The sequence below is a fragment of the Epargyreus clarus genome, unplaced genomic scaffold (genome assembly GCF_041222505.1).
Source record: "Epargyreus clarus isolate Ecla_fem2 unplaced genomic scaffold, WU_Ecla_fem_2.2 ptg000024l, whole genome shotgun sequence".
NCBI classification, from domain to species: domain Eukaryota; kingdom Metazoa; phylum Arthropoda; class Insecta; order Lepidoptera; family Hesperiidae; genus Epargyreus; species Epargyreus clarus.
Window position 1 is genome coordinate 2,988,364 of NW_027332231.1, and position 72,089 is coordinate 3,060,452.

Consider the following 72,089-nt stretch of genomic DNA (forward strand, 5'->3'; position numbering starts at 1 on the left):
ATAATATTTAAAATGATAATAATAATAATTTGATATCACATTTTTAAATTTTAATGTTTTACAAATATTTTTAAAGAATTGCTGGGTATATTTTAAGCGTTTTTCGATTGGTTTAAAATAACATATTTTTATAATTTAAGATGCATTACAATATTATATAATTATAATTGTTATAATTAGGTGCTAGATAAAAGTGTAAATATGTAACTTGGATTTCATTCTAAAATCTATTTTCACAATGTAGAATTTTATTTTAATATTGGCTTAACGGAAAATTAATTATTTTTGGTAACTTTTAGTAAATAATTCCTAAGGAAATTAAAATTTGTATAATTGAAAATAGAGTGTGCACCATATTATTATCTAATCGTATAACTAAATTGGTAACTGAATGGTTTAATAATTGATCAATAATTAAAGACATGACATAACATATACAATATCCCAACAGAAAATGACAGTAATAAAATAATCATTTAAAATATCGTAATCTTGTACGAAGATTCATTTAACAGCTTTCAATTGTGTTTTTTTCTTTTATTTAAAGTGTTTATACCGACTACATACTTATAAATTACCATACAGTTATGAATTTTGTTATGTTAGACGGTACATTTCGTATAAATGCACTAACTCACCAATAATAACTTAAGTACCTACATAGATACGCAGTGTTGCACCGCTTTAATAGTTTTGTTTTTGTGGCACCCTATTTATTTTCTTAACTTGTAATGTAGCTAAAGTAATGCATAATAAAGTGGTTTAAATTGCAAAACTCGTTTTATTTCTCAAAAATATGTATGGAATTTAAAGATATCTATTTTTTACTTATGTTAATCTATTGTGCTATTGTGTGTTCTGTGGTTGACAGTACTACTGTTACTATCTATAAGACTACGAGCGAAAAAAATCTAATCCTATTTCTACAAGTATTGACAAATTATCAGCGATCAGATAACTATTAAATGTGTAGATAAAAGTTCGTACTGACATATAGAAAAACAAAATAAACTAAACTTATAATGCAGTCAAAAATTATTACTATCCTCATACTTGCGTATGCGCAGGTGAAATTCATAACGAGTAGCGGCATCTATCAGAAAACGTGTGTAACTTCACATAAACCACGTTAGCCACTCTTGCAAGTAAGTAACTTGCCGCGCAAAAGATGGCGTGTCATTTGATTATTTACAAGGAGTAGATTCGTATTTTCGTTCTGTTGTTGTTTGTTAACAAAGGAAATTGTATGCGGTAAATAATAGAAGTACAAAAATTGTGAAGACGTGTCAAGTGTTCACATGAAATTGAAATGAATCTGTGCTAAAGATATCTTCGGTCTATAGAGCATTCAAGCTATTCTGTATTTAAGTGATGTGTTTGCATTTTTGTGCCTGAGCGGTCGGAGCTGCGTTCGCGCAATATCTTTCGCCATAAAGCGAGACAGATAACGCAGCAGATGGCAACGTTACGCAAAGAATGAAAGCGAGGTAAGATACGTATGTTTTTTTAGCATAGATAGTATAGATACAGATAATATGAACGAACTCCTTTACCGTTTTGTTTATTAGTAAAGTATCTTGACCTGTAATTCCTAACAAAGTCAGGCGACTCGCGGTTAATTTACTTAACACATTTTATTCAATTTGTTAATAAGGACCAATTTGCAAATACGCCTGCAATATTACGGTATTCCTTTATGACGCCAGTATGACTAAAGCCTACCCACAGATTAGTCACTTTATCAGTTTATCATTCGATTCGTTGCTGGCTGGCATATCGCAGTTTTTATTGAATTTAATTATAAATATTTATGAACCAGCTGTCATTAATTTAATTTCGGTTTAGTTTTATCTGTGCACGAACTTACCGCGTTTTCTAATTAAATTGCAGATAAAAAATAACAAGTGTTAAATTCTATAAGTGCTATTATTATTATCTATAGTGTATATTTCATTTATTATTTTATTGCCAGAATGGCGGTGGATAGAACGATATGGAAAATAATATTGGACATAATAGTACTAGCTTGTGGTAAGTAAAAGTTTTGAGTTTTTATTCCAATGTTATGTACATAAACTTAATAACGGAGTTGTAACCGTGTTTCGTATATCTATGTCCATATGGAAAGGTTTTCTAATAAAATTGATAGAATCCGTGCAGTATTTTTTACGAATGCTTGACTTTGAATTATTTGAGCCATATTATTATTAGTATTCTATACTAATATTATAAAGAGGAAAACTTTGTTTGTTTGTTTGATTGTAATGAATAGGCTCAAAAACTACTGGACCGATTTTAAAAATTCTTTCACCATTCGAAAGCTACATTATCCACGAGTAACATAGGCTATATTTTATATGAAATATATTTGATAAAAAGATTATGAGGTGGTACTAAGTTTGCCTGGACAGCTAGTTTATAATATAGGTAGCAAACGAGCATGCAGTCCACCTGATGCTAAGTGGCTATTGCCGCTCATGATCATCTGTAATCAACCCCTGATAAGATTAAAGTCCTACTTGAGGGCGGTCAAAATGTGTCACATTTTGACATTTTCCACAAGGGTGGAACGCATTGGTCAAGTATGTCTTCCTTTCCACAGCCTTCAAACCAAAACACAGCACTTACCACTGCTGTAATTAAGCAGAAATTGGTGTAACGGTGGTGCCGCCGAAGTTGAACCAAAACGAATGTTCCAATCTTTGAAATATTATGATTATATCTTACTGAATTACTTACTTACGTGTTGCCTGTACCTACATAGCTAGATACCTAGATCTAGATTTATTTACGCCACACATAGATTAGTAAAGATTAGTCACTAACCTAACAAGAAAATGTAACCAGTTTTGATAATTGAAATTGTCACTGTCATCTATTTTCGTGTTTGAAAAATATTAAAAAAATGTAGTTTTTAGATCATTCACGAATGAAACGATATTTCTCCGCACTTTTTCTTCGATTTCGTGTTTTTGCACCACTTAACTGTGCATGTCGGGATTGTTCCGTTTAAGCTATTTAATGGCTTCCTTCAATTACAAGGCGGTGAGATATCTATCTTATCTATGACGTCACTGAAAGGTGTAATGTTACGTCGGGTCACTAATTAAAATTGACCTAATTAGACTTATTAACTACACACCTAGGATATTTTGTTACACGTGGGAAATATGCTTTACTAACTTTTAATAACGAATGAAAAGAAAACAATTCTCTTAGTAGGTACATCCAATCTTGAAACTCAGCTCTTAGAACTAATCGGGTTACGGTAGATTATATTATTGATATATAGGCACACACTAAATAATAAATAGGCATTAATGGAAATAACAGCGATATAAATGAAGGTGGTAGAACCCTTTGTGGTTCGACTCCGGCGGCACCATCGCCACACCTATTTCTGCCTAATAACAGCAGTATTAGACGCTGCTGTGTTCCGTTTTGAAGGGTGTGGTAAGGGAGACATACTTTTTCGCGGCGTTCCAGTTTAGTCCTCAGGGGTAGTGGCGCATCTTTGGCCGATCTCAGGTAGGAATATCTAATCCTATCTGGGGTTGATTACAGATGTCCATGGGCAGCAGTAGCCACTTACCATCAGGAGGACTGCATGCTCATCTGCTACTCCTATATTATAAAAAAACATCAACTACGGTTATTAGAATGGCTTGTTTTTTATTCTAATTTATTTAATAACTTTTTCTAAAACGTAAACCGTTAACACAGACCTTGTCAAATAACTCTTAAGTGCTTACGTAATTACACTAAGGAAAGAACCGATATTATACAACTAGTTATTGCTATTGGCTTTCCATGTGACAAGTAGGTACTTCGTCAGTTCGCCACACTCAATTTGATTCATAGCATTTAGATATCGATTCTGTGATATCACTGAGTGATTTACACATGAATAGGGTGAAACTGCAACGCAATAATAATTTCTCGTATACACAATAGCGTTGTTTTTAGCTTTATTACTTAGATATGGATAGGTTGGAATCCTTGTTTCCTTTAGCATATGATGTCCTGGCTGAATCCATATTCATATTTGAAGGCTTCTATGTCGATTGAGACCGTTTCAGAGACCATTTTTGACTGGATGGAGGTGTAATTTGTATGCTGTCTACATTTAGCCCTTTACTTTACGATTTCTTGTAAATTTCTTATGTGTGCCATGGATTTACGCGAATAAGAGTACTCAAACACCTTGAAGAATAATGTAATCTACCTTTTAGATATCTGCCTGCCTGGAATCTATCATAATGTGTCCCTTGAAATATTTGATGTTGGTTATACATATTTGTAGGCTAAACTGATAACTCTATGGCAACTGGGAATTTTTCTCTAGAAAAGTTTACTGAATGTAATATATATCTACCTAAATAAAAAATTGAACAAATTACAATCCGGAGTAAATGATTAACTTAGTTTGTGGTACGACCTCGCCAGTCTCTCCGAGCGTAACATTTGACCTTGTCCCGACTTAAATTCTAGATGACGAACAGTTACTAGGATTACATATAAACAAGTACAAAACGAAATAGCAAACGAGCATGCATCACCTGATGGTAAGCCACTGCTGCTCATGAACATCCCTAATCAGCCTCAGAAAGGATTGGAGACTTGGAGTTCCACCTAATGTTGACGATATGTTGACCTCGAGGACTAAACTGAAATGCTTTGTACCTATATGTCTTCTGTCCTTTACACACCCTGTAAACACAGAGCGTTTAAAACTGTTGTTAAGCATCAATAGATAGGACAGTGGTGCCTACAGAGTTGAATCTATAAGAACTAAAAAGATACCTCACCTTAATAAATGTAACACAGCGGCGCCACAAAATTGCTATAGGGCCAAAAAATTGCATATAAATAATTGTGGAGCCGAAAGCTAGATGTCTGAATATTGTAATAATTAGTAAACGGATTTTTGATAGGTAGATTGCAGTTATTCAAATTTGATTGAAGGCTAAACGCGTAGGAAGTGATCAGGAACAACCAGTCAGTAAACTGTTTTCTTGCCAATCAGAAAAAAATCTTACAATTATTTAGTCAACGTAAGATAAAGTGAATAAAGAAAAAATTACATTTTAGAGCATCGACCTCATTATCATTCATATTTTTTCATCATCATCAACTCGTTATAGGCTCACTGATAGGCACGAGTCTCTTATCAATGCGGATCGGTGGACATTAAGAAAATAATGAAACTGAATATGTTTCATTATTTTCTTATCACTTATCAGTTGCTATATAGGGGAAGGAAAACATCATGAGGATACCTACATAAAAATAAGGAAAGAAAAAAAAGTTCTTTTAGGTGCGTGAAGTTATTTATTCACATTTGCTCAACGCAGTAGACTATGGCCTAATATTTTTTATTCTATGAGGAAATCAATACGTAAATGTGATAAAGCAGGGGATTGATGATGATGACATTTAAGTCACAAAATCATAAAAACTCTGTTAACGTTTAGAATAATCGAAGGAATTTTAATATCATACGAAATTAGTGTTATCGTATTCATGTCCTATCTCTACACCTACTATAACTCACTATACTGGAAATCAATTAATAGTTTTCTATCGACCCTGACGTGTCTAAGTGAACACTGTGATAGCGTGATAACGTTGATCAATAAACTGCTAGCTGTAATAACTACTTAGTAGTAAAGATAATTCATAGGAATAGACTACTTTTTACACGATTGTGAAAGGTAATTCCTTGAAGCGTGCGCATTGATGTATAGTCCGCGCCAAACTGCTAGTCCGCTCTGAAGTTGTTGCGAGCGATTCATTTCTACATTCAGAGCGGCCTAGCAGTTTTACGCGGACTATACCAGTAGTAAAAACGTAGATACGAGTAAATTACTAACACAACAATCCGCATTTTTTGGTGGCACTCATCACGTAAAATGCACACTACGAAGGTGTAAGAGGTGCAAGTAGGATAGCACGTCAAAATGAATACGCAAAAAAGAGATAGACATAGTTCATATGGGACAATTAAGCCGTATTTCATGATCCATAGAGATCTTGAGCTGCCCACCATAGCTCAACACATGAAGCAGCTTTCCAAAAGGTATTTTGATACAGCTATTGACCACCCAAATAAGCTAGTTGTCAAGGCAGCCAATTACATCCCTGATAGGGATGCAAAGGCCCTACACAGACGCCCAAAACATGTCCTAGACTACCCTGATGATACTCCCCAACAAGGAGAATCCTCTCCTCAGCCCCCAAACACACTCAACAACAACAGATATTACACACACCGTCCCCGCCGGCGGAGACGAGGACCCCACTACAGCACAACCGTCACAAGGTATCCCCGCGTGACCGGTCGTGTCTCCCCTGTGCCCCACATTAGCGTAACTGACCTAAGCCGAGGGCCGTACCTCACAGGAAGTGCCCTTGGGTCAGCCGCAATCCCCATATGACAAGAGGTGGATGGTCAGGACTCCGGCAGTAGCTGGGTCCGCAACCGTCTCTCCCTCCAGCGAAGGTGGACGGCTTAGGGAACTGGCAACGGTGACCGAACCTATACCTCCCTTGCAGCCCATAGTCCTCTCGTCCCTGCCGAGCCTTAGGCTCGCCTCCTAAAACCCGGTGAAGCTGTACAGGTCGCTAGGACCAACAGTAACTACACAAATCGAAAAAAAAAAAAAGTATTTCATGTGCCACTTTGTATGACCTATCTATGAATGTCTCATTATAAGGATGTTCTACAAAACAAAGTGCTCGACGAATTTAATTTATATGTTTCATTTAATTTGTCTAAATTGTAACATAGGCCACATTATTTACATTGTAAATGTCCATATAGGGCAGGTATTACAAAAATTAGATATGCCGCATGAGCGTTTTAAATTTTTACAAGATACATACATAGATTAGTAAAGATTACTCAGTCCTAACAAGAATATGTACCCAGTTTTGAGAATTGAAATAGTTGCGTAAAAAAGTTTTGCCACGTCTCCGTGCTAAAATGTCCCTAAAATATTTGAAATAATTATTTATTTATTATGAAAATTACGCAGTATTAGTTATTTATTCGTAAATTTTCTCTAAAAATGTTTTTATTTGTCAAGAATTCAAAAAAAGAACTTATTAATAAGCCGTTTTTGGCTTCATTCAATTTCAAGGCGGCGAAGTATCTTTACAAATCTATGGATACATATAACATTTGAAGTGTTTTCTAAATTCGGCCTTAGATGGTTATCGAGGACCAAGTTACCAGAGTCTGCTACAACAACACAACAACTACAACAAGATAGGAAATCGACGCACCTACCATTAGGTACAATTTTTTTCTGGCTGAAATCTTCGTAAAGCTATCTACGCGAAGTTTTTAGGGGAAAGACCGGGTTATGGGTACTCACTAAAACGCCCTTCCCAGGGCAAGTAGCCCCCGTATATCAAATATGCATGACAACAAGCACGACATCCTACAGCCCCCTTTAGGTGTAACTACTGCATGCTCATTTACTATACCGATAAAATAAAAATAATATCTTTGTTTATATTGTACATAACCTACATACTGTTCTGTCGTAATTTTCAGTGGCCTTCCCACTCCTCGGGTTACAACTATGGGCAGAGCCCTACCATCGAGGTTACTTCATAACAGATACATCGTTACGACTGCCTTACAAGAAGCAGACCATATCAGAAACATGCCTGGCTGTCGCCGGTTTCGTGTTCATCATAGCTACGGTAAGGATCTATCATTATAATTCTATTTCACAACTTTGTTGTATGTTGGTGATTAGGTAAGGAACTTCCGAAGATGCTGATGCCTAAGTTTGAATTTAACGCCTATAAGGAAAGAGACTCTGGCTATTAAAGGCTAACACAACATAATTTCTACATGATAACCATTTTTATGACATTGATGTATTCATTTTGTAATATAGGAGTAGCAGACGAGCATGCATTCCACCTGATGGTAAGTGGCTACTGCCACCCATGGACATCTGTATTCAACCCCAGATACGATTAGATATGCCTACCTGAGGTCGGCCACAGGTACGCCGCTACCACTAAGCTAGAACATATCGGAAAAGTATGTCTCCCCTGAATTCAAACTAGAACACTGATGTTATTAGGCAGAAATAGGTGTGATGTTGATGCCACCAGAGTCGAATCACAAATAGCAAATGAGCATATTTTCATATACTTATTACGTATAACATATTTGCAGGTACTAATCATAGAGGTGGTTCGAGACAGGCAGGGCAAAGGGATAGGTGAGAAGTTCCTGTTCGGTTCTCTCGTCCCCGGCTGGGTATGGGAGAGCTACAATGCCATAGGAGTGTTTACCTTTGGCGCAGCGAGTCAGCAACTCACGGTCAACTTCGCTAAGTTTGTCATTGGCAGACTTCGGCCTCACTTCTTCGCTGTAAGTAATTCCTTGATTTTTGACGACACGCGTGGCGGAGCGGTCGCCATACCGGTCTGACGCGCAGAGGGTCCCGGGTTCGATCCCCGGCCAGACAGATTTCTAAATGATGAATTTAGGTTTCTGTTTCTGGGTCTGGGTGTTTGTGTATTTGTCTCTGTGTGTGTCCATAGCACCCACGACACAGGGAATCCTAGTGTGGAGCTGTGAGTGTAGAAAGCGTTATTATTATTTATTTATTTAAAAAGAGCACCTATGCATGCTTATTTAATACTTTTACCTTTTTTTATAGTATAAGGGTAGCAGACGAGTATGCAGTCCACATGATAGTAAGTGGCTACTGCCGCCCATGGACATCTGTAATCAACTCCAGATAGGAATAGATATTCCTACCTGAGGTCGGCCACAGATGCGCCGCTACCCCTGAGGACTAGGCTGGAACGCTTCGGAAAAGTCTGTCTCTCTTACCACACCCTTCAAACCGGAACGTAGCAGCGCCTAACACTGCTGTTATTAGGTGGAAATAGGTGTGGCGGTGGTGCCGCCGGAGTCGAACCACAAAGGGTTCTACCACCTTCTAACTTTTCACTCTCTTTATCAGGTATGCCAGCCAACACCCATAACTGGAGATCCTCTGAACGCGCTGGGCTACATCCAGGCGTACACCTGCAACGAAGCGGACCCGGCCATGGAGAAGGAGATGAGGCTCTCTTTCCCCAGCGCACACTCCAGCTTTGCTATGTATACTGCTGTGTTCTTCATTGTAAGTATATCCTGGATATCATGTGTTCTTGAGGAGTAGCAAAGTTCAGTAGTAAGTAAAGCTTAAATAAGTCGGCCTCTAAATCGTGGATTCTGAGTCCAATCCCAAACACGTCCGCAGCTCTGAATCGTTAAATCTCTATGAAATAGACATTACATATTAATTATTACTTGGTATACCGATGAAGGAAAACGTACATGCTTGTGAGTTCCTTGAAAAAAATTGTCAAATGTGTATAAAGTACCAATTCGCACTTGGCCAGCGCGTCTATAGCCTAATCCTTTGTATTCTAGGAAAGCCTTCCCCAGCAGTTGGACAGTAGTACATTGATGATAATCTTGATGACTTCTTACCAAAAATCACTAAGTATCTCCATCCATCCATCCATAATATCCATCCATTCGCTAACTGTAAATTTAAAAACCAAACCACAGTCACAAAAATGAATCTTCATAAAAATTCTTCCACAGTTCTACGTGCAAGTGAAGGGCAGATGGCGTGGTTCGAAGCTGCTTCGGCACGGTGTACAGTTCGCGGTGCTGATGGCCGCCTGGTACGTCGGCCTGTCCAGGGTGCAGGACCACATGCACCACTGGAGCGACGTGGCTGCCGGGTTCCTTATTGGTGCTGGTTTTGCTGTTATTACCGTGAGTATTCATCATTTATTTATGATTTTGATGTTTATAGACCAAGGATTCACTGCGTCGAGAGGCCTGGACATCTTGTTTGAAGAGAAAAGTTCCTGAGGTACGGTAACCGTTTTTGACACTCCAGCCCCACTCAAGAATTCTCTGTGTCATGGTTGCAATTGACACACACAGATAAATACAAAAACACCCACACCCAGAACAGAAATCTAAACACAACATTAAGGTGTTTGACTGGCCGGGAATCGAACCCAGAACTGCGACGGTTATCATACGGCTTTACGGACCGCTCTGTCACTTGGATCAATTTTTGGCAAGGAATCTTCTTAGTTCTTCATATAAGGGAGATCGCGTGGATCGAAGCTGCTTCGCCACGGTATACACTTCACGGTGCTGATGGCTGCTTGGTACATCGGCCTGTCCAGGGTACAGGACCACATGCACCACTGGAGATATGTGGCCGCCGGGTTCCATATTGGTGATGATTTTCTGGTTTGTGTATTTATAGACCCAGGGTTCCCTGCATGGAAAGACTTTGACATCCATTTTTGAAGGGAAAATTTCCTTAGGCGCAGTATACGTATCGTACATTCAAACCTCCACACTAGGATTAACATAAGCTATTACAAAAATACCCACACCCACAACAGATATCTAAATATCTGACCGTTCTGTCACTCGGATCATGAATGTTTTGGTAAGAAATCTTCCCAGTTCTTCATATAAGTGACATGGCTCAGTTTGAAGCTAGTATACCATCCTATCCGAAGCTGCCATGGTATGCAGTTTGGAAGCAGACCATTTATTGGTAAGTGGTCACGATCGCCAATGTGGACATCTGTAACAAACGCCACATAGAACAGGGTGTCCACCAAAGGCCCATCACATTTGCATTGGCACTCCTAAGGCCAAAGATAGTGACGTCATAATAATATGTAAAGCAGCTAGCGACCACTCCTTGCCACCCGAATACAAAATCTGCCTCACGTAAAAATAAAAATGATGATAGTACCTTATCGGTTAACCTATACTAATTCTACAACCTTTGAACTCTAATTCTATCTTGTTTGTTTGTTTGGTTGTAATGAATAGGCTCAAAAACTACTGGACCGATTTTAAAAATTCTTTCACCATTCGTAAGCTACATTATCCACGAGTAACATAGGCTATATTTTATATGAAATATATTTGATAAATAGATTTTGAGGCGGTACAAAGTTTGCCGGGTCAGCTAGTTAGAAATATATTCCTAAGTTGCCTTCTACGAAATTATAGGAGTACGTTTATTCTAGATAAGATTTAATTTTCTAATTATTCTAAACAATATCTATTTCTTTTATTTCAGTTCATTTACGTGCTAAAACCTAAGAAGTACGGTCCACCGGCGTCGTGGGAACAGCCCACTCAGCCAGAGATGCTACCGAGAGCAGTATTAGTGCGATGACAGACTGAGTAGTTAGCGCCTTAGGACAGAGTCACACTGTGGAGCGAATTGAGATTTTATTAATGTACATTTTTAGTTATAAATATTGTAAAAACTAATAATTTAACAAATTCCAGGTTAATATTGGTAATTTTGTTGGACAGTTCTGATAGTAGGTAGATTAAGCGTTGTGCATGCCTTTCAGTTATTTTGTAAAATAAGTATTATGACGTCTAATGAATGTAAATAATCCTATATTTGACGTGAAATTTACAAACAAGAGAGAGTACGAACTACTATGAGTGTGCCACGCATAAGTAAGGACGCATAATCATTTGATTTTCGATAAAAACAAACAAGTACGTCAGGCGTAGGCTATTTACATAGCTGTGCTCGTGTCTATTCGTCCGTACTCGGCGAATATCTAAAAGAATAATAACTGAATATCATGTAACAGCTTTCAATATCCACTGATATCTACATAAAGCCACTCACCTTGTTAATATTTCTAAAAAGTAATGTAATTTAAGTCATGTAAACATATTTTGAAAAATATTTCCATTGGGTTGAATAATTTTTCCATGTTTAATTTTTCCTAAAAGCATCATCATAACCCATTACTGTCCCACTGCTGGGCACTGGTCTCCTCTCATAATGAGAAGGATTAGGCCATAGTCCACCGCGCTGGCCAAGTGCGTATTGGTAGACTTCACATAGGTACCTTTGAGATATTTTTTTATAAATCTCTCGGGTATGCAGGTTTCCTAACGGTGTTTTCCTTTACCGTTTTAGGAAGTGATAATTAAGTCTAATACGCACATAATTTCGGAAAATCAGAGGTGCGTGCCTGGGATTTGAACCTCGGACCCCTCGATCGAGAGGCCGAGTTTCTTAACCACTAGGCTATCACTGCTTTTGTCAGTCTAAAAACATTGTCAGTCTATTTGTAAGGTCAAGACAATTTTAGTTTCAGCAGAAAAATTCTATAGTTTTTTTCTCGCTCAAACATGAGAACGAATGGAAGGGAAATAATAATGCAGCTAGTTTTAATACATTCTATATCGACTCATATAAATATATATAACTCAAAGGTGACTGACTGACATAGTGATCTATCAACGCACAGCCCAAACCACTGGACGGATCGGGCTGAAATTTGGCATGCAGGTAGATGTTATGACGTAGGCATCCGCTAAGATAGGATTTTGATCAATTCTACCCCCAAGGGGATAAAATAGGGGATGAAAATATTACTTCATAACGCGAGCGAAGCCACAGGCAAAAGCTCGTTGACTCATAAACGTCAGTCACTATTTGGATTCATTTTCCTTCATTCATATTGTTATCATAGCTTACTATTCCTTTTTTTACAATAATGGACTTACCTAATTATAAATTATCATCGTATTTATGATACTGGGGATTTACAACAGAAGATTTGACCTTTAACTTTTGATGATGATGTAGTTGTTTTTTGTTGAATGATTAGTTGTATAAGTTAGGCAATATATAATTCAATGTTATTAATATAAATAAAATAGCTATTAAGATAATGCAAGTAATCTAACATTTCCCATTATTATGTTCATGTTATATACTTTATTGCTTTAACTTATATATTGTGACGGTGAAACAAAATTGAAGTAACCTACAGAGAGTAAAAAATTCACATAGTACTAGAGCCCACGACATTGAAATTGATAGATTTGATTATTTCGAACTCGAAAATACCAATTTCAGACATTTTTGTTAGCCTTTGACCGGAATGAATTTTCAAAAATGTCAACTAATTTTACCGAACTGTATCATAGCATCTGTCTGATTTTCTAACTGTAGGTAGTAATAGATCTAAGATACCGAAAATATATTTTTCAAAAGTGTAGCGCGAATCTAAAAAAGCACTTAGAAAATTTAAAACTGAGACAAACAAAAATGATAGCAATACGTCTGAAAATGTTCTGTATGGGTAAATTAGGGTTAGTTGATGTGAAATAAAATGATTTTCAGAAGGAAATTTACCGATCGGTAAATAGTCGGTAAGTAGTAATCTTTCTGAAAATTGTTAAACGTGATGAAATGAATTATCGAGATATAAAAAATATACCTATATATCAGAAATCAGTGTAACATCTTTATCAGACAACGTATCAGATATTGGAATCTTTGTTAGAAGCAATGGGTAAAATGGGACCCTCAAATTGTTAGATGATGATGAAGAGAGAGAGAAAAGAGAGAAATAAATGGCACACAAGGAAACTAGGATGAAGTACAAAAATAACGGTTATTTAAAGTTATAAAAGATAAGGTATTGTAATCACTATCGGTATTGGTATCATAATCATCGAAATCACTCTCGAGGTCACTTGTGGGATCTTCAATGTCGGCTCCTATAAAATAAATATCATTGGTAAAAATCACGAACTTATTACCGCAGGAGCGTAAGAAGCGCTCAGGCATCGGCCAAGCGACATCAAAAATCGACATCTAAAATTTCAGAAAACAGTTTTTTTGTAATCCTGGAAAACATACGGTTAAAAAAATCATCCGGATTGCTATAATACAAGTCGGCAATTTTTTTTGACATTTTCAAAAATTCGCTTCAGCTACGTGCAAAATGTCTGAAAACCAATTTATTGGTCATAAGATTATAAAATCTATGTACATTTCCAATATCAGACGTATTGCTATCATACCGATTTGGACACAGCAGAAATAGCCTCCCACGCAATTGCTACACTTTTGACCATTACTCCACACTAGAATTGAGTAACTCGCGAGTGAGTGATAATGTGATATACGAGTATGTTCACCAAAAGCTAATCACTCATCAACTCCGACGATTTTGAATTATATCTTTATATCCGCGTCACATGGTTGAGTTCATAGGTCCATACGATTCCGGATATAAGATCTTCTTCAACTCAACAGTGTTATACTCGCTCGCGAGTGAGTGATGAGTCAAATGAGCGACTGACTGAGAAAGTCTGATTTGAGTCAAATGCATTACGTATTAAACACTAAATTAATTTTTTTTTTCTTTGCTAAGAATATGAAAACAGGGATATACAAATAGTGTTGGCTGTGAAATTCATATATAATTTCTTGCCAGTTTTATATTAATTATAGGAATCAAAAATGTTGTCAAAACATTTTGATCTGAATCTCTGAAATACTGATATAAAATGTCGCTTATTTCGTTACAGAGCTACTGAGCTAAAGTGAGCTACTACGCTAAAAGAGTGATATATATCACTGAGCTCAAAAGATATATGTCTCTCTTTTCACTTTAGTGATATATTTTGTGCACATCTACTCCACACCTAGTCGGATTCAGAATAATATAATCTAACAATTTTAAACATTTTCGGCCGTATTGCTATGATACATGGGTTTGGCCGTGGGCTCTAGTACTAGCAAGCATAATCCTTAACTACAATAGTTGAATTTGTCTCATTATGTTTATATTATTTTATTAATATGTATTATTTTAAAAGTATTATATCTAATAAAATAATTTAGCTTAAGTAGTTTAATAAAAGACCATGTATCATAAATTGTGTGTTACCTACTTGACTAAAGATTTTGAAGTTACAGCTTACATGTTTTATTAAAGTTTCTACATGAAAAATATAGTTATTTATTCAGAGTTTTTTCCTAAATAAGTGCTTACTTATAAAAAATGATCAACCTTATACTAATTAGCTTTAATTAGTATAAGGTTGATCATTTTCTATGTAGTAAGTGTCAACATTAATTCCAAGAGTTACTAATGGGCACACAACCGCCTGCTAGCTAGATCCGCGCTGAATATCAAATTCGTATTCTTTAAAAGATTGCAGTTCCAGAATTGCTAAAAGTCTATAAAAGATGTAGATTGTATTATGAAAAGCTTATGGCTAAGAGCACTAAAAAGTTTTTAAACATGATAGCGAAACCGTAAAATACGTAGAACTGTTCTAAACGTCATCTCGCATACTTGACGGTCAAATCCCGAACAGATTCTGCCGAATTGATGAGTGCTTCCGCTGTACCTCACAATATCGCGGTTTTGTTTATTTCTGTCAATAAAGAGCTTTTCTGCGGCCGCAGTGGGTGATACTAACTAACTAAATCTGCACCGTTAGTTCCTATCATAGGTTCCTAGCCTAAGATGGAAAACTGCTGAAAACCTGTCTCGACAGATGACGTTATTAAAAATATTTAAATGCGGAAGAAGCCGCAAGCAAAGCTAGTTAAAAAGAGGTCGGTAAACCAACAATAAAAATTGAATGTTTACAAAAATATATTTTATCAGTTTAATGTCCGCGAGTTATATAAATACTTAAAAACGTAAAAATATTTTGTCACCGATAGCAACTATAGGTATGAACACACCCATTTGGCCATGATACGATAGATGTTATAATTTTAACACGTGATAGTAATAAATCATAATATATTTATCGCGGATATGTCCTTGTATATTAAGCACCCGTTACTACAATTTTTCGAATTTGAGAAACAGCATAGAGGTAGCATTGCTTGAAAATAAAAGATGTTTTGTGCATCGCACTAAAGATAAATGTAACTTTTTGTAGGTGTATATATGACTTAAATTTCGGGAGGTTCGAAATTTCGAATACAATATACATATAATACATTAAATATCAATGTAATAAAGTTGCCATCACATTACATGGTAGATGTATTGACGTTCAAAAAGTGTTTTGTAAAGAACCTATTCTGTATAAAAAAAGTATTTGATTTAATATCGACGAGACATGGGAAGGAGAAGCCTCATCAACGAGCATAGATATACTACTATATAATAAAGACGGAGAGTTATTAAATGGGTAGTAAGTTGTTCTGAAATAACCCAATAGTCAATCGTCCTATAGGTATATATTATCTACCAAAGATTTGACAATTTCTGCCTCCTGAAAGATTTAAATCTTTAGTAGGCAAATCTGATAGATTGGTTATTAATAACAGCCGATAATCTCTCTATTCAATTCCCGTAAGGTCATGTTGACTTTGTTACGTCAAAGTTCTTAATATCAACAAGTGCCTACGTGACGAAGTAATATTGTTTTTATAGGTGACGTTTGTTAATTTGTTATATCTCGTTTGACGTTTTATAAATAAAATTCGTTCGGTATTTGTTCTACTTTGAATTATCATCGTGTAGAACTGTAGGGCTCGAACACAAAACTGCGATGCGAATTCGCAACGCAGAAAATTGCGACACGAATTGCTGCGATGCGATATCGTGCGGCATAGCGTCTCCCAGGGTGACCATTCTTTCGACAACCGTCAACCGTACGGAACGTATTTTGAAAATTACTCGTAGGTCGTGACATGGATCGTAAAAAGAAGTGTGCACTTTTGTTATTGCTTAAGAGATACAGGAAAGAGTAACAAAGAACATTTTTGGGTTCATCCATTTATCATATATCATTTATTTTTTATTTAGTTTCCCAAAGAACAGGGCGCTCCTCAATCAGTAATATAAAAAAGTCAACGACGTACTTTGTCAATTTTTTACATACGTCTTCCCACCCAACAAATACAGGTCTGTACGTCTTTCCCACACGCTGTCTCAGAACGAACTAAAAATGGCATCAACAAGTGTGACGAAACATCGCAGGAATGTGCGATGCGAATTAATTCGCAAGTTCTTGCGATGCGTCGAAGGAGCTCGCAGATTTTTACGATGCGACGTCGCAACGCAGTTTTGTGTACGAGCCCGTAGTCCGGGTACTAGAATAGGGCTAGGGTATCCCCTGGATGTCGTAAAAGGCGACTAATAGGGGGCTTCCAGGGTTTCGGGCGAGAAGAGTGAGTGCTCGAACCTTCCAGCAAGCGACCCCGGGATGGAAGGCAATATGTGTGGTTTCCTGTCGTAAACAGTATTCAAATTATTATATGATGACGTGCTATTTTTATAATACTAAGTTATCACAATATAATTACTAGCTGCTAAGATTTTATCAATTAGTAAAAAATGTATGTCTTTACTTTTAAGGTGTTTTTGGGGCGGAAATAAAAAGTTGTAAGTATGTTAAAGAAAAGGTATCAATTGCTACACCTTAGAATTAGACTTTGATGCCCTCGACGTGTGTTATTTATTGCCTTACCACCCTCTTAAACACAGCAATAACAAATACAAGTGTTTTATCATATTTTGAATCGGCCAAATGGAGTCCTAATATTTTTATATATGATTTTTTCTTTTATAACTATGAAGTAGCTAACGAGCATACCGTCCACCTAATAGTAATTGTCTAATGCCTTATAGTATCTGTCGTAAACCCATTTCTGCACAATTACTGGGCAGTTGAGCACGGGTCTCCTCTCGAAGTGAGAGGTGTAGGCCATAGTCTACCGCGCTAGCCAAGTAAGAATCGGGCTTCATACACATTTAAGTAGACTTCAACACCTTTTTTAAGAATCTGAGGCGTGTAGGTTTCGCCACGATATTTTTCTTCGCGGTTTAAGCAGGTGATACTAATTTTATAATTTCTATTTATCACCTTTATAATATTGCATACAATAACAAAAGTGGTACCTAGAGTCCACGTAACACTGCTAGTCCGCTCTGAATATACAAATGAATCCCGTCGCCATAGTAAATTGTATGACTAGGTACACCTGCCCGCAACAACTTCAGAGCAGACTAGCAGTTTGGTGCGGACTATAACCTATCTCATATTGAACAGTCTTTACAAGTATACTAAACTCTTGTTTTTCATTTTAAACAATCATCGCTCTACATAGCTTGATAATCGTGCTGACGTCATATAAAGACAAAATAATAAAGTATTTACGTATGTATGTAAATAACGTAAAGACCACATGAGGCCTATATGGTAGGTATAAATAAGCCATTTAATAAGATAAATAATTAATTGATAAGCATAAATTGATGCGACAAACATGGGTGTGTCCATTCCAAAGTCCTCTTATATAATTACACTTAATACAAACTTAAGATTAAGCCATTGATATTCGATTATATACCTATCTATTTTCTACGTTATTGTATGTATCGAATGTCTTTTTTATTTCTTTTTCCTGTTGATATGGACTCCAGTAAAAACAAACACAACATTTTCGACAAAAAATAATAATGCGACCTCGGGATTGGGCACAATAAGTTTTTATACGTTAAAATCTGCTTTTCATAAAGCTTTTTATTGACAAATTGGCATAAAAAATAAATAAAAAAATGGAGAGAAATTTTGTACAAAAATCATTATCAACGGCAATTAGATTCATACATTTTTACAATAGAGGAAAAACAATAAAAAACAAAGTAAGTAACTTGAAGTAGGTTGAAATTGAAGGAAACCTATTTAATTTTTTACGTTTGCTTTTTTATCAGTTAAAATATTCGAATAATGATAACATATATTCTTTGAAATTTTTAAATTGACTGCATATTATGGTTCCAAACTTAACCCTAAATTTAGAAGAAACAGACAGACATACGGACATCCGTAGGAACCGAACACAGTTCATGTTTATACTAACACAGAAGCGTTATTTCTGATCTTAACTTTAACTATCGATTATGATAATGACGTACTATAGTTAATTGTCAATAGACCTTAAGATCAAGGTAAACAATGTGACTAAATCTGTATGGATATCTAATGTTTTGTAATATATGACTTTGCTTTTAAATAGTTTTAACAAAGTAACGTATTCCTAAAAACCTTATACTTAGGTTATGAGAGCGCAAAAAAATAATTCGTCTGTAACCTTGAGGCATGCGCCATACTATTACAATTTATAATGACGTCACTACTACACTACACTCATGCTATCATCCGAACCAAACGTTATTTCAGCACACGGTTTAAACTCAGATACAAGATTTTACTCTCACATAGGGTCAACTATAACGAAGTTACAAGTTAAAATTAAATCTTGTAAAAGTACCTTCACATCAGGAAGTGTCAGGTGGAAAACCTATTTTCTATTTATTTTTATTTATTTATTTATTTGTGAATAATGTAACATATATGTAGCTTTTGGATGTCAAAATAATTGTGTACGATCGATTCAGCAGTAGTGGTCATTTACCGTCAAGTAGACTGCACCCTCGTTTGCTAGTTTAAAAAAACTACTTAAAACTAGATTGTATAAAAGTTGAAAGTTATAAACAAATAATGTATGAATGCACGTGCAATCACACGACGACGGCAGACGATTATCACGCCAGCACGCGATGACGGCCGGTCAACGACATATTGTTTACCGATTTATTGAATACCTGGATTGATAATCTGTAGCACTTAACATTTTATTCAGTAACGTGATTAAAGCATGATACAGAAGCATGCAATCGTCACATTTTTGGCCGGATTCGTTCTTGTTTAACTATATAGATCGATCAAGGTCGAAAATGTTATTAAGCTCCGTAACTGTTACCGAATTTATTGGGTATCCACGTCATTGGTATCCACAATAAAAATATATGCAAAAACCCGAACTCGAAACAGGCATTTTATTAATAATCTATCTATCCTATGTTTCCTAACATATATCGAAATCTGACAATGTCTAGCCTCTGATTAATTCATCCGAGTGTCAAGTATACGGAACTTAAAATAATTTTAGTAGGCGAAATGTCGGATAGATTCATTATTAGTAACGTGCGATAAAAGTTTCCAACCATTTTGGATAAAGACAGAGGTTACATGACACATTATTATGAAAAGTATTCCTCCGACTAATCCGACGCTGTTCAGTTACTTTACAAATAAAAATCTAAGCGTTACCCATGCGTTACCTATTTCTATTTTCTTTTACATCTCCTTATAATGTGACATCCGTAACCGAAATCCGTAACTATCGGCTAATCCGAAATTATTCCATATCTGAAACCGACAATGTTTTTGATTAATCCGTATCCAGTAAATTATTGTTAATTTTATAATTTTTCATATCCATACTAATCTATCCATATCCATAACAGCTCTAGTCAAGATCTAAACAGGAAAATAAAAACGAAAACTGTATCTTTAGGCCTCGTTAAAGTTGTTTCAATTGTGTCCAAAAATAATACAGGAGCAGTCACTACACTTCGATCTCCAAGCAGAATATAATAGATAAAATAAAGGGTTTCGTATTTTTTTGTGTGGAAACCGGCATAAACCACACTTAATAACTTGCTGTCATTTTAATTATTTTTCAAGGTTTTTTTTTTTTTTTATAATATAAGAGTAGCAGACGAGCATGCAGTCCACCTGATGTTAAGTGGCTACTGCCGCCCATGGACATCTGTAATCAACCCCAGATAGGATAAGATATGCTTACCTAAGGTCGGCCACAGATGCGCCGCTACCTCTGAGGACTAAGCTGGAATGCCTCGGAAAAGTCTGTCTCCCTTACCACACCCTTCAAACCGGAACACAGCAGCGCCTAACACTGCTGTTATTAGGTAGAAATAGGTGTGGCGGTGGTGCCGCCGGAGTCGAACCACAAAGGGTTTTACCACCTTCAACCACAAAGGGTTCTACCACCTTCAGGATGCAGTACGTAATGAAAAATTAATAGAGGATTAAAAAAATATAGCATTAAGGTACTACATTTTATAGTGGTAGAAACATTTGTAGTTCGACAGGGAGAGCTCTAATTTGATCTGAGGTTGATTATAGACGTCCAAGAGCAGTCCAAGAGACGGCAAGAGCATGCTCGTTTGTTACTTTTGTGTTAAAAAATCATAAAACGATATTTAGAGGTATACTTAGAGATAAATGAGAATATTAATGATATTTTTCAACATATCAATTTCGATTTATCATCCTTACTAATATTGTAAGTCCGAAAGTAACTCAGTCTGTCTGTCTGTCTGTCTGGTTGTCTCTTCTTCACGCCCAAATCACTGAACCGATTTTAATAAAATTTTGTACAAAGATAGTCTGAGACCTGAGAAAGGACATAGGATAGTTGTTATCCCGGAAATCCCACGGGAACTAAGGATGGCGATCTAAGATCGATTAATCGGAGAATCGATCTTTTGGACCAAAAACATCGATTATTTTAATCGATATTAGTAAGGATTGAATCATAAACTATGCATATGATCAAGTGATGATCTTTAGCAAAGTTGAAGGTACAAATTTTCAGTTTTATGTATCTTAGTATGTTATATTATTTTCTTTTAAACGCGGGTGAAGCCGCGGGCAAAAACTAGTACAAAATACCGAAGTGAAGAGTTGTTTTTCATTAAGAGGCAATAGATAAAAAATTAGGTTACATTACAATTGTTACGTCAGCGTGGCTTTGAACGGTCACGCCTCCGCCATCCACTAATGGCGGCCACGCACGCGCTTCCTCTGTGGCGATTATACATAATCCTTATCAACCTTATCAATGCCTGATTCTGTTTATGCTATTATATCTGTTACTTTGTTGCTAGGGGTTGTATTTTTTATTGAGGATAATGTATAATTTTTCCTGTTTCTTTAGGTTTGGGATATGTTCACTTGTTTGATTTTTTGCCAGAGTCATTATGTATTCAAAGTTGTACCTTTCTATGTTAAATGATTATGTTATGCACTACTTTCTATATTGTCATTAGAAATAAGAATTGTATGACAATAATTTAAAAACTTAAGTTTTATTATTAAATTGAAAATTGGTAAAAGAGCAAAACTCTGCACAAGTTAAATCTCATGTGATTTTTTCAAAAAAGGCATAATGGTAACTAAATTTTATTTGGTATGAAGCTACTTTTTGGATTGACATCCGTATTTAATCAATAAGAAATAAATAAATATGGTCGAATAATAAAAAAAAATCCGTTTCTGTTCTTTTTGGGGATGATATATTATTATGAATCTAAAACTTGAAGATCACAGTGGAAAGTTATGAGTTATCACTCATATACTGAATTTTATTCCCAATTAAAAAGTATATTTATATAGATTTCTCGCTTATCAGACTACAGCAACTAGGGCTCACTTAATCACTCTTGATGATAAAAAAGTCTTCCATTACCTACTATATAAAAATAAATCATAACGAGGTAACAATTTTAATTAAACAGTTGAGATAAATGGCTGTACAAGATTTGCCACCAACAGACTTAGATAACTCCAGCACTCGTGTAAATAATTATCTATATTATTATACATTGATATAATAACTAAATATATCATACTATTTGGATTAAATCGAATAATTATGACTTGATCAAGTGACAATAGAGTAGATATACCTAATCGAAGACGCTCGTCACATTTATTTGTATTTTAATAATTTTGCAAAACGATTAGATGCATATGTACGTAACTTTTCAAGAAATTGCCTTCAAAGTTTTTTTCTATTTATATTTAAAAATATTATGTAACATCATTCTATAAACAACTACGTCTTTATGTCTGGACAACACTTGTGTATAATTATGCTAACAGGAAAAAATAATCAAAGTGTTATAAGTATATTGCTATATTTATTAAATTATTCCATTAAGTAAACTGTGTATACAGTTATAGCTGCATATATCCAACGATTGGATATTAAAAAGATTAAAGGTTAATATAACATATAAGATAGTACGCAGGTGTAATATTTGTCAACATTTGGGGCTCGTTTGAGGGGCAGCTGCAACATTCAAGGGAGCAAATTTTGCCCGCCAGGGGCGCAAAGTAGCAGTCTCGCCAGAGGAATAAAATTCAAATCTTGCCAGGATCGCAAATCTTGCGAAAGGAGCAAAATGTTGTCAGATAGTCCATTGAAATGTTACATAAGCTTTGCATTTTTTAGAGGGCGCAATTTTATTTTTGGGACGTGTGTGGGGATGTGTCAATAGAAGCTTCACCTCAAGTTTGTGGAGTCGCCACCCTTGTCCCCCGGCCTCCATTTTGAAAACATCTTATCTACAAATATGTTCATATAACTTTTTGCCCTAAATTAAAAATTAAAGAAGTTATAAGCAAATAAGTGAAAAATGGTCCCTATTTTTTTTAAATTTTATTCACTGAAAACGCTGTTTCAGCGCAAAAAAGGCAAAACAGTTTGCTACAAATGATACCTTTACAATTTTTTTGTAAGACAGTTTTCGAGGTATCGCGAAAAAAGTGTTTTTTCAACATGGCGGCCAGGGAACAAAGGTGGCGACTCCACAAACTTGAGGTTAAGCTTCTATTGACTCCTCACACATGTCCCAAAAATAAAATTGCGTTTTCTAAAATCTGCAATATTCGGTCCTTAAATTGTAACGCTTCTTGTTCCATTGTAATAATGGAACAAGAAGCGTTCATGACATTACAGCGTTGCATTTGTCGCTTGAAAACGTTGAAAACTTGATAAAATGTTTACAATTTTTTATTCATGTAGTAATGTACTTTATCAACTTTGTTATTTTTAGTTGGTTCGATGATTTACTTTAGAAATACTACTTATCAAGAATTGTATTAATAGATTTAAAGTCGTGCAAATTACGCGTTCAAACCTTTGACACCATAACGCCCCATACGTCAATGAACCCTTTGACTGTATCTGACTCAATCGTATCAATGTTATTGCAAATGATATATTGTATGTGAAGTTTAGGTATGTGTCAGATTTAATCTAGAAAATAATCAGCACTTTTTCTACGTTGGCGGTCCGAGGTTCAAATCACATGCAATTTATGCTTTTTCCATAAGGTATTCACGGCAGCTGATAATATAAGCTTTTCGCAATGGTTTTAAAGTGTCATAGATGGAAAAATTAAGTAGCATTTATAAGTACTTATTAAAAAGTATTTGTCTAGCTGCCGTGCCTTTAGTTAAATTTTCTGCACGGAACTACCGTGTGATTAGGAATTCAATAAAAAGCTTTTATTTATTATTCAAAATCACAACATTTGTGGTCATAATTGTTACAATATTATTTACAATTTTTCCTGCTAAGTACTAAATTAAGTATGGGGAAACCTTCTCAGTCAGTTGCCAACAGCCTTTACGTAATCTACTCTAGGACAAAAATACAAATAAATAAATAGAAAAAAGGTGTAAATAAATCCGATTAAGAAATCCGGAACAGATTGGCATCATCCTTGCGAAGATGACATACGATATATACACAATCCCGTTATCATATCAATTAGGCCGGCAGGCCGTACATAAGAGGGGGCTCGAGTCGGCAGCCACAGACACGACACGACACAGTCACGGTACACATCGCGCGCACGACATGGCGAAGGAAGCTTCGGTTTTCATCCTACGGAAAGTCGTCATCGACTCCGTGATTATCGTTGCCTGTAAGTTTTTTATTTCGTTTCAAAAGCTTTCTTTACTATTTTTTTAGATTTATTTATCATTGTTCTATCGTACTATAAGTGTTATAATTTGTATCATTTTTTAAATTATATGATGAATATCATTAACTTATTTTAACTTAATAAAAACAATAGTGATTAAATACTAAAAATATATTTACTAATTAGGAATCTAGGATAGATAGATAAAGATAACTTTGTTACAATTCTTGAAATTTGCGCATTAATATGGATTTATTATGATTCAATTATTACTTCATATTCGCTTTTTTATTTATATTAATAAAAATCGCATTAGTTAAAAACTATTTCGTTTTATAATTAATCTTCGACGCAACAAAGTATCTAAATTACTTAAAAGACAGTGACCTCAAGTGATTATTTTTGTTCAATAACATATTATTTCATAGTGTTTGACCGAACTATACATAATACCTAAAGTATAACTAGTCATTTTATAGAAGTTAATATATTTTTGATTGTTATATTTTTTTATTGACAAAAGAAAAAAAAATAACGAGAAATTTTAAAACTAGTCGTTGATTTTACCAACTTCGAAAATGAACGAGCTACAGTAATACAATGTACTTGTAAGTACACACTTTACTTAGATAATCGATGTTTTTCGGTATTGGGTTTTTCGTTATATTTTTGGCCCGCATATCTATCGTCGAATCGCATATCACCTAAAACCTATTGTTGACATACTAATCTAACACCCAAGGATTGACAATTAGTTTTATATCACAGTAATCAGTTCATTTCATTGATAAAAATTGTTGATTTCTTCATGTATTTAACTAACTTATTATATTGCAATTAATTTTTATTTAGTCGATTTTATAAAAACCTTGTATTATTCAATACATTGGTTCCAAATTAACCCCCGTGTAAAAAATAATCACTAGTAAGCAATATAAAATATCAAAAAATCATCTCTCTCTTTCAAAGTTTCTGGCGCTTAATTTGGTATAAAAGTCATACTATATTTAAATATGCTAAGTAAGCGTTAAGCTTACAATGCGAAAACATAGAAAATCATACATTAAACCTAAGTCTTGAGGGGTGAAAACACAAGTGGCCGACCTCGGGTACGACACTAGTTCAATTTTAGATTAGTTACTGATATCCATGGAAAGCATGCTTGCCGCATGCTTAAAATGCTAGCTTACTAATTCAAAATCATAAATTCGCTTCTATGTAAAAGTTGATATTCATTCCTAAGTACTGCTTACATTTTGAAAAATAAGGTTTCCGACACACGGGTAGACACGCTCAAGAAATTACAAATAAATACGTTACTACTTATACACCTACATATCGTGAGAACTGACACCCAGTGCATTATGTGACACGGAACTGATTAGGCTAATAATAAACAGGAAACCGATCTCATGAGACCTCATAGTGTGTTGTACACATAACGTGATCGTTGCAAGTGTGCGCCGACCTATGAACTAGTAAACGATTAGGATTCATAAAGTGAAGATTGAAATTCTATTAAAAAGTCAAAGTTTATCTAGAACACTGCTCATGTGGAAAATAACTATTAGTTTTCTTACGATGATTATCTCTAAAGGACAGTATGAATGATTAGGTAATTATTTTGCTGCACTTCTCTCTTAAGTAATTTGGATTCCCTACCTATAAAATTATCGATAAATAACATTGTATTTATACGGTTTTTCAAATTCATCATCAACCCATTACTGTCCCACTGCTGGGCACGGGTCTCCTCTCAGAATGAGAAGGATAAGGCCATAGTCCACCGCGCTGGCCAAGTGCGTATTGGTAGACTTCACATACCTTTAAGATTTTTTTTATAAATCTCTCAGGTATGCAGGTTTCCTCACGATGTTTTCCTTCACCGTTTAAGTAAGTGATAATCAATTTCTAATACGCACATAAATTTGAAAATCAGAGGTGTGCCTGGATTTGGCTGGATTTGGATTTGGCGTGCCTGGGATTTGAACCTCGGACCCCTCGATCGAGAGGCCGCGTTTCTTAACCACTAGGCTATCACTGCTTTTTTTTTGTTTTTCAAATTAACTACAGTGAATGTGCTAGGTACAAAAATAGGTTGACAGAGGTGCCCCCGCAGTTAAACTTTAGCAAAAAATACTTTAAACTTAGAATAGCAGTGAATGAATAATTGTATGCATGTTATATGTTACATAATAACGTGTTTTCCTCCAAAAATCCCAGTCATGTACTTTATAATTATAATTTATAAGGAAAACTATCACAATCAACTATATTAAATCTGTTTTATATCAACACGTTTACCGTTTCAAGTATATTTATATGCAAAGGCACATTGTTATGTTATGATATTCATCCTCAGATATTTTTGAACACTAAGAATAATAAGAAATTAAAGTATACATAAAATATCAAATATGTACGAATAAATATAATCGACTTGGCGGAGGCACTGCCGTGCCTCCTGATAAATTGGTAGCTTTCTGAACCTGCAAATAAATGGTTTTATTGTATTTAGTGATGCGTGTTAGTGAAGTTATCCTATATAATAAGATTATATACAATATTTGAAACAATAAAATTAAATACTAATTAAACTAAAAAAATAGTTATCCTTAATGATATACATATATTAAAACTCTTAAATATCGACATATCGACTATTCATACTTTTCACAAAATATTCAATTAAAACACTCTTCACCCCAAACATATTCCTTGTAGTTATTAATTTTGACAACCTTTTGATTCCCTGACTTAATCGATATCAAAATTTAGTTTTTAATCAATATATCGTATCGGAATTTTCGATACATTGCGCATCTCTAATTGTATTGGTGGTATAGAGCTTGAAACAAGAACGTAATATGGTGTAACTATATGACAACATGGTTTTAATAGATATATTTTCATTTCAGTGGTCGTCCTGATCTACGTAACAGATGCTACATGGTTGCAGTTTAAACGAGGCTTCTTCTGTGGAGATGAGAGTCTCATGTTCCCGTACCGAGACGACACCGTCACGACGCCGATGCTACGAATCGTTGGGCTCGGGCTTAATATTTACGCTGTAAGAATGTTTTTCAAACTTTTATTTAACTTCCCTTTGTTTGTCTGTAGGTAAGGGTTAAATCATAGAACTCCATTGAAAGCCAGTAGGTGACCTCAACTGATTGAGCTGTATTTTTTTTACAAATTTAGTTTTGATGACTATATGTATTGTGTAATTAGCTTAGTGACGTCAATTCAATATGGCGGATGTCCCAGTAATGCCGGGAAAAGGTTCAATAAAAATGTATGCATATTTAGAAAATTTAAAAACTTAGGTACATGATGTAAAGTAGGTTGCCTTTACATAAGACATTTTGGACACTTTATTTTATATTTAAATTTTACAACTTTTGTATCACTATTTTCTATTTTGTTTTTCATAAATTATTAAATTTGATTCCATAAATATTTTAGTTATAGGTGATGCTCTTTCCTCACTTTACTAAAATTATGTACAAACCATGAAAATAACAGTTAAGTAAGTATACAGTAGACCCGCGGTAATTCGACCCCTGTCTAATCCGTCACTCCCTGTAATCCGACATGGTTTATTATTTATTACATATGTATTGAATATTTTTTGACAATATTTTTTGTAAGTTATATAGAATTAATGACGTTAATTTTATAATAATACAAGAGTTCTTTACTGTTAAGAGTTGTTTTATTTACTAAATTTGACATAAATAATGAAGTATGGTTTGTACTTCACTTTCGTACATTCTATATATATAAAATATAAAGTTTTATCATTGGATCTGTAATTTGCCGGATTACAAGGTACTCTTTCGTAATATAAATCGGACTATAGGGGGTCTTATTAGGCAGTACTCTATTATCCGAAAAATTCGATAGTCCGACACTGCCCTGCAAAATGATTGTCGGATTACCGCAGGTTCACTGTATTACTTATCTTTATATCTTTCATTACAGTTCCTAATTTGCGAATGGGTACTCCTCCGGAAAGAGCAGGGGAGCATCTCGTGCAAGTTTTTCTCGATACCATTATGGCTGAGAAGCTTCTACTGCACACTGGTGTCTTTTGGTTTGGGCACGTGTTTCTTGGAACTTACCACCAACGTCGCCAAGAAAGTCATCGGCAGACCTCGTCCTCATTTCTTTGATGTAAGTTGAAACTGTACATAGCGGAAGCATAGCGAAAAATGTTAGATCTATGAATAATCTAAGGGCTGCCTCAAACGTTGCGAGCATTCATTGTGGTTTGAATCCGGTGGCACGACCACTACATCTGTTTCTGCCTTATAACAGCAGTGTTAAGTGGTGCTGTCTTCTGGTTTAAAGGGTGTAGTAAGGGAGACTTTCCGAGGCGTTGTAACTTAGTCAACACGAATAGCAACACATCTGTGGAACTCAGCTAGAACTTTAATCTTATCAAGGATTGATTGCAAATGTCCATGAGCGGCGGTAGCCATTTACAATCAGGGGTAATGGATGCTCGTTTGTTACTTTAATATTATAAAAAATGGACTGCACCCAGTTAATTGCAAGATGTCATGACACGATGAACTGTTAATCGTAAACTACACATGCACACAAGATAGACGTGTAGTAATAAGTAATTCCAATTGTTTATGTGCGTGTTTATGTGTTCAAAATGTTTTAATATAACATGTTTAACTACTTTTCTAGCTGTGCAAGCCGTCGATAGACTGTTCAGCGCCAGAATGGCAGCACAGGTACATCCAGGGCGAGGACTACACCTGCCTGGGACAGACCCTCGACAACCAGGACAAGTTCAACGACATGCACATGTCCTTCCTCAGCGGCCACTCCGCGTGGTCTGCGTTCACTATGATGTACTTGGCTGTGAGTATTAGGAACTTTGTCATAAATATATGTGTGTCATTGTTATTTTCAGTGGAAACAGCCACGCTACTGTTAATCGTGATCTACAAAGTTACACAACGTAAAATGCAGTGTATGCGGTGAGATTTATAACTAAACAAATGTTTTTCGGTTTCTTATCGATTGCTGATGCAAACGAGCATACTGTCCACTTAGTAATAAGACATCCCTCCATCCATGAACATCTTTAATAAACTCTATGTAGAACAGGGTTTTTAACTCTTAAGGACAGACATGGTCTCCTCATATAAATCAGCCGGAACTAAGAAATCTTTGTGGTTCGACTCCGGCGGCACCACCACCACACCCATTTCAGGGTCATAACAGCAGTATTAAGCGCTGATGTGATCTCGTTTGAAGGGTGTGTTAAGGGAGACATACTTTTACCAGGCATTCCAGCCTAGTCCTTAGGTAGAAATATAATCATGTCTGGGGTTAATTATCGATGTCCATGGGCGGCAGTAGCCACTTACTAACAGTTGGACAACATGCTTGTCTGCTACTCCTACATTATGTAAAAAAGCTTTCTTAGACAATGTTTTTTTTTTTATTTCAGCTATATCTGGAGAAGAGGGTGGTATGGCGTGGAACTCGGGTACTCCGCCACTCGCTGCAGTTCGGCGCCGTCATGCTGAGCTGGTTCACGGCGCTCTCCCGCGTCTCCGACTACAAGCACCACTGGAGCGATGTGCTCGCCGGCTACTTCTTGGGAATCACGCTGGCTTGTATCATGGTTAGTGGGTTGCAGTGTTTTTAATAATGTTACATGACCCATTTGCATACGTACCGTTACATACGTATTACGAATGTACGTATGTATACAGGGTTATTGAAAATTCGATACATTCCCTTGCAGGGGTAAAAATAGAGCTCATTTGCAATCGATTTTGTCATTAAGTACCCTAGCCGATAGTGATTTGTTTTTGAGATATTCAAGTTTTTATTTCTAAATACGTGAAATAAGTGAAAGATATCTGTTATCGAATAGGATAGCAGGCCTACGTGAAGTTGGTCACATGCTGTCTTAACGAAATTCGAACACACTAGGTAAACATATACCTATATATTACAGGTATATAAACAAACTTGTAAATTCCCATGTCAACCTTTATCGATTTAAACTTAAACTAAGATTCTTAATACATAAGCACGTATTAATTATTAATCTTATTACAATAGTAGTGTCGTCATTACTTATCATTGGTATCCTCTTAGAGTGGGATTTAAGCCATAGTCCACCGCGCCTAGTGCGGATTGGTAGACTTTGCACACCCTTACAAAACATTTTTAAAGAATTCTCAGGCGTATAGGTTTCCTGATGACATTTTCCTCTACCGTTCTCAAGTGATAATTGATTTTCATCATAGAAGAGTATTTAGCCTATGTCTAAGAGTATCTTAGTGTAGGATAGTGCTATATTTAAAAAAAAAATCACAAGATATTGCATCTGTTATAAATAAATATCTCTAGTAAAGCAAGATACAACTATTAGCTATTGATAGAGCATCAGGCGCTACCTAGTACTCAAGTTCTTAAATATTATTTTCGTAAATTTTAAGATATGTTTGCATCATGTTTTTTAAATTTAATTTTTCTATTTCAGTGGACTTGGGGGACTACTCTCATAGAACCAACGAAGAAGCACTCGCCTGTACCACAAGAAGAAAATATATTTCTACCAACCCACCAACAGATAGAGCTACCTGCATGATGCTAAGCAATGATCTTTTAGTTTTATTGGACATACATGATGGAAGAAGCTTTAAAATGCCATGAGAGTAGACGCTTAGATGTATAGGATAGGAAAATTAGGATATTTTGTGTAAAATAAAGTCCGCGAGTAGAGTTAGCCTAAAGCATGATTGCAAGCTGTTTACAAACGCAAGCAAATGCAAACAAACAAGCAAGGAGGCTAGTAGTAGAGGGTCTCCTCCGATGCTCCAATGTGAATTCTCGAAGATGCAGGTCAGCAACCAATAGACTAATAGTTAACTAGCTCTTGCGTTTACTCGTGTGATGCGACCATTTTAGTCATTAGAAGTATCAATGATCGTTGTCAGATATAGTTAGATGGACTGCATGCTCGTTTTCTAGTTCAATCAGATTAAAAATAAAAAGATTATAAATTATATAAAAAAAAAAAGTAGCAGGTAGGTGCACAGTTATTTTTAAATACTCAAATTAAAAGTTAATGGTTATTATATAAGTCGTAAAATTAAAAAGGAACCACAGTAGGCTAGAGATTCGTGTTTATTAATATTTTTGCTAATAAGAAAAACAGGGTAACTTGTACAAACTTAAGAAGTTAAGAAAACATTATTTTTGTATTTTTATCTTACCTATATTAGGTTGCCAAAGTGATATTTTATATGGACGTTGTAAGTAGATATATTATATTAATACTACAATAAGTTAATTATGATTTAGTAGATTGTAATTATACTAATGTACAATACACATACACGATATATTTATATAATAAATAATATGTATTATAGTTAAGTTTATTATGCAATAAGCATGGAATATGAATAAATGGCGCGTTTATTTATTGAAATAGTTTATTGAAATAAATATTTATTAAAATAAAATAAATATTTTATCACAAGTTTCTATTTATTTCACAATTATTATTTACGTATGCTCGCATTTGTTTTTTTTCTAATGAGTCTAAAATTTGTATACATTTTACGACTCATAAATTATAAATATAATCTATTATTCTTATATTATTTATAACAATTTAAATAAAATAAAGGAAACCAGACATGTGGTGATAAATCAGGTGTTTAAGTGATGTCACTTGACACTTTCAGAGGAAATGAAACGGAAGGAAAAACACGCCTATTTCCTTAACGCGCGAGACGTCTTACTCACACTGTTTTTTCTACATATGTTTAGAGTTAACTTTCATACCTTGTATTTTATTAGTCATAATCTAATTTAAACAATATATACTACTTATGACTTATTTATTCATGTGACTTACAAAATTTCAAAATTGTAGAGACTCGTTGAAGTCTTTAATATGGTATGGTATTCAAAACGCTTTTTGTTTCTTGTTTTCATGAAAATCTAGTTACAAAATAGAATAGGAAAATAGAAGAAAATTAGGATTTCCATACAAAAAGCAAAGTTTGAGAGTAAAGGAGATAACACACGAGCGATATTGAGCTAATACATGAGCAACGGTAGTCAGCGGCGGTCGCTGGCGCGGCGACGAACCCGATAGTTGACAGTTGCCGGGTGTCGCTGCTTGTCGTCGGCGACATGTTCAATCGGTAGCTGAAGGCAAGCGAAGAGGAGACAGTGGCTGGCGATTTGTTGACTGTCGCCGCCTGTCGCGTCGCTGTTTCTTTTCAATCCATTCAAGTTCTTTTTAATTCAAAGAAATTCATCTTCAATATGTGTGTCCACAAAACGAAACGAAATCGATATGTTGTATTTTATTACATGTAAAATCATTCATTGTTTCCCGAGATTCTCACATGTTATTTTTTCACTTCCTTGATGATTAATAGACAGCGAATCTCGACTAGGATTAGTTAGTAAGTAATTACATATGTAACTACATGTGTAGTTAATACAGCGTACACAAAACACACGTTTGTAGCGTGTAGCTTACAATTTCACAGATGCCACTCACCTATGCTGCTGACCGTAGCCACAAAACATGGAATTATGAGGCATATTAACTTAATTATAAGGGATATAATCCGTTGTTAGTGCACGGAGGAGCTCACATAGGTAGAGTTTACTTTCTCCAGCGGGCGATTTAGTTCGGAATGCCCGATGTACTGTCCGCGCCGCTTCTTCCACCACCGGTTGGCAAAGACTAAACAAGAGGTCGTTTAGTCAGTTAGATATAATATTTTTAAATAAATAATGACGAACCTTAAAAAATATTTGGTAGAGTGCTTGTATGAGTGTTTTTAACATTTTTTTTATATTAATACATAAAAAAATTAAAATAAAATAGTTAAGTGAAAAACATATATATCTTATCTCCAATATTTTGCTAGTAGGGTAGGGAAAGTTCAAAGGTATACCAATGTAGAGTTGCTTAGTTAGAGAATCTAATCCATACAGACAGGAACACTTCTCTAAGAAACCGAACACATAGGACTCTAAGGGTGTTGCAGGGAGCTGCTATATGGAGGGAGAAGGGCTAAGGCTCTGCCTCTGTAGCTATAAGTAGAGCAGAGTAGACAATGTAAGTTTGTCGCGTTACCTTCATATCAATATGTTTATGGAGAATGGTGAAATGGATTCATAACTTAACTTAAAACTCGCTTACTGCTGCTACTCGTAGCAACCTCGCACATTACATACAAAATAACTCGTACATTACTTAATACGTAATGTCACAGGCGTTATGAAATTCCAAACTATTCAATTAAACGAAGATACGAACACGATAATATATGACCTAATACTATATGACGTTCAAAATCAGTCAGTAATTCCCAAGCAGTCAATATCACAAAAGTGAAAGCCTCTCAGCGACTCCAAAAAGCACTCCATTAACACAAGCAATACAACCTGTTTCCACGAGCGGTTCTTTGTCGAGTTGACGCGGGACCGGCCGTAAACAATCGCGGGCAGTGCTCGGCCGGCCCCCGCGGACGCCGCTCGTGTGGCGCCAATCACCTGACACCTGTCAAAAAACCATAGACAAGATTCGTTCGTGCTTGTTTTTTTAAGTGTACCGTTTTACGTTTGCCGTTACGCGTGTGCCAGTGTTGTGCTGTGATCGGTTGTGATGGCGGTTCACCATCTTGATTAACACGTAACTATTTAGATCAAATGTGATGCTAAGTTTGTTGGACTATGTAGACAGTTAATCTCATATTTAAACAGGCAGAGATAAATATATAAACAAATACCTATAATGTACGTAGAAACTTTTTGTTTGCAACCTGCAAAACTAGTTTTATCAAAGTTGCAAATTACGAGGCGAAAAACAAAGAAGCTAAAACTTATCTTTATCAACCGTCTACAGAATTTAGACCCGCATTGCACATAAAAAAGACGCAGCCATTGTATAATAAACCTAAACTTGTTAAAAATACATTTTAAATTTTCAGAAGGCTTAAGTACACATGTAACCTTCGATTTAAGGTTGTGTTGATAAGCTGAAACATTCATGCACTGAATAACATTTAAGTAAGTTCTCAAGAGAACATTCTAAATTTAACCTTTTGTAACAATCAATACTATTTGAATAAAAGAAACAATCCACTACATACAATTTCGATTATACTATTCATTACTCTCTGTAAGAAACTTGAAAAGTTAATTTTATTTTTGTATAAATAAATTGAATATTTAAGCAATATGTAAAAACCGTTAAGCAGATAAATTTACGTTTTCAATCTATACGTAGTCAATACCATATCCAACATCAATATTTTTTAAATTGCATTCTAAAATCACAACCGTTATATTAATTGTATAATCTGCGTATAAAGCGAAACTGTTAATTTAAAAGAAATAGTTCCAGTAAATCTTGAACACCAATTTCCTACGCCATTGTATTTTGGTGGACAACCGCAAAAATCCATTAAGTACTCGGGTAGGTACAACCAAACAATAAATGAAAAAATGGAGTTCTTAAAGTTTTGCGATAATGAAATTATCACATAATCTTGAAAAAATTTAAATATATAAAAAGGACAGAATATAAAAATAAAACTTAGAACATATTAAATATATTATAACAAAATGTCATGCCAATGTATATTCGATTGATAACATCATAACAGACGTCAATCAATGAAACATTTAAAAAAAGAAAAAGTTTTCTCAACGTAACAGGAAAAGGATGTCATATCTTTCACAGATTATAAATAGGCAATATAACTCTCGTATCACATATCACAGATTATAAATAATAACTCAAGATGCAGTTACACTACAGCAGGTTACGTGAACCGGAATGCAAGCTGGATGTCGACGGTTTTTCCATTACTTTCCCTTGGGAACAAACATGGCTTTTTCTTTCAATTTAATTCCATTCAGTATCGTTGTACAACGGTTTATAGATGAATGGGGAATATTAATTGGTTAAAATATTCGCCGTGGACAATTGGTCGTATAAACAAGGTCATATTGGTCAGGTTCTATTGTCAACAAGATTATATTTAGAAGCCGAAAAGTCAAAGATTGATCAGCTGTCAATATGAGTTTTTGACGATATGTTCCAACAAAAATTATCCTTGTGTATGACCATTTATTTACTAATTTAAGCCAAACTATCAGAAGATTTTTACAAGAATTGCACACAACTCAAAAGTCTTTATAGATAGAAAAAAGATTTTGATGATTTTAAAATTCGGCTAAAATAATTGGATTGTTCGAAAAGTATATACTTACTTATTGATATCTAATAGATCGCTGCCTAGATTGTAAGCTAGTCAATTGTTAGATCTGTAATCAACTCTAGACAGGAATTAAGTCCTTTCTGCAGTTGGCCAATTTGAATTGAACCAGTTGAAATTTCAATCGTATAAATGTGTCCATACCATACTCAGCAGCTCTTAATTCTACTGTTCCTGTTAAACAAAAGTACGGCGGTAGTACCCCAGAGTCGAACCATGAGTTCTCTCCGTTAGCTCTAGAAGAGGAAACATAACAAAATAATATATCCAAATCCTAGTTTACCTTCGCAATAAGGTATGTGGGCAAACGGCATACCATTGCACAATAATTGACATGGCCAGATGTACGCAAAATGAGATCGTTAGTTATGGTGACGATTTTCCGCAAGCCTTACTTTGCGTTGCAAATGTTCCGGCATAAGTACGTATTTATATTACGAAATGACTAATGGCTGGGTAGTTTGTCTGTCCTCACACTTCCAAAATTAGACCTCATAATTCCAACGTCTGACTTTTTAGTCACGTGCTTAATCGAAATAACGCTTGTTTTAACGGGGAAAGAAATTTATCAAGGAAGCCTACAGGCCTAAGAACTTTGTAAAAATAGCTCTACCAATTCGTTACTAGCCAGTGCTCAACACAACTGTGATAACTTCTTCAGCGCTAGCAAAGCAAAGAAATTTTGATCTAATTCAAAGGGTATGGCAGGACCTCTTTCTTGCGACTCTCTTAACGTTCAAGAGCTCTCAACGCTCAACTCTACTCTTTCACAAACCGCCTTAACTTATTTTATAGAAATAGCAACGCACCTGGGACCAATTTTAAAGTTTTACACTTTTATTTTAACATGTCCATCCATAAGTGTCAGAAAACATTATCTTTAACTCATTTGAATTTTTGGCACTAAAAAACGAAGAATCAAAAACGTTAATATAAAATACGGTTCATTTCTTACACTTTCCCTTTACAACACCCTTATTACACAACAATAAGCAAATACGCAACTCATACTCAAATCACTTCTTTCGGTTTAGTATTTAGAGAAAGCTGCATACTTTTTCTTTGTTAGTGATATAAATAGAAGTGTAATTTTATAACCGTTTCCACTTCCATAACATACATTAAAATGATTTCTTCAATTTTTACTTCTGTAGCTTTTTGATGTTCGAAAAATGTAGTCAGTTTAATAATATATTTCGCTAGTTGCTTTAAGGAATTTGCGATTCTTAATTGTCCGATTTTTTATTATTTATTAAAGTAAGTAACGCTATAATCACACTCAGCTTGAAGTACACATTCTTCTTTACGTTTTTCCTACAAACGATTTACTTCAACGATAAAACGGTAAAACTTTTTTACCGTTTTGTCGTTTTTACGAAAACAACGTATTTCAACGTATTAACGTCAACGTATTTATCATTCCATATATTCGCTGTTATTACCATTAACATAAAGGATAAGTTGTTATAATTTAAGATTATTCTTTGGGGAAAAAGTATAGACAAAACAACAGCTTATACTTAGCGTATATGTAAAAAAATCTATACATACCCCTAAATCTTTAAAATGTATTTTGAAGTTGTAAAAATAAACGTTAGAATTACTAACGTTTTTTTTTAATTTAGCGACAGAAATCTACGTTTTTTATAGATTACACGATTAATTTATTCCCGGAAGCCTAATTCGAATAGGTCTACGGTTGACATACTCGTGACTGAAAAGTCATCGGAGTTCTCGATTTAACTATTGCAAAAAAGTAGGGTTTTGACCGACCCAATAAATATGCAACGAGATTAAATTATTCATTGTCGGTATCCGGATAGCTGGTGCGATGACTGCATGAAGGTCGTTTGTCTCCTCGATGAAGTAAAGAAATAGACTCCTAATTTTAATTATTTGGTTGTACCTGTCAAATTGTGACTGTTATTCAACATCTATTTTCTCAAATAACTCTTACCACGTTTAATACGTATTATTGTTTCATTATATCATGCACATTTCCAATCAATATGCAATCAGATAATCAGTGTGATCAATACGAAAAAACAGAAACTTAAGTCTTATTTATTTTTGGGCCTGATTTGTGTCCTAATAAAATCAGGTCGAGAATTGGTCCATAGAGAGAATATAGCACATTTTTTTTTTGTTTTGTTTTTTTTTTCACAGTAAACATAAATTTATCAAGAATGTTTCAGAAAAGGACAATTTAAAGTTTTACTAAGACGTTTGGACAATATTTTTATTTATAGATTAGGACTCTATATAGTGACTTAATCCATGTCTCTCATGAAAAGTCGAAGTGTCACCACATAGATTATCTAATATCTGATCCATACTGAAATAATTATACCTCTTTTATTTAATTTTCTGTAGAATTTATTCTAAATTCATATCATGAATATTCTAATAAAATATTGGTATTTTATCGTCATTTGTTAGATTTTTAGTGTTTAGGTGAATTTATTACACGTAGACGATAGATAGCCACTGTAAAGCAAATTAAATTGATTATAATTCGGAATTTAGAATATCAAAATACAACAAACAACAAAAACCTTAGCTATAGCCTTTTGTCACGTCGAAAAAACTCGTTTATCTAAAAATCGTAAAACAGCGTTACGAGGTAATAACTGCGGTAATAAATCCACCTGTTGCCAATACAAAGACGAAACGGTTCCATTGAGTAATACGAAGTAAAAGTAGTTTTTAAAGTTCAGCCTGTCGAACCCACGCGAAGCCCACGCGGACATAATCTATGGCCCATTGACCAATGCTGGCCAAAATCCTCACCTACTGATGAATTTCTTCAGATTCCAATACTGAGTTTTGGATCGCCGTTACCATATTACTGTCTCACGGCACGGGTCGCATTTCAGTTAAAAGGGTTTAGGGCAGTTTAGGCTATAGTCCAGATGGTAAGCTTTTTCGAATTGGTACAGTTCGCACGCCTTTGAGAATTTTCAAGAACTCTCAGGCGTCTAGGTCACACGATGTTACCGTTATAAAAAGAGATAATTAATTTCTAATACGCACGTAACTTTGACAAGTCAGAGGTGCCAAGGATTTGCACCCCAGAACACCATGTTAGAAGACCAAATTTCAGTCACTAACTATCAGTGGGTGATTTTTCTGTGTCAAAAATTATTTTGTCAATATTATATTGTGGCCTTAAAGTTGAGAAGACTCGGTATGTGTTTCTAATACGAAAAATGTTCAAAATTAGGATTTAAAATATAAAAAATCTGCATTTAAGCTATTTATTTCAAAAATCGTTTACCGATAATTAAAGAAGTACCCAATCAAATAAAATGCTAATATATTTTGTTTATTTTTGTAAAAATATATGCAACTAATATTAAGATAAATTATTTGCTACAGGCATCTTTATGACACATAGTAGGTACATACCTAGATATTATATGTTAGTATATATTTTATAATACTCACGATATTGGAAAGATCTTTTGTGATTTTAAAAAGATTTATATATTATTTAGAGAATTTATGCTTCTTTTTGAAAATCAGATCAGAGTGTATATATTTGTGTGAGGCGGATTTGCGTGCGGCGATGTACCACATAGTGTATTTATAGAATTTCATATTAGCTATTTTCTCAATTAAAATTTGTATAATGCATAAAACATAAACCAGAGAAATACAACTTCTTACATGCATACATAAGTACACACATACTTTCTTATAATAGTGCCTCCAAATACTTTAATATTATGCAAAACTGATTTAATTGGCTACTGACTTCTAATTTAAATAACGCACCAAGACATTATCTGCGTAATTTGCATTCAATGCAATCGTATGTATCGGTCGACAATGTTTGAAATTCGATTGTCTAATGCCTGCAATTGTCGTACTCGTAACATTCCATTTACTATTCATCTGATATATTTGTTTAAACAATTGATATATTCATTTTTAATTCAACGACACACAGTATAAATAATTGCAAGAAACAAAATAATCTAAATATATATAACTCAAGGTAGTAAGTAGACGTAGGCATCCGCTAATAAAGGATTTTGATCAATTCTACCCTCAAGGGGTTAATATGGGGGATGAAAGTTTGTATAAATCTTCTTAGTTAATAATACTCGAGTGAAGCCGCGGGCAAAAGCTCGTCTGATATATTTGTTTAAACAATTGAGATATTCATTTTTTATTCAACGACACACAGTATAATTGCAAGAAACAATATAATATATAAACTTAAAACGGACTACAACGTTCAGTTAGGTATTATTAAAGTTCATTTAAATATACTTTTCTCGCGTCCTTTTCTTCATTGTGACGACACGACACCGGCACGGAAACGACAACGATATACTCTTTGTATCAATGGCCTAGCACGATATATAAGCTTCCAAGCGTAAAGCTATTAATAAACATTTACTTAATCTTTCACTAAAGAAATAAAAATACTGATTGAAATAAAAAAGGCAAAACGTGCTAAGTAAGTCATGTTGTGTTGGTTTCGATAGAAAATAATAAATTGCTGCACGTGAGGTGCTATTAAGCTTGTGTCGTGCCGGTAACATGTCGTGTCGTCCCAGTGAAGAAGATCCCAATTTGGTATATATTGCGGTTGTCAATTTTTATCACAAATGATGTCATCCGAAGTTTCGCTAATAAAAATACAATTAGACAATCAAGACGTGATAGTACATAATTGAAAGTCTTGATTCCCATTATGTATCTAAAAGTTGATTCTTTTATTAATTTTTAAAATGATTATGGACAAAATGATATCATCATTTTAATATGTAGGCCGCATTAGCATAGCAATATTGCGTTTAGTCGAGAGATTTTAAGAACAAAAGCTAGAAAGACTGTGGCGAGGCAGTCACTGTATAAATATGTGATGCAGAGGATTCCGGATTCGAATCACGGCTATACAGCTATCAGTATTAAAGATAAATTTACATTTGAAGGTGGTAGAACCCTTTGTGGTTCGACTCCGGCGGCACCACCGCCACACCTATTTCTACCTAATAACAGCAGTGTAAGGCTCTGCTGTATTCCGGTTTGAAGGGTGTGGTAAGGGAGACAGACTTTTCCGAGGCATTCCAGCTTAGTCCTCAGGGGTAGCGGCGCATCTGTGGCCGACCTCGGGTAGGAATATCTAATCCTATCTGGGGCTGCATGCTCGTCTGCTACTCCTATATTATAAAAAAAAAAGATTTTTGTTCTGGGTTTGGTCTGGGTGTTTGTGTATTTGTGTTTATGGGTGTCTATGGCGTCCACTACATTACATTTTGTTTAAAATGACCTCTATAAAGTTTTAGCGTCTAGCGTTGTCTGTGACACCTTTTGTGTCCCAATGCTGTGCGCAGATCTCTATCCCTCGAGGAATATTGTACCTACAACATACCTACAATAGTAAAAGCCTACCTACAAAAAACTTACTACAAGTAAAACTTAAGTACCAAGTAGTACTTATATTAGTGAAGCCTTCAAATAATGAAGCAAATATAACATTCCACCACCTTCATATTATTTCCTGTGCATGTTTTGTTCACAGTGAAATTATTTAAATTTCTTCAGCAATATAAATACCAAATACCTCAAATAGCAAACTTTCTAGACGTTTCCTCAACGGCTAATGACTATCTGTTCGTTGCATATGATCATAAATATTTTATTTTCGCTCTACTTAATAAATGCATTTCGAATTACATTTACATGCTAATTTTGTGTCGGAAATTAAAAATAAATCGTCTGTGTTAAATTTTATAAATCTGTGGTTTTAAGTGCTTTTTAGTGTTTTAATATATATTTCCATGAAAAAATTGTATTAAGAACCATATTTTTTATTTAAATTTAATCCTAATATCGATCTACTTTGTAAACCAAACATCTATTAAGGATACTCCAAGTAGACTAGTTTTCTCTCCATGTAAAGGATCATTGAATTTGTGATTGCCTTCAAATACTATTCTTATTATCTATTTTTATATTAAAAATAGTAGGAAGTGAGCATGTAATCCACCTGATGGTGCTTAAGTGATCACTGCCGCCTACAGACATACATAATCACAAATAAAATAAATAAGAAGGCATATATGTCGTTCAAATTCACTTAGAAAAATTTCGTTCAATAAAAATTAAGCAATTATATTTGGTGGATTTGAAACACACACATGCCTGTTGGAAAAGTACCCTAAGGCTGGCCACAGTTATGTCACTGCGTATAACCATACATAAGTATGAACCATTAGTATTATTCGCTTTAAACCACACCCTCACTAAAGATTTAAGCAACAATAGCTGGCGTATCAAAACTAATACAATTTTTGCAACAGTTACAGTTGGTTGCAAATCCCAGGTCTTGACCAATACTAATGGTATCAGTTGGTCGAGTTGGCGTGAGTGGGTCACATTATAATATATATTGCACGTTATGAAATGTTAGAGCGTTTCATAATCCCATGTTTTTTAAGCTTTTCCGCTATGTTATAATTATTATTTATGGGTTACAAATTTGAATAACCTTTTCTAAATTATTATCCCTCCTTAAGGTAGAACATAGAGTGGACCAGGTCACACGTCCTGCCACAAAAAATATGTTTTTTCAAATATGCCAACGTTCAAAATTTCCAAAAAAATGTATTCAAACTTAATGCTGGAACAAACTATCACTTTTACTTAATTTCATTAAAATCGGATGTGGTTCCGTAGACTAACGTGTAAAAACACATACACATTAGTCACACGTGAGTTATCCTTACTAATATTATAAATCCGAAAGTAACTCTGTGTGTCTGTCTGTCTGTCTGATTGTCTCTTCTTCACGCTGAAACCACTAAACCGATTTTAATGAAATTTTATACAAAGATAGTCGGAGACCCGAGAAAGGACATAGGATAGTTTTTATCCCGGAAATCCCACGGGAACTAGGGATGGCGATATAAGATCGATCAATCGGAGAATCGATCTTTTTGACCTAAAACATCGATTATTTTAATCGATATTAGTAAGGATTGAATCGTAAACTATGCATTTTTAAAGTTACGAATCTACGAATGTAAACGAAGGTACGAATCTTCAGTTTTATATATAGTATATGTTATTTTATTTTCTTTTAAACGCAGGCGAAGCCGCGGGCAAAAACTAGTATTTAATAAAATTATATTTACTAAGTTTGAAGGTGATAGATCCGTTTGCGTTTCAACTCTGGAGGCACCACTTAATTTACCTAATGACAGTCGTTTAAGCGCTACTGTTTTCCCTTTTAAAGGGTGTGCTAAGGGAGACATATTTATTCGACCCTTTCCAACTTACTCCAAATCAAAAAAACTTAGTGATAAAAATGAGGCTAACATTTAAGATAACAAACAAAAATATAAAAGCTTCTCCCATGTTCCTACAAGCTTTTAATGCTTTATGGAAATGAGTCTGCTGTAATGATAATTTTATTCATATTATCTAAAAGATGCTTTTTAATATTAACTAAATCAGCCCCATAAATTGCTTGCTTAAAAAATAAATAACATTTCATATAGAGATAAAAGGATTTATACAAACAAATAAATAAAATCGTGACCTCAAAATGCCAGTTTATATATTCATGTGAAATTATATATGCATCGCGCTTTTTACTCCACCGCAGAGGGTAATGTTTTTCGACTGTATTCGACTGTCGATATGTATGTATGTACGTATGTGTCCTTCTTTGAAGACATCTATAGTCCAAGCAGCTTAACGGATTTTGTGTACCATAATTATTATGAGGTCTCGTTAGAGTCATCTAACCTACGGGGATAATATGGGCAATGATCTTCAACCCATTACTGTCCCACTACTAGGCACGGGGCTCAGAAATACTCAGAATGAGAAGGATTAGGCAATAGTCCACCGCGCTGGCCAAGTGCTAATTCCTAGACTTCACATACGTTTGATTTTTTTTTTACGATTTCTCAGGTGTGCACGGTTTCCTTACGATATTTTCATTCACCGTTTAAGCAAGTAATATTTTTTTTTTAATACGCACATAAATTTGAATAATCAGAGTTGCGTGCCTGGGATTTCAACCTCGGACCCCTCGATCAGGGGTCCGAGTTTCTTAACCACTAGGCTATCACTGCTTATTGTGTTAGATATGGGCAACATTATAGACAAAATGTAATATTATTAGACAGTCGAATTTTTTGTTTTTATAATAATGACTTGACATATCGATAACAATACGCCAAATCTGTAATGCCACAAGCGATTATAAAGAAAGTCATTGATTCCAAATTAAAGAAAAAATTTCCCAAATAAATATTGTTAAGGTGTTAATTTATTTACGTGTGAATACGCATACTTCTAATCTGCTGTGCAATCGAGTAATTAGTGCCTGTGGCTATCTTTCATTGTACTTATTTGCCTCTCTCCGGTTAGCCGCATTCATTGTGTCGGTAAATTACTTAATTGTCAAGTTATAATCAAAAATAATTGTATGGTATGATCTTTTGGTATTGCTCTCAAAAGAGTACAGTCTAGTGTAATTAATGATGACTATAACATTTTCCAATAAAGTCCTGTTGCTTCTTATATAGGATCCCGTCTTGCGTAATAGAAAAGCATTATTAGTCTTCAGGAGTGATGTATTTTTTTTTTTTTTATAATATAATAGTAGCAGACGAGCATGCAGTCCACGTGATGGTAAGTGGCTACTGCCGCCCATGGACATCTGTAATCAACCCCAGGTAGGATTAGATATTCCTACCTGAGGTCGGCCACAGATGCGCCGCTACCCCTGAGGACTAAGCTGGAACGCCTCGGAAAAGTCTGTCTCCCTTACCACACCCTTCAAACCGGAACACAGCAGCGCTTAACACTGCTGTTATTAGGTAGAAATAGGTGTGGCGGTGGTGCCGCCGGAGTCGAACCACAAAGGGTTCTACCACCTTTAAATTAGAACTCCTATTCTACATAGAGGTGGACATCTATAGGTGGCCACTTGTCATCAGATGGACTGCTCATTTACTTGCCTTATATTTTCTATTTATTTGCCTTTCTACAGACTTAATTTTATGTCGTAACATTCAATAATACAATGCACCTTTTATGAGACACATAGATCGAACTGTTCTTGTATCTATAAATATAATTATTCCTACACCAAGCATACGTTTACCATTAAAACAACAAAAGTGTTAGGGAACATTAAAATTAGACGGTGTTCCCCTATGGAAGGTGTCGGGGAGTAGAAGGGGCGACTTCGATCAATAAGACCGCGTGACCACTAAAGCAGTTTAGAACGGAAGGTTCTTTCACATAATTCTTAAGTAACCGCAACGTGGTAGTTGCTAGCCATAGACAGTTAAACGTTTTCCAGATATAAAAATAATAAAAAGATAAAAAGTTTTACATGAAGGTACTTTAAAGTTTAAATTGTTTTTAAGAATATTTATAATAAGACACGAGTACCTACTTAGCACGACTTATTACATAATAATTATAACAAATTTACTAGCATAAATTTTAAGGTGGTAGCAGATTCAATAAAACTGTAATAATAAAGTGCAAATTCCAAACGAAAAATTCTAAAAATCATACTATCGCCTTTTCTCAGTGAAATAAATTAAATTGCAAAACAAAAAACAAACGAACGAATCTTGTTCATTCCCAACATTATCGTCCATCAGTTGGTTAAAAAATCTGTTCCCAGGCGATTCGGCGCGATACAAACGTGAAAGTGCAAAAACAATGGCGAGCTAGTCGGGGACAAGTGAAAAGTGGAGTGTTAAGTGTTGAAATGTGTGTGGTGTAACCATGTACCGGCCGAATTTCTACGAGAGCACCTGCTTTAGGTGCAATGAGATCGTGTACCAGGTGGACCGGGTGGGTCCGCTCAAGGACTTCACGTTCTTCCACAGCGGCTGCTTCAAGTGCGCGGTCTGTGGGACCAAGCTGACGTTGAAGGTATGTTAGTTTTTGTTTCGAAAATTTATTGGTAGAACTCTATTGACGTTGTTGCAAGCGAGCGTCAAAATACTACCATCATATCAGCCTTTTTGCCTGATGTTCCTCCTGTTGAAGATAGGCCGTCCATGATAAGACTCATAAAGTAGTACACAATACTTCGTAATTCTATGGTTTTGATCGTCACACCTATTTCTGCCTTATAGCAGTGTAAGTGTTGTTTTACGAATAGCGTTGAAAAGCTGGTTCCTTTTTTGAGGCTCTATCTTAATCAAAATAAAAATCATATTCCTCAATAAGTATCAATATATTACGGAAATATTTTTTAACTTGTACGTGTTGATTTCCAAATTAATTCACTAAACCCAAAAAAGTGGTAAAAATATAATGTACCCGTGTTAGTTATTTTGCCATCGTGACAATTTATAAAAATGATTTTTGACTGAACCAGCAACTCATTAAAAATCCATACGTGTATTAGTACATAGATACATCAATTCGCGATAATCACAAAGTCATTTATTACCGCTAACACGTTACGTAAAGATTGTAAATTCGCTGAGAGGCTGGGCAAGGTCGTTCAAATGCCAGCACTGGAATGTCGCGAAGATACGAAGGCCGACATAACTTGCTCTCAATATCTACTCATATCCCCTGTCCATCTACCTACGTTGCAATTACCAGTAGGTGGTAGAAGTAGGTGTGATTGCAAATAAAATTCTAAGTAGCCGGTTTTTGATGTTTGCCTTGACTGGGATTTGCGTTTGGCCCAATGTTGGACAAGTGGATATGGACAATCCATTTGGCCTTCCTCAATCCTTTGAGTAGCTTATTCAGGGAGGCATTAGATCAATTTCATCCTAAAATACCGTTCGTAAGCAATCAGCTTTACAATCAGACGACTCCTCGCTTGATTACTTGAACCTTTTAAAGATAGTAGTTTTTTTCGGGTTCGATGGTGGCACTCTCACCACCCCTCTTTTTGTTTTATAACTACTGTGTTAATCTTTTTTTGCTTTAAGATACTATATTTTTTGTGTTTCGATGATGACACTACCGTCAGGACCGATTCAGTTTTTTAACAACTGTGTTATTCTAGATTATCTTTAGCGACATAAAAAGGCTCATTTATGTACAAAAGACGTTCCATATTAGTGCTTTGGGTTAACAGCGCATCCAAAATATGTGACCATTACGTCACACGAATCATCTGAGATAAGAAGTATCTGTAGTTTTTTAGCATCCAATACAAACGTACAGTTGACAGAGATCAAGTTAAATATTGACCCGTCACTAAATATTTGGTTGGGTTCGATACTGCCCTGTTTAAATAACAAATATTGATTTTGACCTATTTGTATGTTTGCTAACGAAGTATACCGTACATGTTTACGGTCGAGTATATTTCATTCAATCGAATGTTTTTAAAACACTTTCTATACACATATTCCCATGCCAAATGGCACAAATACGAGTAGGTTTACAAATATGTATTATAAATATCAAAACACGCGACAGATATTGATCATTTAAATATTTGTATGACCGGGGACCGAACCGGAATCCTCGATCAGGACATGTAAGCTATTCTGTAAGGAACATACGAGTAACCTCCAATTTTACTTCAAGAAAATATTTCTTGTGCATACCAATTATACCCGCGCTAAGATCGACATCGAACTAAAGGCTGACTCGACGTAGAGCTCGACATCGAGCACGACCAATAATCGTAACGTTATTCAATTGCTCTGCTAGTTCTATACAACGGTTGCCACACCCGATAACTAATTAAGATAGTCAACTCATGTATAAGTTAACAAAGGTGGTATAATCCTTATTGGTTTAACTGTGGCGGCATCACCTATTTCTACCTAATAACAGCAGTATCAATTGAAATGTTAAGGAAGACATACTTTTCCGAGGTGTTCGAGCTTAGTCCTCAGGGGTAGCGGCGCATCTGTTGCCTACCTCAGGTACGAATCTAATCTTATCTAGGGTTATCACAGATATCCATGGGTGACAGTAGCCACTTACCATTTGGTGAACTGCATGCTCAACTACTACTCCTATATTATAAAAAAAGTTACCCTTTCATTGAAACGCAGCAGAATTAAGTTCGCCCTTTGTAACCACTAGGTTTACAATAAAGTTTAAATAAATAAAACTTCACATTAGACATGAGTGTGACAGTGGTACCTCCCCGAAAGCCAAACAATGCTGTCGCATTCACGTTCCAAAAACCACGTAAACACCAGTAAATGAAACAGTATTATTAATTAAACAGAGCACAAAAGTAATTCAATCAACGGCCGCTATGATTAATACAATGTAAATAATGGAACAGGTAGATCAGATGGTGACTCACTGTCTTTGGTTAATAACCTGAATCACTCCGTTATGTTATTGTAACTGTTGCGAGTTGCTATGTTGTTTTATTGTTCTTGCCGAAACTGTTTTAATTAAAAGAATTGATATTATGATGTTATGTAAGGAACACGGTTCAGGGAACAGGGAACAGGGTTCAGGGAACTTTTTTAATTGGAATAAACATATTTTTTTCGTAGATTTTTTAAACAGTAAGTCTACTGATATTCTGTAATCAGCTCTACTTCTACTTGATATCTCATGTAGTATTTTGCCCTTTAAACTAGAGAACAGATATGGTTGAAATAGCTGCTATAAGCCAAAATAGTTGATAACGGTGTCTGCATAGTCAAAACACGGAAGGTTGTACCACCTTTACAAGTCTATAACATTCTTAATAATCTTGCTAGATGCAAGACTAAAGATAAAGTAAGATAAAGTTACTTATTTACTTTAAGTAACTCTAGGTTTCTAAATTATTGCAAATGTATATTATTATTATGTATTTTAATCTAGCTATACTTCTAACTATGACCCAAATAAGTACTAAATTACATTACAATTACTCAATAACTACAGCAAAATGTCAGAAAATTGAAAAGTTGATTTATCAGGCACGATATTAACACAGTTATAATCGAGTACCAGAACAGCGGACATAATAGTGCACAAAGTAGTAGTGAATAGCATTTAATATGATTTCATTGTCCAAATCAACTGAGCGTGTCACCGACATTCAGTGTGCCTTTTATAATTTGAAAACCGAGACCCCTATTTTATTAGATTAATATGAAAAACAGTCGTGATTCGACGGCGCGAGGCGATGGCGTTATTGCCACACCTTTTTTCTTATAAGTAGTATTATTTCTGATTAAAATGCAGTAACGATAAACTTGCGTATACCGAATTAAATCCTAGTACTTAAAACAAAGTATTTTGATCAAGGGAACTCAGTTGTGATTTATTGGCTTTAGGCTTCTTATTCTATTCTTCAGTTCCTAGTATGAGTTTTTACGTTTTTACAAAAATAACTGTTTTGTATTTGTTTACGTATTTCCCATGCATTTGCAATAAGTTATGATACAGTCCGCAATGGGCGCTGTTTGAAAATGTATGCGTAAATACGTAAACAAATACAAAACAGTTATTTTTGTAAAAACGTAAAAACTCATATTAAAGGTACAGGAATTTGTTATCTACGTATAACGATTTGACAAAAGATAACTAAAAATCAAATGCATTGCAATTCCATTACGTCTATCATTATTTTCACAGAACTGTATTATTTTATACTTTGTATCCTTCAAAATTTTATATTGTCTATTGATTTTGTTATATTTTGTATTTATTTAGGTATTTATACTATAAGCGACAAACAAGTACGCAACCCACCTGATATTAAGTGGCCTCTCCCATTTATGAACATCCGTTCCCGACCCTAGATTGGATGGGATACCTATATCGATAATAGACGCATTAAATCTCAGGATAAACATGGAATACCACAACCATAGATTAGTAAATACACTGTAGTGTTGTCGCAGGCTCTTGTATATTGACCACAACACTTCGCCGCCTTGAAATTGAATGAAGTCACAAACGGCTTATTAGTAAGTTCTTTTTTTTAATTCTTGACAAATAAAAACATTTTTAGAGGAAATTTACGAATAAATAACTAATACTGCGTAATTTACTTAATAATTATTTCAAATATTTGAGGGACATTTTAGCACGGAGACGTGGCAAAACTTTTTTACGCAACTATTTCAATTCTCAAAACTGGGTACATTTTCTTGTTAGGAGTGAGTAATCTTTACTAATGTACGACCACAACTTACTAACTATTTTTTAACACTGTTATTAGGTACTCGTAAATAATATTCAGGGAAGCCGACGCAGAAAACACGCAAAACGTTTTACTATCTTAAATATGATGACATGTAAAACGTAACAAATTACTCGTACATTCAATTTCTTTATTAGATTGACATTATAATTACTAATGACAGTGTATCTTTTCAGACGTACTACAATAACCAGCACTGGACGGAAGACAAGGAGGTGTACTGCTCAAGCCACGTACCCAAAATTGGACCAGGGCATCTGGACAATTCTTCAGTGGGCATCCGCAGCGCCCTCAATGTGCCTCGGAGCAACAATTACGTGAATGAACAGATACGAGGCCTCGCAAGAAACAGTCATGAGACTGAATGTAAGTTGATGTTCATATTGTCTATTATCATTAGACTATGCGTAAGTTAGTAAACGTAAGCAGTGATAGCCTAGTGGTTAAGAAACTCGGCCTCTCGATCGAGGGGTCCGAGGTTCAAATCCCACCTCTGATTTTTCAAAGTTATGTGCGTATGAGAAATTAATTATCACTTGCTAAACGGTGAAGGAAAATATCGTGAGGAAACCTGCATACCTGAGAGATTTATAAAAATCTCAAAGGTATGTGAAGTCTACCAATACGCACTTGGCCAGCGCGGTGGACTATGGCCTAATCCTTCTCATTTTGAGAGGAGACCCGTGCCCAGCAGTGGGACAGTAATGGGTTGTTGAAGATGATGATGATGCGTAAGTTGATGTCCATATTGTCAACTGTCATGAGACTATATGTAAGTTGATGTTTATGTTGTCAACTGTACTGAAACTGAACGTAAGTTTACGGTTATGTTGTCGACTGTACTGAGACTGAACCCAAGTTGATGTTCATATTGTCATCTGTTTAAAGGCAAATTAATGTTCATACTGACAAATGCCATAAGACTAAACACGAATTGATGTTTGTCAGTTGTCATAAATCTGAACGTTAATCGATGTTTATGTTGACAATTATAAATGAAATCCGAAGCGTACCTTTTGATATACCTCCGAATGATTTTTTTTCATTTTCATCATCATCATCATCAACCCATTGCTGTCCCACTGCTGGGCACGGGTCTCCTCTCAGAATGAGAAGGATTAGGCCATAGTCCACCGCGCTGGCCAAGTGCGTATTGGTTTTTCATTTTACTTAATTGCAACTGTAATGTAGAGACGAAAGATAATTGAAATTACAAATTAACAATTCAACGCTTCTTATTTATTTATAGATTACCTATTATAATAAGATACGTTACAAATGATGATGCAAATGATTCATTTATTTTAATAATGTATCTGTTTCCGGCAGATAAATATAATCATTTTTTTGTTGCTTAACATCCATTTTTATTTATCATAACCACTTCCGTCATACTATATCTTAATGGGAACGCGATAATACCATAATAGGTAGTATGTGAGAAATTTAGCAACAACATTACAATCGTAAGCCGGTATATAATACGCTTTCACATATAAACTAGTATTCGGTCCATGGTTCTTTTAAATAGAGATAATAAAATGTACATGTAGAATGGTTCTTTTGTATAGGCAGTATACAGATAATAAAATATATATGTAGAAGACATCACAATATTAGGTATTTAATTATAATTAAACTGTAAACATGCGTTTTTATATCCACCTACAGGCATCAAACGTGCCAGACACGGGTCGTAGCAGACAAAGTCATATTTGCTATGCAATATTTAGACATATACGCCCCGTGTTGGCACAGTTCCTTTTAATACACTTTATGTAGGAGAATACCATTATGTGTGCCACGGCATGCGCCTGAAACGCTCTTAGTCTGTAGATGTACGAGTAAATGAACCATAATGCTGACGTATAACCATGGTCGACTTAAAATGTTCCTTTCTCATGTAATGCAACGTAAACACACAATGTTACGCATATTTGCCATGCATTCATCAGTATCTCAATGTTTAATTTCAGAGCTTGTGTATAAATGTACGACATGTTGAGAAAACTCTGATAGCGTGATTCAGAAACGCGTGGTGCAATCTCTTGACGACGTCGGAAAGTCATCCAGTAAAAACATCCAATACATAATGCACACAAATTAATTTAAATACAAATATCCTGCGATTTCACTTTTTAAGTACGTTCATTCTTTATTTATAACCACATAATCTTTTGATTATATCATTGCAATTTCCGTATGTTTCTTCGATATGGTCAATTTTATTTATTTACGTAATTTCCTTATTTTAACACCTCCGTATTGATTAGATAATTTTAAGAGTTACTTCACGTTAAAAGTTGATAAAACTAGTATTGTTCGACTGAGGACACATTAGGTATACTTATTATAAGCGTGGAGACTGTGGAGTATTCATTTCGTTTCGATGGAAAGGCATGGGTGCCGGCGGATCTTAGTACTTAGGAATAGCAAAACCTCTGTGATCAGCATCAGATAGAACCCCTGTCCTGTATATCGTTGGAAACAGCTATCAATGCGTGGTAGGGACTATAATACTTAGCATCAGATGAACTGCATGGCGCTGGATGCAACTATCCATTGGCGGCAGAAACTACTTACCATCAGTAAACTGCTCATATGCAACTTTAATAAAGACAAATAATATTAAATTTCAGCCGTAAACAACAATGTTTATTGATTACCGTAATTTATATAAACTCAACAATGCAGTTTCCACAAAAAAGCTCATTATGTAATATAATAGCATCGTTTTCAATCCTCGATGACCTAAGCTTTATTAGGTGCGGTCCGAACAATGGACACGACCTTGCTGTAAGGTTTGGCTTGACTTGCGTCATAGACGAACTAAACCAGATAGACTCCTAATAGATACTAAGATATAAAGACAAAAAAACTTTGAAATAAAATTTTCTGTTTTAAAATAACAGTCATTACCTCCTCCTTTGTACGATACGAAAACAAAAAATATAGTTATTTTGTCTCGACAAATGTTAATTTTTTAAAGTAAGTATTAAAAACTAAAGGTTATCGATTTGGATACGGCTCTCAAGTATTAAAAAAGGTAATACTTAAATCCTTAATGTCATTAGTTTATTTTTTAAAAAGCACTTGACTGAAAATCGGGCATACCTTCGTCAGCCTAGGATTAAAGTCTGACTTTCAAAATTATATCAGAATATTCATGTCACTAACTAATCATTTAACTCAATGTTAAAAAGCGATTTTATAACGACTCTATTTATTTACCATGTCAATGCATGCTGTCAATAAACCATGACAAAACAAGCCGACACAATTGTGAATCCTTATAGAGTCTCTACGTGTAGATAATTAGGCATATCAACAAGTACTTCGGTTAGTTACATATCCGTTTGTCCATGTTTTAAGCGATTGAAGTATCCAACAAGTTGTAGTCCATCTGATAGTAAAGCACTGGCGCCCATCTGTAACCAACCTTATATAGAACACTAGCTGACCCGGCAAACGTTGTGTTGCCATATAAATAAAAAAATGTTAGGGGTGAACAACCCTTATCACTTAGGGGTATAAAAAATAGATAGTAGCCGATTCTCAGACCTACTGAATATGCATATAAAATTTTGTGAAAATCGGTAAAGCCGTATGGAGGAGTACGGTAAGTAACACGACAGTGTAACAGAGTAACAGTGTGACACGAGAATTTTATATATAAGATTTACTACATAAAGCTGATTACAGATACGTGTACTTAGGTTAGTAACATATCTGATTGTTCATGTTTTAAGAGATCGAAGTAACCAACAACTTGCAGACCATCTGATAGTAAAACACAGCCACCCATGGACATCTGTAACCAACACCATATAAAGCAGGTTTTACGTGAAGCGTAGATGTTGTTACTCCTGTACCCTTGGTATTAGTGTTTACAAAAAATACTGTTTTTGTATTTGTTTACGCATTTCCCATACATTACCAATCAGTTCTGAGACAGTCCGGTAGAGGCGCTGTTTGGAAATGTATGGGCTAATACGTAAACAAATACAAAAACAGTCATTTTTGTAAAAACGTTAAAAGTCATACTAAGGATACTGAAGATTAATATACTTACCTGATACGTAAGTCAGCCAGCATACATTCCCTTCCACTGAAACAGAGAACTGTTTTACGCTAGAAATAGGTGTGATGGTAATACCTATCTGATAAAATCTGGCTCTACCACCTTTCTGATTTAGAATTGTAATAAGTATAGAAGATATGTGAGGAAAATGCATGTAAAAATAAGTTTAGTATTTTAAAAATCAAATAAATGATATGTTAGTATATACCGGTATAAATAACATTGAAGGATATAAATAAGGTTATGTTAGGTTAGAATCAATCAATAACCTAAGTATGTAGAGTTATTTGCGAAAAACATAAGTATCGTAATTTCACGAACTAACAGATAGTGTAAAATATAAAATTATACTATGTAACATTTATTTGTAGAGACTAGATACCTTTCTACAGTAGGTACGTATGACCTAGACTTTAGCGTTAATGACCTCTTACTTACCGCAAACTTCCTAATGTAAGACCTAATGAAAGGAAAGTTAGTCTGTACTCCGAATAGATTCTGTAATAGATTTTTAATGTCTTATTCTTAGTACTATAATAAAGTAATAATAGTTGGACCCGCTAGATGGCGGTTTTTTAATTCTAGTTTATATTATTATGGCGGCTAATTCACTTATTTGTTTATTTTCCAGTTCAAAGGTCTTTTATTAATGGGACGTCAACCTAAAAGAGTTTACTTATTCTGATTATTCTCGTTCTCTACCAATTTTTTCACCTTTAGGCAAAGCATTCTGTGGCGTTCCACATTTACGCATAAGTTGCGATTATGATCTGTCATAAACACGTATATTTATATCACGTATATAATATCGGACCATTATTACATAACACTTATTTTTTTCTGTACCTCTGCCACTGCACTGCACCACAGCACCTATAACGCTTTTCATAACTCTAGGGAGGCCTGAAACAGACATAGCTATCACACCTTTATCTTTAGTTCTTTTTAATATCTTTCAATACAAGAGAAGTTTTATCCTCCAATACACGTACAACTGTTAACAAAACTAGTCCTTCAAGACATTTCCCAAGCACCAATCAAACTTAGTCATGATTCGATAATAATTATGAACTTGTATGACGGGTGGTGCCTCAGCGCGGTTAAATTCATTTGGTTTTATTTTCGACACGTAACCGCCGACGCCGGGTCTGTCGTGTCATGTGAGGGACACATGTTGTCATGTACTGAGATTGACCAATTTGTAAATAAATTGATATTTGAACGTAGGTATTGATGGCGTCAAAATAAGCAAAAACGATACTGATGGCTGAAGAAGACTTTTTAAAATTTGTCGTTTTTATGACAACGGATTTCAATATCACAATTAATAAGTGTGATTATAATAATTAGGTACCCATCAATTATCAATTACTGACTGGAAATGTCAACAAAAACGTCGATTCCGTTTTAACGACCCCATGAAAACAAAAAACAAAAGGTTTTACGTTTTCATGTTTCATCACGGATAGACACTTTACTTATTTCATGTATTTGGGTAGATCACGATAACTGTAGGTAATAAAAATATAGTAGCAATTTAAATTAAGTACATCGAACAATAAATAAGTAAATGTAAGAATTTTGCAAAAGTTATCTACCGACAAGGTTTTTAAACGTTCTAGGTCATAATAATAATTATAACCGTTATTTAAGTATAAGTTTCATTTAATTCATAAAAATAGGTGCATATGCGTCGCTTATTTGAATCAAAATCCAAGAACCTACTGTTTTAGGAATAAATAGGTACTTTCTACCTAAAACAGTTAAACAGCTATTGCTTAACTTAACATACATCTACAAGACAATCGTGAAAGTGCCCGATCGCATCATTTTGCAGAAGCCCAAATGCTTTCAACTGCAGTATTCGCAGCAGTTAAAATTTTCAAATAAGTCTCTACATTCACTTTAAACTTATCTGTCTCGAGATCGGATATTTGCGAAAATAAAAATTCCAGTCACAAGCAGTGCGTAATAAATCCGTTAAAACAAAACCATCTATCCCAAATCAACAAACCTGTAAGAATCCGGTTGTACTTCCGAAGAAGGTACGTGAGTTGTACGCGCGAAAGCACGAAACTTCACTCGGCAACCTTCGGCAATCTTCGCTAATCTCCGGAAATGGACGATGAAAGGAAAAAGAGGGGTGCGGATCGGCGTAAGAGTGAAAGAGAAAGGGGAACTTGTTGCAAAACAGCGGCCGCATTCCAAAGCAGCAGCCCAGTGACCTAAACCTAAAGCCCAGGTACCGTGGACCCCCCAACCTGCACACAAATGTTGAATATTGCACAATGATGCTACCCACAGACGCTTGTAGGTGTCAATGATGGGCGGTAATATAGGGCGCTACCTATTTTGGATATTTTCAATAAAACCAGGCACCTTTTTACAAATATCTACCCACGTGTACAGGAAACGAGAATTTATATCGTATTTCAAGTTATTTAATACGTAGGCTAAATTTCCGTTCTGTTTACCATTTTGATTAAGTACTTACCGCATTCGTGGAACAACAACAAGCATTTAATTATTTAGACACTTGATTAAATCTTAAATGAAAAGACATACTAGTCATTCTTTTGTAATTTAGTTTTCAGTACCTAACTACTTATAGTCGTCACAATTTAATAGGCCCATTTTGACACATGCCATCGCTAGGCACTAAGCACATGATATACAAATCGATAACCAAAGAAACAGATTTCTACGACAAATCAATTACAACCCAACATTGTGTTGTATAGATTACTTAATATTTTGTAAACAGAATATACGAGTATATATAATATTTTTCTAAATCATCTAAATATTTAATAAAATGGAAAAAATAAAATAGATTTTATTTCATGGTGATCTGAAATATAATTGAGAATTACAATGTAGTATCCTTCTTCCCACTCGTCGGCATCGCGATTGTTTAGCCTTTAAAAACAAAAAAAAGTTTAAAGACCACTGACACTGCGTATGACAGTGACAGCTCCGGATTCCTCACTTCTTTTTCGCGCTTCCAAGGCATCGTGATACTATTTTTTCAAAGTTTTGTTAAACGTGTATAGTGAAGCAAAGCTAGTGAAAAAATGAAGAAAATGGAAACTAGGAATGAAGAATCACGTCTGCGTAGGTGTAGTCGCAGTAGCAGGGATTTACGAAGCAATTCTTCGGATTGGATCACCGGTTCAGAGGTTATGTACAAATTACTTACCAGGTATGTATGAAAATAATGCATTATTCACCTTTTACAGTATGTGTGCACGACTATAAAAATGCCTAAATAACTAACATATTCTCAGTAAGAAACTATATTGTTCGAAAAACTTTCTCGTATCTACAACTTCAAAACTATTCATGCACGCCAATCTCGCTGTTGCACATTACAGACACCAAACGGTGCTCATATTCGCCATTAACCGTAAGATGCTTGCATTTTTATGCATATAATTTAGCAATTAATGGTCCAAATATAAAATGCACCCGAGCCATTGAGTACGAGATACTCGTCGCGTCGCTTTGTCGACACTAAATGTTCCCCATGTTCACCATTAAGCACGAGATGCTGGCCCTAACATTTATATGTGGCAAATGTTCAAATATTCAAAGAGTCACAACCGTCGAGTACGAGATACTCCTAGTGTTACTTTGTTGACACTAAACGGTTCACTCATTCGCCATTGAGTACGAGATACTCGCGCTAACATTTCTATGTGGCAAGTGGTCGAATATACAAAGCATCAGAACCGTCGAGTACGAGATACTCCAAGTGTTACTTTGTTGACACTAAACATATCACTCATTCGCCATTGAGTACGAGATACCTGCGCTAATACTTATATGTGGCAAATGGCTTGAATGCTTCCATCACTAGCTATTGCACTAACAATACACAGTATAAAGCATGAATGATTTATAAGCACCAAGCTAGAGCTGCTACAACACAAGGTTATGCCAACCCTGTTATACCAACTCTGACAAAATAATTTTCAGAACCAGCTATAATTTCAGGAATCATTCATGGAGTTATTGCAAATAGCAAAACGTATTTGTAACTTTATGACAAAACAGTGTCCTAACAGAAATGGAAAATATTATGTCAACATACTGGGACAACGAGTGAATACAATAATATCATCAGAGTTCTCTAAAATTGGGAGGTATGTGTGAAGCTACTGGATGAATAACATATTCCAATGAGAACTGAGGAAATCAACCTGGTACATTTTGATGCTCTTCTCAGAATAACACTTTAACTAGTGCTACCTATAAAGGTCATAATAGGTAATTTATGCTCCACCACAATACACACGATAAAAATATGTGCAATACATGGTGGAGAACAGAAAATAGGAATCATCACATTGCTGGTGCGGTAACCCATAACAAATATAACCCCGTGCATATAAGAATCTTATCAGGATTCACCGCACAGCATGATGCTCATGAGCTCATGTAACGGAATCATACTGAAGACATTGAAACTCACTTAGCTGCATTACAAATGATAGAAGACTAACTATCTTATCAGAAAACAATGTCTAAAATAGACATTTGTGACATAAATGTTTTATGCAGCACCCCGTTGCCAATTTGAAATTGGTTGAGATTGGTCGTTCCACACAAATCAATTGTGTTATATGATATTAAAATTTAATATATGGCGTCAAGATAAAAATCTTACAACATTGATGACAAAATTATCTTTGTATACTAGTTAATCCAATGCTCGATCTCAAATGGTCATAGATGTGCTCCTCACATTATCACATACACACTGGTGTATATACATGACAACTGTTTCATGTTAACCTGAAATAGAACAGAAGGCATGCTCTCTCAAAAGAACCACCTCAGGAGGACAATGATTAAGCAAACAAGACTCCGGCTTATTGATACTGACACATATCTGTCCAATATATTTTTAGTCACATGAAGAAAGAATACTATAAGTATCTCATATATTGGAACCAGCGTCTGAAGTCCTAGCTTTGATAGTAGCATTCTGTGTTAATACCTCAACACAATTGAGCAGAGTTCATTGATTTGTTATGGATACTCTATAGTTCCTACTCAATCTCAGCTGTTTTATAAGCAAATAACAGGTACCTATACATGGCTCAAAGTAAACAATATTACATGGGTTATATTGTAGTACCTCTTACTCACATATATACAAATTATGTATAATAAAATTTAATCAGTTACCAGCTATATAAAGCTGTTTGATTTGATATCTTGTGGGCTAGGTATATGAATATCCTAACATCCAGATTAGATGTATTTCAAGATATTGTGGATTTCAGGAAATACTCGTATTATTAAGGTATAACTCTAAGGAGATTTGTATCAAGGAGTACAATCAGAACTATAATGCACCACTTAACTACTGGTACAGAGTACCTACTTAAAGTCATTGAGCTTACATAACATATATAACTCTATTATATATAGATGTAACTTGAATTGAAGTTTTTAAATTATCTATTTAATACACTGGTTTACAGTGATAATCAATGCAGAAGTCTGGAGTTGTCTTTGGACACAAATACCTTTATGATTTATTCTAAGGCCAGGTACTATAACAATACCTGCAATACTATAACAATACAAATGTGCTAAATAATAAATGTCCATACTTGTAAATAATTCAAAAACCTTGTTTAGTATTACTTATTTATATGGCATATGTGACATAAATGCAAATATGTGAATGTCAAGAGTGAACTTTATGTACAAATGTGAGAATTTATACAAAATTAACACTTTGGATTTCGTTACACTTATGTTTCAGTGACTCAATAGGAATAAATACAGTAATAATTAAAGGTTTGGAAGTTCAGTCCACAAACATATGGGTAATTATTAAATATCTGCACATATTTTTTCACTTTTACATGTACAGTAAAACTGCTTAAAATATGAGGCTGATCATCATGAAAAAATTGACTAAAGATTATTGGTGCCTATGTAATGCTCTACAACAGAAGCCTGGTACTCCCAACATTACAAAAAGCAATCAAATATTAATATACTACTTATATTGTTGCTTAAACATTTCCTTTAGCAACACCAGGTTTATATAGAAACATGCATCATACATTTATACACCAGTCATCAGGTCAAAAAATAACACAGCAGTCCATTAATCCTGGAATAAAGACAAGCATAATATGAGAATTGCTATTGCACTTAAGTCTTCATAATGTCTATGTTAGTTACACTAAAACTGAAATTGTTCTCATTTCATAATGAAGCTTAGGCTAAGGGTAAATAATGTCCACCATGGTAATATGTGACACATTAATGATATAAAAGTAATAACAATATTATTATATCATGTGAATGGCCAGCCATTAATATGATATCTTCTTTGGGTCTTTTATGCCTAGTGTGTATACCTAGATGCTCTTATAAAACATAAAACAAAGAAAGTAAGCTGCATGTCCAATCAATTTTCAAATGTAAATCTAGCATCCCTAGAATTAATAGGAATTCTTTAGGGGTATGTGTGATGAACATTACTATATAGGACACACATGGCAGACATCTGGCCTGGAACAAAGAAAACTATATTATATATACAAATTATTATTATAATTATTATATATAGATGATTTATCTACTTTCCTTTTCTTAAAGAATTAAGATGGAGAAAAATGTGGGTAATAACTTTATAATTTATCACTGTCAGAGTTGTAACTAGAACCAGTTGTGTTAGTAATCATTACAGGCTAAGTAAGCCAGAACCCCATGGAAATTATAAAATATTTGACTTATTAAAACTGAATTAATCCTGGGAATGCTCAGCATAAATACTTTTGAGTCAAGATAAGCTTTTCTGGTCTAGTCATGAATGGGGTTTGAAATAATCATATACATAAATACTGTTATGAAAACTGATATCAACTTTTACATACACATAACTGATAGTTACACACATTTTCAGGAAAAGATGTTAGATGGAAAGTCAGATTGGATTTCAAAAGGAAACACATCATAAGCTTTCCAGCCAACCATATAGATATGTAACTTTACAGAGGGCATGCATAAGCATGGTACAGCAAAAAGTATAAGTAACTTTTGCAAATCTGATATATACCTACAAAAACAGGAAGTCATATAAAACTAAAATGTTTCATTGATCTAAGAATGATCATGTCCCTCCTGAACATGTATACTAATATAAAGAAACAAAGTAGGTATAACACCCAATATTATACCGGGTATACCTACAACATAAAATATAAATTTATCTCACATGGGGCATATATCATCCCAAGATCAAATCAAATACCCAATCATAATTTGTCAATAAATAATGGTATTAATTCCTTAATATTCAACATGGGATGGCTTCCTATTTTAATAATATTGGAATACATACAATGTACCTACTGGTACATTTAAGTATAGTATTATATAAAAGTACATAATTATATAATGCACATCACATATGAAACATATTTATACACATATTGCTATATAGCAAAGGAAATAGTATTATTTGTGTCAATAAAATTGACCAAGTAATTCATTCTACACATAATTATGACATACTATGGAGGGTAGAAAACATATTTTCGACCTTGTATGTATTTATTTTTTGCAAGGTGCAAAAGCTTGAATTGAATAATTATTAACACTGACTAAATTACAATATTACTATTATTATTATTATTATTGGCCAATTTTAGTAATAATATATTTAGAGAAAAATATTGCATTATTATTGCACTGAATATTATTTCATCTAATTCAGAGGGAATCTCACTTAGTACTATGTGTTTCAGAACATTTCATCCATATTATACAGTAAGAGTAAATATTCAGTTAGCAATCCTAATAATTATGTATATTTTATAATTATACCTAATTAAGAGAAAAAACTCTTATTAATATGATATTTTCATATTGTATTTTTATATATATATAAAAATAATATAAATATTAAATATAATATATAATATAAATATTAAATATAATAAATATTTTATTATTGAGAATAAATCTCACTAAGCACTATGGATTTCACAACATCTCATCCATATGATGCAGAACAAATAAATATTCAGCAATGTAATTAAATCCATATAATAATATATATGTATGGTAATAAGTCTTTAATTTAATTACATGTCCCATTGTTGCAGTTGTCTCTAAACATCTACATTGTAATTCTCAATTATATTTCAGATCACCATGAAATAAAATTGAAAATTAGACGAGCTTACCTGTAAGCGAAGTCTGATTATAATTTTATGAATGGTGATCTGAAATATAATTACCCACCCTCCCAAAATCAAAACCCATACTGCAACAATAAGAACAAGAGTCTCCTAGATATAGACAGCATGCATATTATCAAGGAGACTAAGTTGGAAATGATAGACTCTAAATTAAGTGAGGAATCCGGAGCTGTCACTGTCATACGCAGTGTCAGTGGTCTTTAAACTTTTTTTTGTTTTTAAAGGCTAAACAATCGCGATGCCGACGAGTGGGAAGAAGGATACTACATTGTAATTCTCAATTATATTTCAGATCACCATTCATAAAATTATAATCAGACTTCGCTTACAGGTAAGCTCGTCTAATTTTCAATTTTTCATGTTTATTAGATTAAATAAAGCATCGCTCGTAAACTGTATTTTAATTTCGTCTTATCATTCATCAAAGTCTTGATTATTTTAATGTTGTTATGATGAAAATGGATAAATAATTAATTATTGATAATTCTAAGTTTCGATTATTTGAAAGTTAATCGATTATGGTTTCTTCCGAATGCTTTGAAGCCGCAAGCTCTAGCCGTCACGTGGTCGTAAACTGCCTACTTAAAAGTTAGTTTAAAACATTAATGACATAAGGATACCATGTGTCAAAATGGGCCTATTAAATTGTAACGACTATAATTCTAAATCTCAACACAAGTTGAGTTCTTAACTTCTTAATTCACTCAATTTTTACGGATAATTAATAGTTATTATCGTAGAAATCTCGCTAAAATGAACATTAATTTATTAGATCGATTATGAAGTTGCATTACGATCATCACGAGTCCAAATGAGATTTCTAATAGGAAAGTTGTACGTAAAAAACTAATTACAAAACATCGCATGATACTTGACATATTTTTTGTTATTATTATACGCACGCGGGGATTTAAAATGATTGTTTGTTGTAAAAAATGGAAACTTAAATTCGGCTTTTAGAAGTGCGAGTTTCGTAGGTATATTTTTATTTACTAGGCATTAGGCTATTTCATTATCATCTACTCATTACTGCTGGGCACGGGTCTCCTCTCAGAATGAGAAGAATTAGGCCATAGTCTACCGTGCTGGTCAAGTGCGTATTGATAGACTTCTCAATTTTTTTTTAAGATTTCTCAAGTATGCAGGTCTCCTCACGATGTTTTCTTTCACCGTTTCAGCAAGTGATAATGAATTTCTAATACGCACATTACTTTGAAAAATCATAGGTGAAAGCCTGGGATTTGAACCTTGGACCCCTCGATCAAGAGGCCGACTTTCTGAACCACTAGGCTATCACTGCCATTAGGCTGACTACTAGGTTTTTAAGAAATAGCGACATTCTATTTCCAATATTTTCTAAAGGAGAATTTTAAACGAAAGTAGATTTTAAAGGAATTGATAAATTTTGTAACTGGTACAAATTATCACATTTATCTACATTATTATAGTAAATTATATTAACATTTTGCATAATACTTGCGTTATTAGAATTCTGGAGTAATCAACTCGTTTTCAATGGATTTTATGTACACATAAACCATATTGTTAATAACAACTAAATTATTAACTAAACTGCTTCATTTACATTGAAAACAGATGTGACAGCACCTAAATACGTGGAATCCAGCCTCGAGTTGGACCGCCGTAGTCGCCATATTTAGTTAGTAGTGCAAAACAGAGGCGCCTGAGATTTTGTAAGATGTCGTTAGAGCCTTATCGGGTATATGGTACGCATATAGCACTAGCATGACATTGCAACACTGCCTGTTGATAAAAAAGTTGGCGCGAAATTACGTCCGCCATTACGATTTAAATCAATCATATTTAGAATGCTTTAAATAAAAAATGTAAAAAATCAAGTCGAATATATTTTGTTTAAAAAAAATGTTAGATTTATTTTATTTTACATTAATTAATTTCAATTATAAACATTATATCTTTTGAAGCCTCTGTTATAAGCAAGTAATTATTTTATTGAATTATAATTATTATACGTGTTATATTTCATATGATCCCATCATTTCTATTATTTTTTATCTGTGGGTACTGGATTATATAGCACCACAGATAACTCAAGGTTGCAATTTTGAACCTACAATTCGGCCATTACCCCGTCCATTAAGTCTAGACATAATAAATTTATTAAATATTCACAAATAACTTAATTTGTGACGAGACTCATAGGAGACAAGGTATAATCAACCGCGGGTTTACGCTAAATGCGTCAGATTGCCGCCTATTTGCACAACTGTTTAGATAACCCAAAGGTTCTCAAATTGTCGTGTAAAGCTCACCAATTGAATGAGTATTTATCTTACGCTCTCTTAAATTGACAATAAAAATAACCCGACAAAAAAGAAGGTTCTCCTTTATCAATCATAATTCATACGTCTCTGAATTAAATCGATGGCAAAAATATTTATTAAATTCATTACCCCCATTTTTCTCTGTGCCCTTACCTAACTCCAGGAGGCCTCTAATAAAGAGGTTATTTCACACACTTTGAGAAAGACTGAGTTAACTTTCTCAGTACTGAAAAAAATTGTCTACTTTAGACATACCAAAGTCCGAAATGGTAGAGTAACTTACTCTTATGAGCATTACGGTCATCGACACCATTCTTGGTCTTATTTAACCGATTTCCGCCTCTATTATGTACATATGATGACATGTTTTAGTTTACGAAATTTACGTTCATATTAGAACTTAATTTATGAGAATATATATTATGACCAATAAGATTCGATGTTATATTCGAAAAACGTTTCGCTACATTATCATAATTATAGTTAAATGGATTAGTGATAAAATATTGAAGTATTTATATGTTTATTATAGTTCTATAAATATACATTAATGAATGTTAAGTCGGTCGTACGGAATGTTAATGGATTTTAAATTGTAAATGAGGGTAACATATTTCATATGAAATTATAAACTAATAATAGATTTAAAATCCAACTTATTTCCATGTTCCATTTTACAACATAAATCGCAATTATTAAATTTCGTTAAAAAACAGGTTTACTATACTACGGTTTTTCAAATTAACTTATCACATTAAGGGGCCCGGGACTCAAATCCCAAGCACATACCTCCGATTTTCGACATCATGTGTGTATACAGGAACTACATATGACATGCTGTAACTGTGAAATAAACCTATGCGTAAGAGTTCTCTAAAAACTTCATAAATGTGTGTGAAATCTAACGCACTCGAATGTGGTGAACTACCATATGCTAAACACATCTTAATTCAAGTGATCTGAACCAGCAGTAAGCTGGATTGATGGAAACGTCTATCAATTACGGAGTAATAGCTTCATGATCATTCCTATCTATTAAAACTCTCAGCCTGGTATTACAATGCGAATGAAACCGCGGAACAGAGCCAGTGTAATTAAACGTTAATAAGACGCATACGAACCAGCAATCTAACGCATTGTCGACTAACGGCGGATCCAGGCGGCCGGTTTCACGAGCCAATAGGCGCTAATCACTCGTTATTATGCTACACACCGTTAGGGACTCTCTACATATGTCGGCGATGAATCGGTTTGATCCGTAGAGGCGGAATACGGATGAAGATTGGTATTTCTTTAAATACTATTTATTATTTAGAAACCTAATTCTGATCTCTTCCCCAGTGTCCCCAATCCGCGCGACAAACGGCGGCAGCGTGCACGCGTCGCCCGCCCGCGAGCTGGCGCGCGACACGCCCGACTATCAATACGGACGGTTCGACGCCAGCGCGCTCCACATCGCACACGCCCTTAAGCAGACGGAGCTGCAGAAGGCCTACCACAGACCGAGAGAGAAGCCGATCGATTGCTACTTGGTGAGTTGTTAGGCTAAGCGCTTGTACCAAAGTTTTTTTTTTCTTTTTTATAATTATACCTAAACGATGAGGCAGACGGGCTGACCTGATGGAAAGCAGTCACCGTCGCCTATGGACATTTGCAACACCAGAGGAGTCGCCAATGCATCGCCGGCTTTGAAGGAGAGTTCTTTTTACACCTTTTTTGAAGAGCCCCATACGAGTTACGCTATTTTTTACTATTGGTAATAGATGCGATAGCCCGCTGTTTTAGCGGTTTTAATTATCTGAATTAAATATTTTTTTATTATTTAGCCACGTACTGCATTATGAATTACATCACAAATTGATGAATTAATGGCACTCTCCATTAGTCAATCCTATTTGGATAAAGAATTTTTGCGCCATGTTTTAAACGAAAACAACAAAAAATATACACCTAAGTATTCTTCATATGAATACTTAAAACTGTTCATCATTGTATCAAAGAATATACTACATATCAACAAAAAGTCTTGCCTTTATCCGAAATAGTTCTAGCCCAAAAATAAAACTATTACCTACATACACACATTACAGAACCGTTATGGTACTTTTAAATGAAATTGACGAAAGTAGTAAAGGGGTAACTTGAGAGTAATCTCAAATTACTCTTGTTAGCCGCTGCCGTCATTACAATCTGTGAACAATCCTAAAATGGTAGAGTGCTACTCAAATCAGACGCAAATCCATCGCTCTCGTACCTTTAAAAATATATATGTCGGATAGATAACGTCTCTTATTTGGGAAGTCGGTTAATTAGGCTTCCCTTAGAATCTACATCGTGTAGATTAACAACATTTTTACACAAACAAGCATTTACAACATTTTTTACACAAACACCCATTTACAAATAATGTTCTATTATTTCGCTTGACTTAGATCAGAACCCTTTTGCAAAAAGATTGCAGTAGTACTCATAATTACAGGAATTTCATAAACATCAGAGCGAGCACAATTTGCGGTTTGGCCGGTTCCTAGAACAGTGGCTAACCCACAAGGACCTTGCAAGGTGCTACTGATTATTTCATAAATCTAACTATTGTTAGTTGCGTTAGAGCGATTGCGTGGAACAGGCCGGTTATGCTTGATTACAAGCTTAAATTTATTTATAAGTAATTTACATACAAGAAGAAAGATACCTCGTTTTAATAAATTTGCTACATACCTGTACCTGTTAGATTTTAAACAATCCGTTAACATGTAATTATTTTCAAGAGGAAAACTTTGGTTGTTTGTTTCGTTGTAATGAATAGGCTCAAAAACTACTGGACCGATTGTAAAAATTCTTTCACCATTCGAAAGCTACATTATCCACGAGTAACATAGGCTATATTTCATATGAAATATATTTGATAAATATATTTTCAGGCGGTACAAAGTTTGCCGGGTCAGCTAGTATCAAATAAACACAAGAACTAATTAATAATAATTGGAAGTATATAAGATTTCAGTTACTTTTAACTCAGGCGGTAAAGTGCGAACACTCAAAAGTATTTCATCCTTTTCTATCGAGCGTCATAGTAAGTGGTCACTGTCGCCCGTGGATATTTGAACCAACTGTGGTTCGGTCCGGCGGCACCACCGCCACACCTATTTCTGCCTAATAACAGCAGTGTTAGGCGCTGATGTGTTCCGTTTTGAAGGGTGTGGTAAGGGAGACATACTCCGAGACATTTTCCGAGGCGTTCCAGCTTTAGTCCTCAAGGGTAGCAGCGCATCTGTGTCCTCAGGTAGGAATATCTGATCCTCTCTGGGGTTGATTACAGAAGTCCATGGGCGGCAGTAGCCACTTACCATCAGGTGGACTGCATGCTCGTCTTCTACTCCTATATGAAAAAAAAACTCAATATTTACAACACAAGGAGTGCTTGAAGTAATTACAGATACATCAACACTTTCAGTACCGTTGGTCAAACACGTCTCGCATAGCAACACGAGGATACAAGTCACTACACAACTTCCCTTTCAATATAGCTCTATTGAAAAGGATGTCTGAACTGGGTCACTAGTTAATCTGATTCGTAAACTGTTGCTGCCGGTTCGAAGCACTACGATCTGTATAGCGCAGTGATCTATAGGGTTCCAGGTACAATTCCAACCTAATCTAAAGTAAATGATTAATTAAGATTCATGTTATGGTCTGGGTATTTAGTTCAAATCTATGGTATTTAGGTATAAATGTACAAGCACATATTAGGATATTCGTGTGGAGTTATAAAAGTGGGGTGTAAAAAGCATTAATTATTTTATTGATCCTCGAGCATTCTAGGAGATCCTAGGAAATCCAATAGGATGTTAGAACAATATGTTACTCGTATTTTGGAAAACTAGATTTAATAGAAAACATAACAAAAAAAAACATTACAAAAACAAAATGATTAAAAATTAACCTTATAAGGTTGTAATTGTAGGCAGTTCTTGGAGAATTCCAAAAGATTCTATACGACAACCGCTCAACGCTTTTATATATCACTTTGGAACAAAAACGGTCACGATATTAGAAATAGAAAACATAAAATTTCGTCGTTATTTATTATAAACTTAGAAATATTTTGCTCCGCTAGATGTAATTTAGACTAATAAGTCACTTATTAGTCAAATAGTTGGCCATTATATCATAGTATAACAAAAAGTATTTTTTATAATTTGCGAACGCAATACGAGATGAATCAGCGAAGAATTCTTCGCCGTCATTTCCTGTTCCATTCTATTTGCGAACAAAGTTTGAAATTGTTTCACAGATAAAAAATGATATAATGTAATGATACACAGATAACATCGGCGGAGTGCATCGATGCCACAGATCATATAATATGTAGAAATAGATAAAATATTTATAATGAAATAAATAAAATATTTAATTTTTTTCTCCTCGTGTATTTTAAAAATATATACACTGTTAGATACTAAAAAGACCTGTAAATGCAAGTAATGAATATATTTAATATTGTTATCAATATTAATTGGTAAAACTAAATTATATTTGCATAGTAATAGAACAGCTACAAAGAAAACTATTAAAAATAAAAAGGATTTAAATGTCAACTCACTTAAAATAATCTACTTATTGATTTTTATACCAACAATAAAAATACTTGTTCAACAAGTTATGCGCATAACAGTATGTCATTATCCAACAAAGAGTTTTACTTATTTAGTGTGATTAATAAATAGGAGTGCACGTATAGTCCGCGCCAAACTGCTAGTCCGCTCTGAAGTTGTTGCGAACAGGTGTAGTCGTACATTTTGCTATGGCGACAAGATTCATTTCTATATTCAGAGCGGACTAGCAGTTGTACGCGGACTATATGTACCTATCAATGTACACGCCAATGATATAGTTCATGTCAATGGTACGCAAATGAACTGAAACTGTTACAAAACAAAAAAATACTTATCCTCGTTTTTTCATGATATAAATATGGCATATTGATTTTTTTCGCAATATCTCGTATAATATGATATCTATAAACCAATAATAATTAAGTATTGTTTTCGTAACGTAACGTTTCCTTTAGAAAAATAATTTCACCAATGCCATTTGTTCAGTATTTAGAACTGGTCGAAATACTGATTATTAATAAAAGGAGTAAATTCAAAATTTAAAAGGTTGACGTTTCTGTCATAACACACATTGTACGGGCAGTCGGTATTCAGATTTCGTCACGGGACGTATCTAATTATATAGTATATTACGGGGGTCCTGGGGACCTATTTGGAAGTCGCGAGTGTGTGTGCATCACGGTCGATCGGTCGCCGAAGGGAGCACCGCACCACTCTACGGTATTTATACATATATTCACCTACATTATTGTTTCTAGCGCACAAGGGTTCCATATTATATTTCGGATTAGAAACCAGCGACCTAAAACTCTACACCATTTCCTTCTCAAACCTCGTCTAAAACAGTTTAATAATCAATAATTAATAACAACCGTTACCATTAAAATAGTTTATTGTATAAACGTTCCGATTTCCTCGGAGAAATTGCGTAAGGCGTGTCTAATTGTTATCTCTGGCCGGTGCAATATTGCATCTCCGCGCATTCTTGCCTCGTGGACTAGAACCGATCGCGTGTGGGCCAGGAATGTGCCTGAATACATTATTTAATTAATTAGTTACTACAGGTTTGTGTAAATATATTAACATATTATACCTAATTTTATTAAATTATTCTTAAAGTTTAGCGTACAATACAGAAAAATAAGAATGGAAATACATATTTCATATATTATGGACAAATTATACGTTCTCACGCAAAGGCTTCATCTTACCGTCGCATTCAGCGGAGGTTATGAATAGTCATACAAATTAACCTACTTTATTCTTCAAAACAAGAGCTTAGGTTTTCAACAATCAGAAAATAAATTATTTTCTGTTCATGTCTATGCAATTTAAAACAAAAAATACATCTAAACATAGAACCTCCTCCTTTTACGAAGCCGGTAAAAGCCTCACTAAAATCCGGAATCTTTATAACGTAATAATGCATGATTTTCATCTATAAGTCAATGAAATATAAGTCGCTACTCGTCTACATTTATTCCACGCGCTAAGAGTCTAGAATCGGTAGCTGTCATTAAAACTAGCAAGAAACGTCGGCTCGCTGATTAGAGGATGATCTATAAACAGATAGCAGCATTCTTCTACGAAATCTTGCTTTCGTCCATTTGTAACTTTATCCGTACATGGAGTACCAAATAGACACCGAAAGATTATAGCCATTCTAAAATAGTTATAGTTTAAAAACTAAATTATTCAGTTTGACCTAAGTTTCAAGACGATAGAAACGTTTCTAGATCGATTCCAGAGGTACCACCGTCATAGCTATTTCTCATTATATCAGCCTTAAGCGCTGCTGTGTTATGTGTTTGTGGTGTGATGTGTAAGGGACATTTTTATATTTAGGGAAGTAAGTTATCTGGGCGTTTCTGATTATCGTCCTTAGTGATTAATAATTGTTCTTAGTGATAGCAACGCATCTGTGGCCAACATCAAGTATGAATCTAACCTTAGGTATCTGAGATTAATAAGAGATGTCCACGGGCGGCAGTTGCCACTTACTATGAGATGAACTGCATGAGATGAACTGCATACGCTATTTCAATATTACAAAAAATATTTTAACAAAAAAATAAAACCGACTTCCATGTCACTACAAAGTAAAAAATAATTGAAATAAATGTTGGTTTAGTACATATTTCTGAAGTCGACGCTCAATATATTTTGTTTGATAACAGCGTAAACAGCGTGTCCAATATGAGCACCGACTTCAGAAATATGTACTAAACCAACATTTATTTCAATTATTTTTTACTTTGTAGTGACATGGAAGTTGGTTTTATTTTTTTGTTAAAATTTTTTTTTCACCCTTTTTAGTGATGATATGCTAACATTTGTATTAATATTATGTAAAATTGTATAAAGGTGATCATGAATAAAGGTAAGGTCTGAATTCATACGGATTGGACCCACCCGCTCGCAGGGCGCTGCCGCGCCCTTCTCGCTTCGTTTTATATTGTCTTATATATTCCAACCTAACCTAACCAATTCAATACGAAACACTATAGGCGAGGCTTTATAAGATACTAATTATTGGCTAGGTTAGGTAGGAACAGATAAGTAAATAAATCAAACTAGGTGGTAAAACTCTGCGAGTGAACCGGTCCAATTTACATTAATTCAATAGTTAAGAAAAGAAAAAGGAGTTGAAGGTCAAATTTTTCATCATATGTCTCTGTCTAGCAACTTCATTACAACAAATGTATATTCTATATACTTTACATGGGAGGCACATCTGCATCATCAGGATTGAAGAATTGAAGGTCATATCTTCCATCATATGTCTCTACTCAAAGACCTCATCATATATTCGTAAGCTCCAAATGCCTAACTTGTATGATTGAGGCAGGAGGCACTTCTGCATTATCAGAGTTGAAGAGTTGAAGGCCAAATTTTCCATCATATATCTCTACCTATCAACCTTATTGAATATTCATAAGCATCAAATGGCTAA

At 34.6% G+C, this 72,089-nt stretch overlaps 3 protein-coding genes across 8 annotated transcripts in view; all 3 read left to right on the forward strand.

Moving 5' to 3' along the window:
* Positions 1 to 1,176: 1,176 nt before the first annotated feature.
* Positions 1,177 to 12,148, forward strand: LOC140752148 (putative phosphatidate phosphatase). Its single transcript, XM_073086331.1, has 7 exons — positions 1,177 to 1,487; positions 1,973 to 2,031; positions 7,562 to 7,713; positions 8,201 to 8,398; positions 9,000 to 9,161; positions 9,632 to 9,808; positions 11,154 to 12,148. Exons 1-7 carry the CDS (start codon positions 1,477 to 1,479, stop codon positions 11,250 to 11,252), a joined length of 858 nt encoding a protein of 285 aa, XP_072942432.1. The 5' UTR covers positions 1,177 to 1,476; the 3' UTR covers positions 11,253 to 12,148.
* A 12,173-nt stretch (positions 12,149 to 24,321) lies between these two features.
* On the forward strand, positions 24,322 to 31,122 carry LOC140752334 (putative phosphatidate phosphatase). Its single transcript, XM_073086594.1, has 6 exons — positions 24,322 to 24,468; positions 27,387 to 27,538; positions 28,453 to 28,644; positions 29,170 to 29,346; positions 29,942 to 30,118; positions 30,989 to 31,122. The coding sequence occupies exons 1-6, from the start codon at positions 24,402 to 24,404 to the stop codon at positions 31,094 to 31,096; spliced, it is 873 nt and encodes a 290-aa protein (XP_072942695.1). The 5' UTR covers positions 24,322 to 24,401; the 3' UTR covers positions 31,097 to 31,122.
* A 2,854-nt stretch (positions 31,123 to 33,976) lies between these two features.
* Hil (peptidase hillarin) overlaps positions 33,977 to 72,089 on the forward strand; it is an 87,604-nt gene continuing 49,491 nt past the window's right edge. The window contains exons 1-4 of one of the 6 annotated variants that reach the window (XM_073086578.1): positions 33,977 to 34,278; positions 45,436 to 45,689; positions 50,076 to 50,265; positions 65,862 to 66,052. In XM_073086578.1, the coding sequence (XP_072942679.1) occupies positions 45,540 to 45,689; positions 50,076 to 50,265; positions 65,862 to 66,052 (531 nt within the window). In that variant the 5' untranslated portion in view covers positions 33,977 to 34,278; positions 45,436 to 45,539. Of the gene's footprint in view, positions 34,279 to 34,529; positions 34,552 to 34,837; positions 34,961 to 45,435; positions 45,690 to 50,075; positions 50,266 to 65,861; positions 66,053 to 72,089 lie in introns of those variants that run through there. The other 5 variants (XM_073086579.1, XM_073086577.1, XM_073086581.1 and 2 more) reach the window with 5 other exon arrangements.

Bases quoted from the DNA above. Each gene is read 5' to 3' on its own strand.
- LOC140752334 (XM_073086594.1), top strand. From the start codon at position 24,402: ATGGCGAAGGAAGCTTCGGTTTTCATCCTACGGAAAGTCGTCATCGAC. The intron at 24,469-27,386 runs GTAAGTTTTTTA...TTTTCATTTCAG, and splicing joins CTCCGTGATTATCGTTGCCT to TGGTCGTCCTGATCTACGTA. The intron at 28,645-29,169 runs GTAAGTTGAAAC...CTACTTTTCTAG, and splicing joins CTCGTCCTCATTTCTTTGAT to CTGTGCAAGCCGTCGATAGA.
- LOC140752148 (XM_073086331.1), top strand. The intron at 2,032-7,561 runs GTAAGTAAAAGT...CGTAATTTTCAG, and splicing joins CATAATAGTACTAGCTTGTG to TGGCCTTCCCACTCCTCGGG. The intron at 9,162-9,631 runs GTAAGTATATCC...ATTCTTCCACAG, and splicing joins ATACTGCTGTGTTCTTCATT to TTCTACGTGCAAGTGAAGGG.